Genomic DNA, 65,612 nt, shown 5'->3' with positions numbered 1-65,612 from the left:
TCAGACAGACATATACGCCAAATATAGTTGACCCATTGCGTATGGTAGTTGAAAACAGACAAAACACAAACTTGACTTTGACCAATGAAACATGAAATTAGACCAAGGCCAGATTAAAGCTAACAGACAGAAATATGCACATAAAATTTCATTCCATATATACCAAACACATTTGACCTATTGCATCAAGTACTTGAAAAACAGACCAAAACACAAAAACTTAACATTGACCATTGAACTATACAAATGAGGTCAAGGTAGGATGAAAGCTGACAGACAGACATGTACCAATAACATTCATCCCATTATCATACATCAAATATAGTTGTCCTACTGCGTATAGTATCTGAAAAACAGACCAACACACAAAAACTTAACATTGACCAGTGGACAATCTAATGAGGTCAAGGTAGGATGAAGACTGCCAGACAGCCATGTTCCTATAATTACATTCATTCCATACATCAAATGTAGTTCTGCTACTGCTGACAATATCTGAAAAACAAACCTAATCACGTAACCTAAATATCACTGATCGATTAAATGAGGTATCATTCCGATAGGCGGATAAACTCTTGTCAAAAATTACAGTGCGCGTCAAATTCGCTTTACTGTCCAAACGACGTTAGCTTTTTTAATTCGTAGTTAACAAAAACGTATTTCTAATGCGAATTGACTAATTCGTATGTTAATGCGAATCAATTCGAATTAAAAAAGAAGAGTGTGTGAACGCGATAAGCGAATTCGATTCGCATTCAATTCGAACTAAATGTCCGTGTGAACGAGGCATGCAATTCGAATCGATGCCGTTTGTGTAAAGAGAGTCTCATGCTATGTGCCCATTGTAACAACTCTTAGAGAGTACGTACGTGTCATGTTTTCCCTTACCAATGTATCCTCATTTCTAACAGTTCAAATTTCCAGCTTTTCATGATATCCTGGACAATTCTTTTATAGGACTTACCTTTTGTATGTATTGTAATGTTTTCGTCCTGAAAATACATGAAACATTTGCCACTGAATCATAAGCAACTATAGCAATCTAGCATTGTTGATAAAACAACAATCAAGATATTGCATCACGGACACTTGTTTCTATCAATGGAGGGTTACTACCCACACTCGTACGAACAGTGATTTATTTTTACGTGTATATAGTAACCCCCCCCCCTTTTCCTCTTGACAGAAACAGTTATACGTGTGTTTTATGTTTATGCTTTACCGATTAATCAGTTTTTATTCAATTAAGTTATAAAGGGGTTGGAGTGCAGGAAACATCGATGTGAATTAAGTTTTTTTCTCATACATTGAACTTTTGATGTCGTCACGAATGATGTGTTAAAATGCTGTCTTACCTTTCTATGTTGTCCATGGATATAACATCTCCTACCCGGTACACAACGGTTATTTTTTACGGAGTGAGTTTTTAATGTTCAATTTTACAAGATTATTCATTTTGACTTCATTTTCATTTTTTTTTAGGTTTGTTGTCCGTCTTTGTTTACCTAGTCCAGAAACAAGAGATGTTTTCCCCGGGAAAAGTTGACGTCACTATGTCTATTGACGCGTTTTCCGTCGAATGACCCCAGGTCAACTTCAGTAGTTTTTCATTCACAGACAAAATTGTACAACTCGTTTTTAGCGGTAGCAGTGTTTAACTTCATACATCTGTAAACAACTCGGGAATAAGTATCCACATCATTATGATTCTACATTCTAGGAAATGGGGTTGGAAAACATTAAAATTACAATTTTAGGAGATGATTTAGCGGCAACCGCATATATTATTACATTTAATCAGGCAGAATTGATTATGCAACACTAATTGGAATTAATATCTTCGTGGCAACATATTTCCTTCACAGTTCAATAGATTTAATTTATAATACAAATGAAAGTGAGTACCAAACATATCTTTTGTACAATGATGTCATTTATTTATGTCAAAAGTTGGGGACAGTTTATGTTCCTGCATTATAGTAACTAAATAGTTACTGCAAGATAAATTTACGGTGCCTGTAAATCTTCATTTCATTTCAATTCAATAAATACTGTATGAGGGTTCTTGGATGTACAGTACATCATATCACAGGCGCTTGGGTCTATGATACAGATTTTTTTTTTTTTTTTTTTTTTATTAAAACATAAATTTTCTATATTTATAAAACATTTCTATCACTTCTGTGCATGTCTAACCTAGTTTCGAGTGATTTAAACGACCCAGAGAAAATACCAAATTTTACTATCCATACTTTGTTTCTTAGTATGGATAGTTGGCTATTGAAAATATGTTGTGTTCATTATTTGAATTCTGATGGGTTTGTATTACTTCATTGGTATCTGCTTGTTGTTCTTTTATTAAAGTACTGAAGTTTAATAATAAAATCACACCAGATATTTCTTTATTGAGTATACATGTATAAGTTCTAAACTATTTGGTTTTGAAGTTCACTCTGCTACATGTAAGCGTTACACAACGTCACGAATATTTCGTAACGTTCAAACCAAAACTTCGACTGAAACATTGGTTTTAAGCATGTGCAACATTCTTGCAAGACTCCGCAAAATTGACAGTGCGTTTTAACTACTTATCAAAAATTGTTGTACTTTAGATTTTTAAAAAATTAAGAAAAATAACATTTTGAAAAATCATAAAATTCTACCATTTTAAGAGCTCTGATAAGCAAACAATTGACGTAAAGTTGAGTTCGTTTTTACGTCAAAAATGGCGGTGCGACAACCTTGTAAGCCTTTGAAAAATCGCTTATAAATTACCATATATAATCTTTCAGGATATTAGTCTTTAAATTCATAAAATTAAGCAAATTAACATTGATGTAGTAAAATACAAATACTAACCTTTTTCCATTTTAGATAAATGTTTTTGAATCTCAAATCTGGAATACCATTTTTTTTCCCGTGGGACATATTTGCCCTTGTAGTATGAAACACTTTTTTTTTCTATGACGTCATCATAACATCATAAAAAATGCATAAAAAACTGAAGGAACCTTTTTGTTAAATAATAGAAAAACGTTTTTTAAAATATTAAATAGTTTAGACGAAAATCACAGTTTAGTGGTTACAATAGATGAAATATGTTACGCTGGACAGCCTTTAAATAGCTGTTTTTAAAAACTAAAGCTTGTCACATGCAGCATAAAACATAGTTTCAACAATTATTTTTTTTATTTTTTTATTTAAAAAAAAACATTTTTTTTTAAAATGTGTACAATAGCAATGAATATGATATCACAAAATTAAATTTGGACTTGCATCTTGACACTACACCAATTTTCAAATGAGGTACGAACATCGCACGTTACGTCCTACTGATTTTGATAGATATATCATATAACAATATCAGTTCAATTTTATACTTTATCTTTCCACCTTTTTTTGACTAAGTTACTGCTTTTTTGCTGGTCCTGGAAAGTTCAAATTCAGTTATATGATCGATTGTTGTATGCTTAATGTGCAATGGCAAATATTACATGCATGTTGAACAAGACTCAGTTGCAAGAAATGTATGCTCGTCATAATCAGAGTTATATGTGTTATCCTATTTATGTATGTATCCATCATTCTGCTCAGCACTTTAGAAAATCCCATGCTTTGTGACACAGACAAATATTTACTCAACAGTATCAAGTTCTAGCAAGAGTTACCAAAGATAGCATACTTCTTACATTTTGGAAAACTGTTTTTTCTGAAGAAAAAATATCAAATGATGAAAGCAGATAAGAACTGGTGTCAATCTTAACTTACTTTTCAATCTTACTTAATGATACTTTTCCGATATAGGATCCTCATGGTTCCTCTTCACAGACATATATATTGTGTTATTAGGGCCCCGCCGACTAAGGCGGGTCGCCCTATAGTGATCAGTCTGTCCGTCCGTCCGTCCGTCCGTCTTTCCGTCCGTCCGTCTGTCCGTCCGTCCGTCCGTCCGTAACACTTTCGTGTCCGCTCCATATCTAGAGAACCATTATGATTTCATACTTAATACTTAACATGATTATCAACCAACACCAGAGGGTGTGTCATGTTGTATGTACAACTTTCTAGGTCAAAGGTCAAGGTCAAAAAATTTGGTTTTAGTTGACAACCCCCTGTCCTGTGGTGAAGATCGTGTCCGCTCCATATCTAGATAACCGTTATGATTTCAAAGTTTATACTTGACATCCATTTCAACAACCACCAGAGGGCGTGTCATGATGTATGTACAACTTCCTAGGTCAAAGGTCAAGGTCAAAAACTTTGGTTTAGAGTTGACAACCCCATGTCCTGTGGGATTGTGTCCGCTCCAAATCTAGATAACGGTTATGATTTCAAAGTTTATACTTGACATCCATTTTAACAACCACCAGAGGGCGTGTCATGATGTATGTTCAACTTCCTAGGTCAAAGGTCAAGGTCAAAAACTTTGGTTTAGAGTTGACAACCCCGTATCCTGTGGGATTGTGTCCGCTCCAAATCTAGATAACCGTTATGATTTCAAAGTTTATACTTGACATCCATTTTAACCACCACCAGAGGGCGTGTCATGATGTATGTACAACTTCCTAGGTCAAAGGTCAACGTCAAAAAAACTTTGGTTTCAGTTGACAATCCTGTGTCCTGTGGTGAAGATTGTGTCCGCTCTATATCTTGAGAACCATTATGATTTCAAATATTATACTTGACATCCATTTTAACCAACACCAGAGGGTGTGTCATGATGTATGTACCACTTCCTAGGTCAAAGGTCTGTCTGTCTGTCTGTTGATCTGTCCATCGCTAACAAATTTGATCCACACTATATTTTGAGAGGACAGCTGTTATTATTTCATACTTTATACCTGACAAACATTTTCAACTTAACATATATATAAAGCAACACCAGAGAATGTGTCATAATGTATGCATCCTAGGTCTAAGGTCAGTCTGTCAGTCTGTCCATCCGTTTGTTGTTCTTAACAAATTGTGTCCGCTCTACCTCTCGAGAACCGTTAATATTTCATACTTTATACTTGGTGGGTCATAATATATTGAAGTCATAATTCTAAAAATATGTGACAAATATCAATTGGGCAGCACCTTTAAACATATTGTTCAAACATCAATCCATACATCCAGAAGTCACCTTAGAGTAGTCAACAATTAGTTCACATCATGCAGTCATATCACTATTATACTATGAAAGTAAGATGAGAATATTTATCAGTTTTAACTTAAAATCTTAGATTGAAATCACACATGAGACTCCTTAGAGTAGTCAACAATTAGTTCACATCATGCAGTCATATCACTATTATACTATGAAATAGTACTATCACTATTACCCCACGTTATTGACAGCGGGGCCCACAGAGATGGCTTCCATCTCAATGATATCTAGTTATGTCTGTTGCTGCTTCTGGTTATTTCAGCTGGATAATCAGAATAATAGATTTCATTGTATTCCCAGTAATTATCTAATCTATTTTTAAACACATTGATAGATGGAGCTGTTTTTACTTTATCTGGTAACTTATTCCATAATTTGGAGTAAGAATATCCAAATTTAAAATTTGTGAGGATTTAGCTAAACAATCTTCTAATATAGGAAAATATAGGGAATTTTGGGTTGTTAATGTCCATCTCAAAATTCAAATAAATTCTGAATATACATGTACTAGTATCTCAAATTTTCTGTAATAGAAAAATATACTTATGTCTAATATCAACAAAATATTCCATTTGGAAAAAAAACATATTGTTACAGAAAAGTCAGATTTAGGGTGGTTGCACATGAGGCAGAACTACAAGGAAAAACTTTTCTTTGTCCTGAAAGTAAAATAAAAGACAACTCATATTTTTAATAGTTTTATTCTTTCCTTTCTCCAAGATAGCCACATAATTAAATGTGAGTGCATTCATTATTTGCAAATATTAATGAGGTAAATTGGAAGCATTTGAATAGTAATAATTAGTTGATTTTTTTAACATGAATTATACTATAAGATAAAGGGGAGCAGAGCAAAAGGTGCTTGCTTGTATAAAATTTCTATTCATTGTCAGTACGAAATTAGATTCTTTTTCAGCTTTAAATGGAAAAGCTTGCAAAAGCATGAAACATAATTTAGAAAATATCTGACACACATATAATCTTTTCTTCATTTTTATCATATTCATAAATACTTCAACAAACAAATAAAGCCTTCGTCAAATCACAAAATAAGACATAAATTAATAATAACTTTCAAAGTTATATCGCCAAGAGATGTAAAAATTGTTTTCTATATAATATTTAACATTAACATTTGTATGCACATCTAGCAAGTATTATAAAGTTAAGTTTGACTCAAAATACACATTTTTGCAAAAGGTCTTGGTCAGTGGTCTTGGTATACAAATTGTTATGCCAGCTGAATAGAAGTATTCTTATCCTTGCTGGACCATTTCTAAAAAGTGAACGCTTTTGATTTAAAAATTAATTGAGGTATGGTAACTCTAAAGTTAAATCTAACTAACTATAACCTGTGAAATTATAATTACAATTCCAATCAATCTTTTTGTAAGTAACCAATGCAACAATGATAACATACCAACTGAAAGAATTAAGGTATATGTTTACATTTGTAATTAATCTAAAGGAATGTACAATGCAACTGCACTCTTATTAAATAGATTTTTTTTTCTATCAGTATATTAATTACACCTCATTTAAGAATCCTGCATTTTGATTATTTGATAGCCAGTGTATTTTTCACAAATTTACTGTTGTTAAATAAATATCGTTCATTTTTTAACGCTGCCGGGGTATTTGCAAAAAGGATTTGAATTTTTTACCCACTTTGCCATGGTATTTGCCAAAAAATACTCTATCCAACTGGACGCTTGTAATGTCACAATCATCAATGCGATTTTGAACATTAACATTCGGTGTAATTAAAAAGATATAGCATGTTCTTGAGGGGTATTTGCCAAAAATACCAGTCTTGAGAATGAATTTCACTCGCCTTACAGCTCGCAAAATTTTACATTCTCTCGACTGGTATTTTTTGCAAATACCCCTCCTTAACATGATATATCTGTTTAAAATTACATAATAACTAAATGCAGATAATATGCATTTATTGTTAAACAATGGACAAAAAATTAGGGGGGAAATGCTGCATAAATATAACAACTCCTGCAACAACCATAATAATGCGTATATATTTAAAATGCAAGTTTTGATTTTTGCAAAACCTATCATGTTGCATTTTTTTGCAAACATAAAAAATTTGACATCACTTTACAGTAAGCGATGCAGATTCTTAATACAAAGAGAAGAATTGGTGAGTGTTTGGCTGAGATTCTTTCAGCAAATTTGACTAAAAAACTTGTTGATATAACTTTACAGAAAAAAAATCTGTATTTTTCAATTATTATTGAGATTCTTTATAGTTTGATTATTTAATTCCTTTCTAAATTTTATTTAAAACTGCACCCAGAATGTACAATTCACACTACACTTGGGGAGTAGTGGCACAGGTTTGAGGAAAAATTCATTTTGTAGTTGGGGAGGCAAAGTGATAACCAATACCTCACTTTACAGCGGAATATTCAAAATTTGACTCTTACATCAAAATCATCTCAGAATTATAATGGACGACCTAATATACAAAGAATAAAAGTATTTTGGTGTTGTTTTTTTTTAATAAATCTTCATTTTTGCATCATTTCTCTGTCAAATTCACTTTTAGACACCAGAACATTTGATTGAATGCTTTAACAGGGTCATATTGGAAGACGTTAATATGTATGTGCGTAGTTAGTAACTATATACAGTAATTTACTAGAAAGTTGTTGAAATATTATATCTACTGGTAAATCAAATCTTGACCAAAAATTGTAAACAGCTCTTTATTGGGTAAGTTTCTTATAGTGGGAAATACATATGATTGGGTATGTTTTATTTGACATCAAATTTTGGATATCTAAGTTATTAGATTGCATAAAAAAGGTCAATAGAAATGCAATGTATATGTAAAAGTAGCAAAAATTATACAATTCATAAAAAAATAGTACCAGGCACCATGTGTATACGAGAGGCAGTGGAATATAAAAGTGTCATGATATAAAAGCAACAATTGTACTTTACAAGTTTTGTATAATAGCAACAATTGTACTTTACAAGTTTAGTTTTTTTTTTAATATAATAGCAAAATTGCACTGTACAAATTTTTTATAGTTTTATAGAATAGCAAAAAATGTACTATGCAAGTTTTGTATAATAGCAACAATTGTACTGTACAAATTGAATATAATAGCAACAATTGTACTGTACAAGTTGAATTTAATAACAAATGTACTGTACAAGTTGAATATAATAGCAACATTTGTACTGTACAAGTTTGAATAAATGATGGAATGAAATCTGAATTTATGTGTACCTATGTGAAAACACAAAATGAGACTTTGAAATCCAAATGTTGGACAGTTAAAATGGAAAATGACAATGAGAATATTATCTTTTTTAACTTGATGTCTAATATTTTCAAATGAAATGAAGATGCTAGTAAGACAGTAAATGACAATTAAAACATTTGTCATTTTTGAATTCACATGATAATTTAGAGAAGCTTTTCATGCAAATGTTAAGGTGTAATTTAAGGTTTATTGGTCATTTCATACTTTTATTTCAAATACCAATGACAAGAACGATTTTCACACCAATAAATGTGTAACTAAAGTTTATGAGTTGAATGTTCATTTAAATGAAAAAAATGCGATGTAAATATTGATTCAATAGGCCTTATCGAGAAGAGAAAAACTAACTAACTTTGATTGTCAAAAACATAGCTGAGCTTCAAGTTTTGGTAAAATTTTTGACTAGTTCTTAAGGAACGAAACCTGAGATTTTCTAACTACAGCTAGATGGTAAAAATTCTAGTAAACACATCATCTATAGAAATATTTCTTCTACTTAAAAGTATTGGTATTTTATATGCAGGAAATATGAGAAATTTCTGATTAACTAATAAATTATATTACAGTTTATAGTAGGTCTCTAAAGAAATATTTACAAAACAATTCCGTGGTTACATTTTTATACCATGAACCATAGATATTCAATATTCAACAATCAAAAACATAAATCAGTAACAAAAAAAATATATTTAAAAATTGACAAAAACAATGAGACAGACTGTATGAAAAAGGCACATTTATATTTGTATGGCAACCGTAACCAAACAATATACATAATATTGACATCAATAAACTGTCTTGAGCAGTAGTTAAATGGTTTTGAAAATTTTATTCATATTTACATACTCCTTTTAACAGAAAATCTAGCAGTTGTTTAATCTGAATAGGGCTTAAAATCAAAATTGCAATACTATTGGCCATCACGTTTTAGCGTCTCCATTGCTCTTTCAAATCCATCATATATAACAGTATGCTTTCATTTTATCTCTTAAGTTATTAAAAAAAACAAAAAAAAGTGGAAAACTAACAAACATGACCCAACATCAGGAAACAAATATGATAACAACACGTCACAACACAATACAAAACAAATTTCATACAACGCTTGTTTTCTTAGAGCTCAATTATGCATTTTCAATGACATCAGATGACACCTTTTAACATTTAATTTTTATGAATGTTCTGCATTATTGTGCAGTCATGTATTCTAAAAGTATCGTAAAACAAAAACATGTTTAAATGATAAAAATGTGTCACCCTTCAAAACAAACAAAAATCATCACAAATAGAAATGTCCATAACCTTTTTACATAGTAATAAATACATTTAGGTAAGGAAAGAAAATACCATCACATAAAAAAATCTGAACTTCTGTACTTATACATCATTTTAAAAATATACATATATTTCAACTAATAAGGTGAAAATAATTTTGTTTTGAACACAATATCTAATTGACTAAGTTTAAAAAATAATCTGTGATATTTTGAATGAATAAAATAATGAGGAAAATAGCGAAATGTTCGTTCTTCATGGTCGAGAGAGATATGACATTCAATCTAAATGATATGATCTTGTTTCCCATTGGTGATTGCTGCAGAATTTTTGGTTATGTTAAAGTCATTCATACATCAGAAACATAAAATATTTATTAAATCAAAATTACCAAAATTTAAATTATAAGATTTTATCATCTTACATTGCAGTAGTCAAATGTTTGCGTAGTTAAGCAATCAGGAAAAAAAAATAATTTTGGGTGACAACTAAAATGATTTCAATGAGAGGTTTACTGACAATTTTTAAAAATCATAATATTAGTAATTTTATAAATGTTAACAAAATGTCTGATCTATAACAATCAAAGCTTAGTATAAAATGAACAATGTAAATATTCATAAATGCAAAAATAGTAATTCAAAGGTTTTTCTTTAATTTACTTCCCCACCTCTTATTTTTAAAAACAGTAAAAAAAAATCTTCTTGTTTTTATCCGACAAGTCTTGTTTTAACTTAAACTATAAAATGATCTTAAAATAATTTTCAGTATACAAATGTTTCTTTTATAAAGAATGTTATAAAATAAAATATCTTTTGAACTTTTTTGTTTGTTAAAGGTGTATAGAACCTTAGATTTACAAAAGTTTTTTTAACAAATAAAAATCTCATCTAAAATTGGATATTGTTGATATTGTTGCTCTATATCAGTCACATGAGGTATTATATATCTGTATTACTTCTTCCTTTAATCTTCTTTCAACTCTTCGCGAACACTCACAAATATCTTCTGTGTCATAACTGAAAATTTATCTGGAATAAAAAAAATAAAAGTTTGAGTATGTATTTCTTAAATATCAGTAGTTACCTCCCTTTTTATGATAATATTTGGCTATGCAATTTAGTTTATTTTTAAATTATAATATCACAACAGCATAGAGTTGTTCTATTCTATTTTTCTGACAATGTATGCAAAATAGAGATGGGAATAAGATGGTAATTCCATAGTTACCAAATCAGATTGAAAACTTTACATTCGAAATAGCCCTATCAGTATTCTTCACAACAGAACATAATAAATCTTAGCATACAAAGAATAAAGTTTTTGCAACATCTTTTGCTGCTGATTGGGCTCAGACTAAGTTTATTATCCTTCATTTACGAACAATTTTTCCTTGCTACTAATCTGACCAATGATCTTTTCCTTAACTGCTAAACATATACATGATAGAAATTAACATTGCATGGCATGGAATGTGATTGATTGATTTTTTTTGTTTTAATGTCCAGTGATTTCCTTAGAGGTATTAATGTAAATAATATTTCCCTAGGAAGCTTTCAATTTCTACAAAAAATAAATTTATTATTTGACAGATAATAATTTCCCCATATAAACAAATTTTGAACGATACACCTTTTGTAGTTAACCCTTGTCGTGCGGGGGCCGTAATATTACGGCCGTACCCAAAATACCGTTATTTTGGCATCAATGGCGCTCCATACATTTAGAGGTCATCGTAATACCATTTATTTCGTAGTGTATGCACGTTTCCTCAATCTGAAACTATTCATGTCATGTTTCTCACTTTAAATATTCATTTTGAGCTCAAATACGAACTTCAAAATTTGATATCGAACAAAATTGGGTTTTTTGGAGGGGTGGGCTTACCTTCAAGGTCTGAATCACGGAGTTCAGAGGACTGAAACCTTGACAAATACCGTTAACCTAAAGGCACATAACGACTGGTCGTGTCTATTATCAAAATACGCCGAGGAAACGACTACTTCCGGTTGCAAGTCCAGTTAAAGTTCAAAATTGGAAAAATTCCGAAATTTGGTGAATTTTGGTGCAAATGACCTTCTTTACACTGATGAACCCAGATCAGTTTCACTCCGACCTAACAACTGTTGTGATAAAAGTGTTCACTGGTGTCCACGCTATATGTAAACTACAGATGGATGCATCTATTAGCATCTCTCGGACTTACAGGTCGAGAAAAAGAACGAAAAAAGGTCAAAATTGACGCTTTTTGTACCTGAGGACCAACTTTGGGGCAAATTTCCGCCAAAAAAAATCCGCCTCCTCACCCTGACCACCCCACCCCGTGATCACCTATTTTAGATTTATTGTAATCAGTATGCATCAGCATCAGGGTACAGCTCATTTGCATATCATTTGCATATTTTTGCAAATCCTCGAAATTTAGACAATTTCTGAAAACAACTCAGCATGGTAAGGGTTAAGAAGGGATTAATATTGTGTCAAATTAATTTTAAAAGTATGTCTAAATAAATGACAACAAAGGTCGTTTTTTAACTTCCCATGAGGGTCTTGCATGGTTGATTCTAATTATACAGAGGAAGGTTGCATACAAATACTTTACTCACCACAAAGATATAAAAAATATTAAAAAAAAGTGTATCAATTAAAGTATAATTTTTTCTGTCGCTCAGTATATTTTACTCACCACAAATAGACAGGAAAGACTTTGGTTTCTTTTCCCAACATACTCCTAGAATGTAGACTGGTATTCCTGAGGCAACAACAATCATTCCCATAAAACATTCCTTAGGACTGTCCATCAAAGGAACAATTAACAGGAATGCACAGATTATCAAGAAAAATATCGGGAATACTAAATGCACCTGAAAGAAAAATACAGCCAATTAGAATACTAAACTACCAAAGCTATAAGAATACTATTGTGTGCATTTATAATGGAGTTTTTTGAAGAATGGACTAAAATGCGAGATAAATTATTGTGTTTTTGAGGATGGTTTGCATACAAATATAAGTATCACACATCAGAATACAAGTTCTTAATATTGCAATCTTTACATACTTGCATTATTAGCTTTAATGAAAACCTTGCAATAATTTCTGAATTTACAATATTTATATCTTATAATGTATATATCTCAAATGTAGATTTTATGCATCAGTCCTAATGCAGAAGCCTGTTGTTCAGTGCTTGTTGTTTGTTGGTGCTGTTCATAAGTGTTTTTTTGTTTCTCATGTTTTATATAGATTTTTCAATAGGCTAAATATAGTTGATGATATCAATTGAGAAATTGACCTTTGCATTTAACAATATGTGGATCATGGTAAAATAAAGGACAACAGTTACAAATGTCCAATGTAAGAAGATGACAGTTACACTTGTCCAATTTAAGATGACAACAATTAAACATGTCAAATTTGTATACTCATTTAACCATTACAATAATGTAATTTAAACTCTCACCTTAATTGGTCTGGGTGCATTAGGGTGTGTGTATCGCATATATAACAGGCCACAAATACTGATAGCAATAAATCCTGTCTCCACAAAACTGGCATAGTTAATTAATGCATAGATATCTGTTGATGTTAAATATACAAGAGACATGAGGCACTAAAAAAAATAACAAGAATATCATTAGCTTAAAACTATATCTGATACTGTAAATTCAAAAATTATTGGGATGTTTTTAATATTGTAAAATGGGAGAGAGAGTTATCATCGCAATAATTTAAACTCGCATTGTGAAATTTTTTAAATAAATCTAGCAGGAATTTCCTCAATGACAAAATGATAATAATAAATGCATGCAATTATTTCTGAATTAACAGAATATTATATATCAAGTCTGTGTGATGTGTATTGTTTTATTGCTAAGTTCTATTGAAAAGTAAATCAAAATTTTATTTACATGTAATATAATTAATTATTTTCAGAAAGAATTTATCGAAATGTTGTTTAAAATTGAGAATATAGTTTCACCTTATTATTTCTACCAGTAAAGACATGATCATTCTTTGTATAATTTTACCATCAGATTGAATTTACTAAATAATTAATTTTTAACTTTTGAAACTTTATTATTACATAAAACCAATCATAATAGCAAATTCTTCATTACCAAAATATGATATACTACACAGTTTTAAGAAATACAATAACAAAGCACTCTTCAGTGAAAGGTGAAAACATATCTTCATACTATTTTATCAACATAATTCAACTTTTCAGAATAATAAAAAAATTCCCATGATTATCTCCCTTAGACCATAAGGTTCAATGTAAAAAATGTCTAATCTTCATGAACTTTTTGTTCTATCTTTACAACAATCAATGGACAGTGTACAATAGTTCTAATTCTACTTACACCAAATGCTAAGGAAGGTGTGGGTGTAAAGTTGTTGATATTTATCGTAGCAAGAAATCCTGGCAAGTGACCTTCTCTGGCCCCAACAAAAAACAATCTGCAAAACAAAAAGAGAAAATTTTAATACATTTAATTCAATCTAGTTCTGTATAGTTATTATCGGTGTTGATTAGTTCTTTAAACATCTTTTTCAAATGTCTTTAAACATATATTCTAAAATAACGTAATCATGTTAATACACTATTCATCACCCCCACCCCACCCCACCCTCTTTTCACCTAAAATCCTACTAATAGAACACATTTCTAAAAAAAATTATGATTTAAAAATTGAAGAATTTAAATCAAATCAGCAGAATTTCAATGAAATATAGTATGCACATTTACATATTATGCACTATAGCTGTTCAAAATTTCAGTGGCCTCCTACCTAAATTTACAAAAGACATTTCTTGACAGACAAAAAATGGGCTATAAGAAATATAGTTGAACAGATGAATTCAGTGCTAAAATGGACTATACTGTCTGAACTAATAGGAATCCCAATTCATGAGTGCAAGGCCTAATAAAATCCTCACCGACTTCTATCCCATGTAAGCAATAAATGTGTGTAACTTAAATTTTTTTATCTGTAAATTCAAGTTAACCGCCTTAGTCCTTAATAAATTTAAAATGAAGACATAAGATTTATACCACTGCATTATCATGCATTTCGTAAGCAAATCAGAAATTTTCCTTTATTTAAATTATGTTAAATTATAGACAGTATATTATGCCAAAACCTGCTTTTGACCTTTTTTGAACTTATGTCTATGTTATCATTTTGTAAATTTCCTATTTGTTGAAAAACACATTTCATAAATCTATCTATAGATTTTGTTTTAAACTTGGGTCATTCCGATTGCAAATGAATAGTAAACAAACATGCAAAGTAATTCAACACCATTGTTTATCAAAACAAACTTTTCCAATCTTTTGAATCGATGTATGTTACTGATTTTAAAGGACTTTGTTTTGGTAAATACCATTCAAATTATTTAAATTGTCAGGGTCATGAACTTATTGAATTACATGTTGAATAAACAGTACTTTAATACCTAAGCCAAAATGACCATTCAAATAAATTTCAAGTTGTTATTAACAATTGTTTACATAGTTTACATAGTTAAATTTTATTATTTTCTATGAGTAAGAAGTATTTAGAATATATCTTTAAAGTAAAGCCTGTAAAGTTTGGAAAGATTTATTTGGAAGTGGAACAACAATAGAAGCAGTCTGATTTTTTTAAAGTTTACCTTGCTGATGTGAAGATAGCACCATTAAGGCCACCAAATGTTGAGCAGGCAACAAAAACAGGCATGATCCATGACATTACACCTAATGTTCTCTCTGCAAATGTCTGAAATTAAAATAAGTTGTAAAATGAATACCCGGTATATCAATCATAGCATATTGTTTGATTATGTGTACTCAAGATCTGGAATCAAAATGATGGATAAAGAAAGAACATTTGATGAAAAATTCCAGATATAAATTTTTCTTGCTCTGTTGAAAACCCATTGATGGCCATTGGTAATTTTTTTCTCTTTTGTCAGGTCTGTTGGTTCTTTGACACATTCCCTATTTCCATTATCAATTCTATTAAGATGGTGCATGAGCTGATTTTACCTTCCTGTCGTCCCTATAGTAAATTAGATTTAACAAGTGAAACTGCGAGCTACTGCTCACTGATGATACCCCCGCCGCAAGTGGATAATATTAATAGTGTAAAAATATGCAAGTGTTCTGTAAACAGAAAGTTGTCGAGTGATGAATCTGAAAACGCATCACACGGTATAGCTGACTTATATAATTCCTGAAACCAAATTTCAGAAATCCTTGTATTGTAGTTCCTGAGAAAAATGTGACGAAAATTTTCAACTTGGCTATCATGTGTAAAATCATACAAGTGTTCGGTAAACAGGAAGTTGTCGAGTGATGAATCTGAAAACGCATCACACGGTATAGCTGACTTATATAAATCCTGAAACCAAATTTCAGAAATCCTTGTATTGTAGTTCCTGAGAAAAATGTGACGAAAATTTTCAACTTGGCTATCATGTGTAAAATCATACAAGTGTTCGGTAAACAGGAAGTTGTCGAGTGATGAATCTGAAAACGCATCACACGGTATAGCTGACTTATATAAATCCTGAAACCAAATTTCAGAAATCCTTGTATTGTAGTTCCTGAGAAAAATGTGACGAAAGTTTCATGGGACGGACTGACTGACGGACAGACAGAGGTAAAACAGTATACCCCCCTGTTTTAAAGCGCACCTTTTTAAAGCGGGGGTATAATGATAAAAGATTAGAATAATCAGCGTGTTTTCATAAAGTTATGTAAGTTTTATTCTTCAAGGATAGAACTTTTCTAATTTATTAGCACATTGAGACAGAATTTCATTTTGGCTCTGTTTTTAATTACCTGAATTGCTAAATATGACCTTCACCTGTTGACCTTAACCAGGTTATCTGTTTCCTAACATGACATGTTTTGAGATTATAAACCAAAATATGAAACATGTTTGTTGTTTGTTCAACTAATCAAATCGTGTTTTGTAAAATTACTGGTAAAAGTTCATAGGCTTAGTTTTATCTTTGGTAGTAGTTCCTTATGACCGATTCCTAATAACAAGTGTAAAACAAAAGAATGATATTGTTATCATACATGTACTGCCTTTACTGTACAGAAACTATGAAAATTAATATATTAAGGAAAACTGCAGCCAAAATTATTCTTAAATATTATTTCCACAGGAATAAATATTACAGAATATGTTGCTAACGGAATAAATGGTATAGAATATTTGTTACAACAGAAATAGATATTATGACAATGTTTATAACAAAGTTTCAATTAACACTTCTGTTAGGCCGAACAATTATATGTTGACACAACAACCAAAATATGTTTGTGTAACACTTGTACTGAGATTATCTCCCTTAGACCAATACTAATACCTACCACTGCTGTAGCATTTGATGCTAACATGGCTGCTGGTGTCAGTACAGCAAAATAAGCAACATTTGCTAACAAATAAATAATCGTCACTAACGGAATTGAAATGCCTATTGCACGTGGTAAATTTCTGAAAAAGATAAAAATTATGTAAATGGCTTTTAATTCAGCTTTCCTGATTTCACACATTCATCAGAACTGAGTAAGCCCACAATGCTATAAAAAAATAATTTTGCAGTCAATCTTTTTAATAGACCTTATCTTTTTTGGGGAAATTGGGAGTTGGTGACTTGAGGTCATACAAGATTCAGTATTTCTTAGACATCAGACATTTATCTTGTACAGGAATAAGTGAGGTATCCTGCAATGGCAAAAATATAGAGATAAGGTGTATTCTGTAACAATCTGTTAATTCTCATGATGAATATTTGATTTTTTATCTGTCATAGGCATATTGTTAAAATCTGTCATAGGCATACTGGTCAACTATGTCATAGGCATATTGTTTAACTATGTCAAGTCCCCCCTCCCCATATACTTTATCAAAACAAAAGTACCAAACATAGGAATATTTCCTCGATTTGTTGTGGTGGAAGAATATGGTAATTTGCAAAAAAATAATGACTTTATTTGGTCACTACAATCATATACATGCATAGTGGCAAATCTTAAAAGTATATAATTTATGTCCCTAAAATTGATATCTGACAATTGACTCCAATTTTTTTACACAATAAGTGTTAGTGCATGGTCAACAGCAACAAATTAATGTTGCATAAAAATTTCTGAGATGAATGGAAATTTTTTCGGGATCTTGACTTGGACAGCTGGTAGGTACTTCATGTACTAACCCATTCACCTGGTGTAACCAAATATTCAATAATAAGGGAATTTAACACTTTTGATGCTGAATATATGCATTGTACTTTTTAAGGTGTTATAGACATGATAGATGTAGCCGATTGATCAACAATATTTCAAACAAAACACATTCCAATAATTTCATTATCTTGTTTTGTAAAGTATTCAAATCAACACTACAGGAAATACAGGCTTATCCTTCTTTTAAATACTTGTCCTTTTACACACATTAAATAAACAAAGACATTTTATACAAAGCTATGTTGATACAGATTAGAAAATATTGATTTATGGGATAAAGTCATGCTTTTCTAAAGTTGTACATACCCACCGAAACAAAAGTTGTTATTGACCTAATGCTTTTGTATCTACTTTTGTTTCACCTTCAACAATGTTCATATGAGTTTTTTAATAGGATAAGAAACTTAAAAACGAACTAGCTTAAGATCTGTGAATACCAGACCAAAACAAAACAAAATATTGTCCTATAAGGAGTTCATCTGACGTTCAAATAGAACATTGAATTGTAACTAACAAGGAATTATTTTGAATCTGGAATGATTTAGAATTCTGGAAAATTCATAAGAAAATTTATAACGAAAACTAATCCAATTATGGAGGGTTAGCCATGTGTGGAGGGTCAGTTGGTTCCTTGTGAAAATAATCTGTACCGCATGGCTAACCCTCAATGATTGGATTAATTTTCTTCGATATTTCTTATAAATTTTCCGGAATGCTAATTTATTCCAGATTCAACAAAATTTCTTAAAAATGATAATTTGCATGTTGGCTTGAAAAAAATCTATTTCTTCGTTTTTTTTATGCTTTTCAAACTTCAAAATTTACTCATTGTAATTTCTGACCTTCTAGCATTTTTTCTAAATTTTGTAATTTAAGCTTTCTCCCTTAAAAATATAATGAAAAAAAGTCTTTATAAACATATTTGGTTTTTAGGTTAAGAAAGTGTAAGGAGTATTATTATACTACAAACTTTTCCAATAACCTTTGCTGATATTAAAACTGCATTTCAATAAACCTCCAAGTGGACAGGGCTCCCAAAATGCAACATTTCCTGTCATGAATTATAAGGACTTAGGTCATGTGACATGTTTGAGAAAGAGGCTGCATAAGTAAGATACAATGTAGTGTATCTGAAACTCAGTCTGACTGACACACAGAAATATCTAGATGTTTTAGTTAAAAATAAATAAAAGAAAATGTCACATTTATTTTTCGGTCACACAAACCTAAAACAGTTTGATACAGACTGTATGTAATTTGTACAAGCATGGAAGTAATATTGAAAGGAATAACATCGTTGTCACTTCAAAGGTTTCATCTGCGTTACCGCCCATCTTTCAATAACTCGTTAATTGGTTCAATATCTAGCATGGAAGTTTATTCTCCACATGTGATCGATCAAATCACTGACACTTATCGGTCATTTTCGTGTTCACGGAGAAGTACGAACAGACAATTTGTTGAATAAACGTGCGAAGTAACCCGAATAGTCCATTCGTTACATTCCGTTGATGTACGCTGCCGAAAAGAGTCATTCGTTCAATTTTTATTTTAGTCCAACTTTTCCCTTTTTTTAGCTAGTTTGATCTTAATAGTTAAAACCGACAGCTATCACATACGAAATTGGAGAGCAAAGTTGTGTCATTTCAATTTTAATATTTACAGACAATTAAAAAACCATTTCCGTATAAAGTTAAGAAGATGATTGTACAAAAAATACGTTTGGACCCCCTTTATTAAATACGGAAAAATCTAAATCTTTCGTGTATTTATAGTCAATTAAAATATTCTCATTTCTCAACGGTTCTATCCTTCAATTTAAGTTCTTGATACATAAACTAATTTGTGTAAAAACGAATTTACCGTAAGACAGATAGATTCAAGCCCATTTCGTCGGTTTGTTATATTTTTTGCTGTATAGCTTATTATATTCATTCCACAATAAACACTTTTTAAATATATATTTACGAAAATATTATCCCCGTTTTAGTTGTCCAGTTTCAATAATGCAATCAATGACATTTATGACATATACATAAATTTAGAATACTTGAAAGTAAATATTATTTTATTCAATCTCGATAAACTTTGCACATTTCAACAGTAAAAAAATCTATGCCTACATTTGCCTACATTATTTTGTTAAACATCATGTGAAACCTGATCGATTCATCGGTATTTAACTGTTTAACTCGGCATCCGCTTTTAACCGGAAAATACTTTTAGAACAGTTTAAAACAAAAGGTAAAAAGCAAAAATATGCTAAATTAAATACAATTTTCCATGTAAAACTGCTGTAGTTTGAACAATTCTCGTCCGTTTTTCAAGATTTTTACATCATACGACTTCATCTGAAGGCAGAGGTTTATATGATACAGCGCCACCTTCTTATTAATCAACCTCGGATTTCACACAGGTACTTTAAAATTACCGGACTCGATAAAATCATGTGACTGATAAGAAATTCCAGATGCCATTTTACAACCGCGGTAACACAGATAGTAACCAAAGGGGTCTTACCGCTGAGACTATAATTGGATAAAATCGTATGACTTTAGTACAGGGCTCTGCGGGCCGTTAATACATGCTTATTAGTCGATGTTATTCCTTTTAAATATTACTTCCATGGTACAAGTGTACTTTAAATTTCAGGAAAAGAGATATGCTATCAAATACTTGTACTTGGTGATAATTCAGCATGGTGCATCTTACCTTTCAGTCAATCTAAATAAAACTGTCTGAAAGTAGATCAAGGCTGTCCATTTATGATAAAATTTCCACTTTGATTATTTAAACTGGTTAAGCAAATTGTAAAACTATGTTTTTGGTTTTCTGTTTGTGTTGTCAAAAACCCTTTTACAAACTATTCTGAAAACTCTTTGTTTTATGTGTGACCATTTTTTAAAGCATCACTTAGTAGCCTACATTTTTGCTAGTTTTTTTGCACAGGTTCACTTCCATAAATATACTTACTTATATGGGTCTTTTAATTCTTCTGTTACAAAATTCAAATAATTCCTGAAATTTAAATAAAATTATAATTTTAAATCTGCATACAACAGTTAAGACTAGCACTAAACACCTGAAGAGCCATGGCAAAGATAAAAACCATTTTAGGTAACAGTTAACTATATTTTACATTTTTTTTTAACAAGGTTTCTATTCTTAAACTTTAGTAACAAGAATTAGTTCACAGTACACAGTTGCCCCACTCACACTATCAATTTCTATGTTCAGTGGACCGTGAAGTTGGAATAAAAACACTTATTTAGCATAAACATTAGAAAGATCATATCATAGGGAACATGTGTACTAAGTTTCAAGTTGTTCAGACTTCAACTTTATCAATAACAACCTTGACCAAAAATTTTAACATGTAAGCGGGACAGACAGACAGACAACACAGAGGGACAAATGACCAAACAGACCAGAAAATATAATGGCCCTCTTCTATTGTACATGTAGGTGGCATAAAAATTGATTTGCATGAATTGGCAGCCTTTTTTGGGAATTGTCAAAATTTTCTACATCCATTTTTATTAAAAAGTTCTGTTTTTCTTTACTACCAACTGTAAGTTTGCGATGCTTCTGGTGTTTTAGCCAATCTGGCGTTATAATTATATGTCTTTCCTAGTGTACACTTACACACTGTATGTAAATTAAAGGTTAAGCCTAGTTAAAGTTACAGTATTTTTGGTCAGCACTGGTTAAGTCCAGAATATTTCGGTAACAAATATCTATACTTTTTTGGCCTAAATCAAGTCATTCATTTACAGCTTAGTTTTGCACCATTAAACTACGGTACTATTTATAAGCCAAAAGGATGTTCACTCTTTTGTTACGTTGACGATAATTTTCAAAAAGTGTTGCCTCATTGACTACCCTAATTAAATACTAGTACACAAAGTTGTCCTCATTATCATGATAATGAATAATAATTCATGCACAGTACCGGTGTGTTGTTAAGAATTTATATAAACATGATAAATAAATCAAATGCTTTCCTAAACCAGCAAGGAAACTGTTTACTATATATGTTATTACCCTATAATTTAATTTTCGATGTAACACATCTTCTAATTGGCTGACGCTATTTTCTTGTCAGCCCATAGACATAATTTAGTCATGTGACTGTGACGTCATCAACATTTTTTTCACGGATTTCTACGGTTTAGTGGAATTTAGAATTAAATTATAAGAAATGACTGTAATATTTTTTCTGTTTATTCGAAATAACACTGTTAAATAACCCGCTATGCACATTATTCAGTGTGCACCAAATTCTTTATGTTATTGCTTCATAGACAGGAAAAATATTACAGTAATTCCTTAAATAATCCGCTACTAGCATGGCAGAAAATTGAACACAGACACAGGGATTTTATTATTCAAGTAACTTCATGCATCACTATTTTTCAGTGAGAGTTAAAAATACCTATTTTTCTGTAAAATTATTCACAAGCGCTTTTTCAAAGTTTCATGGAAAAGTGGAAAATGTCTCACTGAGAGTGAGAAGTGAAATTCTTATAAGTCTGTTCCAAAATCAATTCATGGAGGGGATTGGAGGCACCCAAATTAGTTAAATAGGGGTAGTTACATTTTCCTTAGAATTTTGTAAGGAATATAAGCAAAATGGTTTTTTTTTGGCTTGGTCCTAAAATGGTGAATATTTCTATGTGTTTCTTGAAGAAAATCTTTAAAACTGTACATTTTTTAGTATTTTTAAGATCTAAATTTGTAGATAATTTGTATATTTAATTTAATATGATGTTTTAAATTTGGAATCTTACCATCCAGCATAAGAATACAATCCTGAGTAAAAAGCTAATGCAAATTTGCCTGGTGATGTTGTGGAATTTTCAAATGGTTCTTGGAAACTTTCTCTATCACCTGCAAGAATACAAATTATAAATTGAAAATATGTCAATATAAATAAATTTGGTGTATTTACTGTCTTCTGATTGGATAAAATAATTAGTTTTATTTTCAATGTTGTCAATTTTTACGGCGACACGCCCACTCTGACGTTGTATATTCATACGCCAACTTGTGTGTACTTGTTGTTATTGTTAATATAAATAATATAAAAAGTTATTTGAGCCTTATTATTGATAAAAATTTATTTATAATGAATGGCAATAATTTATTTTGATTTTATTGAACCATAAAACTAATGTTTGACTCTTCACATTTTACATAATCCGCTTCGCGGATTATTCAATGTGAAGAGTCAAAAATTAGTTTTATGGTTCAATAAATTCAAAATAAATAATAGCCATTCATTAAGTGGAGAGATGACTTTCTGGGTAGATTTAAGATTTTACACATTTATTCTGTGTTCCCCTACTTTCTAAATTAACTCAAATGGTTAAGCTCCGTCACTTGTTTATCATAGAAAAGTGTCAAATATCACTACACAGAGAATTTTGGTTTACACATGACTTTTGAGTTCCTCATTTCAAGGCACATTGTTCCTCATTTCAAGGCACATTAGGGATGTCTTCACTTAATTTGGGAAAAATTGATTGACCAATAAGGATACAATGTATATATATAAAATCGATGTCAATTAAACAAAACTTGCAGAAATTTTGACCCACAACCTCAAACTATTTGAAATAAGTTTTTTTCATCCTTCATTGATTATTTGATGTCCTCCCTAACAGAATATCTTTCAAAAATGAGTGAATTGTTTAATACAATTTTAACCTCACCAATTTTTTTTAAGTAGGACATAGATCATCAGTCATATTTTGAGTACATTAGGTACAGGAATAACTTTGACCTTGTGTGTAGTTTTAGATACGTAAATGCACCAAAAGATGTGCACCAAAAATCTGACAAAAAATATTTGTGGCAAAAGTCAAACTGTATTATGTAATATTACTGTAGTAACATAAACATAACATAAAATAGGAAAGGAATCTGTTGGCTTTCAGATACATGTAGACACAATCATACACTATGGAGAAGCTTGTTAAAGAAGGATCTTCTTTTCCATAAATACCAATTTAATCAATGAAAACTAGTTACAACTGGTAAAAACATTGCCAGTTTGCTAGCTGAATCATACTAGTTACTCTTGTTGTTGCTGGTCACTTTTGCAATTTAAATTATTAACAAAACTGAAAGAAAAAATCAACATTAAAAGGGGCAATAACTCAAAATCAGGTTCACTAATTTTCCTCCAGTATACATACATTGTGTCATGCTGGTCCGTTTCCAAATACACTTTTAAACCTATCTCCTACAATCTACAATTCTTATGCGATCGACCAACATTTGTTAAAAATTGGAAAAAATCTAAATCAGGGGCAATAATTCAAAGACAGGAGCACAAACTGATGTAAAATTTTTGAGTAGTCAAAATGCTTGTGGCCAATAATGGTTATAAAAGTTAGCAGACTACAAAGACAGTCATCAGAAAAGAAATAAACAAGACCCAACATAGAGTCTCCTTTTAGAAAGTGCTGTAATTAAAGTTTTGCGGCCTTCGGATCAGTGGAATTTTTGTAAGAATTATAATATATACTGGGTACTGTAAATTCAGAAATTATTGCGTGCACTTATTATTGCGATTTTGTCATTTTAGACTTGAATGCGATTCTAATTTTTACGATTTTGAGAAAAGTCATGCTTAATTCAGTTAAAATATTACAAAATGCGAGTTTTAATTATTGCGTTTACAACTCAGTCGCATTATTCGCAATAATAAAAACCTCGCAATAATTTCTGAATTTACAGTATTCGACCTTGATTGGCGGATGTTTATTTTATCAATCTATGTCTTAACAAAAACCTTTTCGGTTATGAAGAAGGTTTGTCTTTACATAAAGTTGGAAATTGCAGGAAGGAAAAACATGTTCTTCCCACTGAACAAGGCTAAAAATAGATACTGCGTAGAAATTAATTAGATGTCAGCCAATTGATAAGTACAAATGTAAACAAACAAAAAGATACAAAAAACATATTTGTAGGTCAGTCACAATCCAATAACTGTCATATTTCTGACAGGGCCTCAGTAGCAGTGGTTTAAGTAGTTACTACTGTAATCACTAGCCAGTCAACACTGAGGTTATGAGTTTCTAACCCTGCTTGAGCAGGTGCACTCGACTCTAATCTTAATTGACTAGGAATGTCAGTTTTTCTATCGAAAGTCATGGTTTTCTCCATGCATTCTAGCATCCTCCACCAATAAAAACTGGCCACTACTAAATATGGGTAGCCTAAATGCCGTAGCGTTAAAATATCAAAAATTAAATGATATTCTTGACTAGGTACATACTTTTCCTTAAGTAGAATGGGGGATAAAAATGAATCTGCGGCCCTACAATTTACAGAAAATAACTAAAGTTAGTTTATTTTCTTGGATACTTATCTCGTGTTTACCCATTTCTCTGCCATTAAATTTCTTGATTTTCAAATTTACTTGAGTAGTTACATTACAAGTCCATTGATTTATATTTATGATATTTTTCCAATTGCTAAAGTCTTGAAAATAAATCACATTTTTGTTTAGGGGTCAGCTAAAGCCTGACTCCTGGTGTGGAATTTTCTCCCTGTGTTAAAGACCCATTGGCGACCTTGGGCAGTTTTTAGCTCTTAGGTTAGGTCTTTGCCTCTTTGACACATTCTTCATTTCCATTCTCAATTTTACATGTGAATATGAATGTATCAAAATATTAATATCAGAAATTCATGTTCATGAATTTCAAAATTTTCATTTTGCTTCTAAAATCATCTTTAACCATATCATGCAACTATATCTAAGGAAAATGCAGAACGATAATATTTTTGAAAGAATATTTTTTTCCGTTAAAAAAATCCTTTGTATTCATTTTTGTTTGTTTGTACATAGCATTAAATCATTGAAAACGGCAGTTTTGAGTCATCTTAAACAAAAAATAAAAATACAATGTATGACTAAAACTTTATAATGTGGTTGTTAACTTTAAGCCAACATACAAAGCAGTAAAATTAAGTATACAATGTAGATATTGAATATTAAAGAGTAAACATAATATGCCTCAAGAAAATTTAAATGACTTATTTGCACCCTAAATCTAAATATTATTCAGTCCTGTGCATTGCTGCATATGACATGTAATTTTTTGGTATAAAGCTGTAAATTAAGTATACATGTAGATTGAAGGACTATTCTAATATACTGTAAATTCAGAAATTATTGCGTGCATTTATTATTGCGATTTTGTCATTTTACACTTGAATGCGATTTTAATTTTTACGATTTTGAGAAAAGTCATGCTTAAGTCAGTTCAAATATTACAAAATGCGAGTTTTAATTATTGCGTTTACAACTCAGTCGCATTATTCGCAATAATAAAAACCTCGCAATAATTTCTGAATTTACAGTAGTTATAAATTTAAATGATGGAAAACTGGTAAAAAAATTGTTTCAAAGATACATTTGGTAAATGAGTCTTAACAAGGTCAAAAAAATATTATGTTTCCTGTTACATTTGTGAAAAAAATAGGGTTGGTACATGTAGGTAGGGATTTTTTTTATTTTACCATATTTTTTTTACATTGCATTGTGTCAATGGAGGGACATTCTGACTTTACAGTGTTTATTGAAAAATGACAAAAAAAGACTAAGTAGGTTATTATTTAGCTTAAAAAATAGGGAAGACTTCAAGTTAGTATTGTAATAGGAAACACTCATCTTTTTTTTCCGCCCAATAGACAAACAGCAATCAAAACATTACACATCATGTCTGAAGTTTAGTTTTTAAGATCAGAATTAAATGCTTAATAACTGCAATTTTAAAAATCTGTAAGAAATACAATGTTCATATGTATGTAGGGTACAAAACGTAGGACATTTTACATTATTTTTTCAAAGGACATTTTTTTTTCTGGAATTGGAACTGAAACTCAATGGTATTACATATATTAACTCAATGATAAACTCAATGATGTTAACTCAATGATATTTGATGTACATGTACTACTACTTACTTTTGAACATAAAAACGAATCCGATGATGATGATCATGACAAGGGCAATGATTTTTGTTGCAGTGAAGATATCCTGAATTAAGGCTGCTGATTTCACATTTTTACAGTTGACATAGGTGAGAATTGCTGAAGAAGAAAAGAGATAATTAAAGAAACTACAATATTTACATCACATGTTTTACCTTTTTATAGTGTTTGCCATAGATTAATTGTTAGAGAGATGGTGGTTTATAAAAAAAATAAAAGATTGATTGATTGTTGGTTGCTTAAAGTCCAGTGGCAATTATTCATGCATATTCAGGACGAGAACAAGTTCACTTATATATTAAGCTCCACCCTTGTAAAATTTTCTGTACTGTTCCTGTTACAAAAAGCTAATATTTTGACTTCATCGGCCCCTCCCCTTTATTATCAAAAATCCAAGATTTTTCAAGATGTATCACTTTAAATAAGTACATGTACATGTACCATATATATAGCAATATGCCATATTTTGATCCTCAATATGCATGTTTACTAACAATGTGAAACTTGATTATAGGGGAGGGACTATGGGGGGTTCATAACAGGATCCTGTCCTCAAGCACCTACAATGTATGATACATTTGTACACTTACATGTCACAAAATGTTTAACAGTAACTATTTGTTTCCTTATTTAGAAAATACAGTGAACCTTCGAAATAAACAAATAAACATAGTTGGTTACAAAAGAATTGGGCTAAAAAGTTGAGGGATCAAGAGGCTTCACTCCTTAAAATAATGTAGCCTAGTACAGTGAATCCTAAAACTTTTTGTATAAAAACTTCATACAATGTACATTCTGCTGAAGTTAATTATATAATGACAGTTCAAAAATTCTTAAACTTAACATATATAAAAAAAAATGTAGGGGTAAAAAACTCATTAACCATGTTACCAGCCATAAAAGAAGTTTATTCTTTTTAAAAACATTAAATCTAAAATTAATCATCTAATTGAAATGTATTTTTACTAAAAAATGATTGAAGTATATTACGAGTAGACATTTAATATAATAATTGGAGCAACAAACTTTATATACATTGTACAAATGTACATGTACAAGTTCAGTTAAGGATTATTCCTGTCTATAGCTATATATTATATCTTTTTAGCAGAATTGTCTGGTTTTGGATTTAGATCCGCAAATACATGTACATGTACATAAATTTATGTGTTTATTCTAATGATACAAGATCATAAAAGTACAACTGTAGATAATTGTAGGTGACCTCTGAGACAGGTGACCTATACACTAGATGTTAATTAATCATATGTAATTACTGTGTCATTTGGTCTCTTGTAGAGAGTTGTCCCATTGGCAATCATACCACATCTTCTTATATTAATTTTAGAATTAAGCTTCTAATATTAAATATTTAGATTATATTCAATGGCTGAAATTCTATCATTCTCATGAGGATTTTTTTTATAAATTTTCCCAAAATAAATCAGTCCTCATCTGCAACATTTTTTTTAATTGAAATACCTTTACAAATGAAATAAAAGAATAAATTTATATTATTCAATAAAAATAGCATTGAAAGTTCTGGTTACACACAATCTTACTTTAATTGTAATTAAAATATCATGACAAATTAATGCACAGTGAGATAATAAGTGAACCCCATGAGACAGGAAGACACCCCATCCCTTTAATATATGCATGTTATCTTTTGATGCTTTGATGAATTACAACTGCCAATAGGGAGTCCAAGTGATCATGATGGACATCAAGCTGAGGTGGTAACCATATTCATACACTTACTAATGCAAAGAGCTGCTAATAATCTCATCGCTGTCTCTGGGGGTCCACCATCACATGGGAACACTGGTTCTAAAACATATGCTGCAAATGTCAAGGCCCCTATGGCATTACCGCAGGGGATAATTACCACAAGAGCCACCCACAAATACAGAAATGCAGGCAGATGTCCAAATGCTTCACCAATGTAGGCATAGTCTGAGCCTGACTTGACAATCATTGTACCAAGTTCTGCATAACATATTGCCCCTACTAACGAAATAAGTCCACAAATGAGCCACACTATGAGTGACAGTCCAACTGAACCAGATTCAAGTAAAACTCCTTTGGGTGATATAAAAATTCCACTGCCTATAATTACACCAACAATGATAGCCACTCCATTGTGTAGTCCAAGTTCTTTTTTCAATTTAATAGCACTGCCTGAATCACTCGACGAGTCTGAATTATCAGACGATCGAGTTCCATTCATGAGATTATTGGTTTTTGTCATGTTGGTTTTGTAAACACGTGTACGATATAGTAATTTATAATACGATAACAAAAGTCACTTGCTTACTCTTGATGAGCAAACACTAACAGACAAAAGTACACAAATAAAGTTCTTTAAAATATTTGTTATGCTGTGTTACTATCCAATATTATCATCCACATGAAGTATTTAGTTGTCGATCTACACATAACGCGGGACGATGATGAAACTATCGAGAAAACATGCTTCCTGTGTATGTTTGTTGACGTCACGTGATCTGTCCTACTATTATCCAATCAGAGAAAGTAGGTTAGTTTTACTACCATTTACGCACAAAGACTTTTTAAAATATTCATTCATGAATATATTGCATCATCAAGAAACGATAAACAAGCTTGTAACACACACAACACTAGGGGGAAAAACAAACTGAATAAAAAATGTTATTATTCAAGATGATGGAGAAAATTTGTTTAATTAATACTATTTTCAAGAATTTCTTGTATATTTTCTGACCGTTGTCTTTTCTTTGTCATAGCAATGGTCAAAGCCAGTCAGAAACGATTTGTTCAGCCAAACGGTGTGTATCTAGAGAACAAAGATCATGTAAACTTTGTAATAAACTTTATAATGAATACCTTTTTTAATATTGCAAACTCAGTGAACTCATCTTTAAGAGATTGCTTACTTTTAAAGGTTAATAACACAGGCACTTGTCTAAAAAAAAAATCCCATATACCTTAAATTAACTTTTTTTGAGACCAGTGCCTGTGGTTAATAATATTAACCCTGATTTTACAAATTATCAACCACTTTTAAAGCTAACACTACTTTTAAATCCTGAATCTGTCAGTGTGCTTTTGACAGAAGTTGGTGAATTCATCAAGCAATCTTAATAATTGCAAAAATGAGGTCCATATATATGTCGATCAAAGGTTACATAACAATTTATAACTATGTTGTTTTTATGATTATATTTGCAGATCTTAACTTTCTGTACTATATATGTTTGTATTTGTGTTTGCTGGACCCAAATGCAAATAAATCATTATATAACAAAAATCTTGCCGGCCACAGGAAAAGGTATTTAACTACGATTAAGACAACAAAAGAAAAATAGTATTCCCTATTAAGCATCCGATCAGTTCAGATCCATTTAGTCAACATAAACTGAATAAAAAAAACACTGCTGCACCTCATTTGAACGGCGTATTTATCAGGGGCAGATCCAGCCATTTTAAAAGATAGTTCCCAACCCAGGACAAAAGGGGGTTCCAACTATAGTGTCCCCGTTTAAATGCATTAATAGGTTAAAAAAAAAAGAGGGGGTTCCGGACCCCCCACCCCTGGATCCGCCAATGCTATTGCAGCAAATTTTACTGATATGTTTAATTTTACCATTAGTGTGGTAATGTGCATGTGCTAATCCGTAAACCATGTTTATCCATTGAAAAAAAAAACAAGTTCAACTATGAAAAATGACACAAAGTATTATTGGATAGAAAAATTTCGAGGGTTTATTCAATGCAACCCCTCCCCACTTAAAAAATAAATTAAATACAAGTAAAACTATACAATTTTATATATTTTCTAATCTAAAATTTGAAATCAAACAGACCTAGAAATTTCATCATTGTGAAATTGGTCGTGTATGTCTGTCTTTTATATTTATGTTTACATCGGCGTTAATGGTTGAAGTGTCGATGGTTGGTCGATCAATTCAATCCGGAACATATATATTAACAGATATACTATTCCCAGATTCAACAGCTATTTTCCTGGCCGGATAATTGGATAACGAACAGTCTATAAACATCTTGAATTTTGAAATTTACATGTCTAACAAGGGTCAGGTTAATATAATTAAGTTGAAAAGTTGTCAAAATGGGCGTTAAAACCCTTTTAATTGCAAATGTACAAGTCATTAAACAAGTTCTATAGATATACGACAACTTTGAACATTTACATTCTAAGATCTGTTAGAATTCTTAGAGTTGTTCCCCTTACACCTGTATGATCGCAATAATGACTGCATTGGACACCACTATTGGGTAACGATTTTAATTTTTAAGTTAGAGTCATCCTTTAAAACATTTCATTACGTGAAATATCTGTGTCACAGCTGACCAGGGATATGTTATAATTGTAACCGTGACGTAGTCGCAGTCTTTCATCTGTCCTTAATTATGTTAAAAGGCCCAGTTGTGAATTCTCGACAAATACTAATTCAGTGTAATGAGCGACACGACGGGTGCGGTCTGTAGTGTAGAAGGATCTGTTTACATTATTCAGGGCTTTCTGAAGCTCCAGATATCGCCCTAAATTTTGGGTGGGGTTTCGTGTGCTCAATCCAGTTTTTTCTGTTAAGTGTTTCTTTTCATTTAACTTATTTTCTGTTAAGTGTTTCTTTTCATTTAACTTATTTTACATTTGCCTTATTTGCAAACATGACGCCGCTTTTCTCATTCATGTAAGACATATCGACAAAACATTCATCAGTGATGTGCTCTTTTATTATATGCAGGGATATTAAAAGAACTGCAATTTGTCAATCAATCACCGTTTAAAGTTTCAAACTACAGGATACATGATTGTATCATTTATAGCCCAAGTGTAAAATTGAGAATGGAAATTGGGAATGTGTCACAGAGACAACAACCCGACCATGCATGGAACAAACAACAACAGAAGATCACCAACAGGTCTTCAATGCATTTTTGTTTGTGAATTTATTATATTAGAGAGAAGCAAAGACTGGCGTCCATTTCCCCCAATAATTATTACCGACCTTCACTGAGTCTGTTGGGTTTATCTTTTATTTTCATTTCCAATTGACCTTCACGATTGTTAGAATGTGGGTCTATCAGATACTATGCATACCTTGGTCCAATTTTGCAAATAACACCCTCAAATATAAAATACAATTACTCACGGGAGATTTCAAGTCCGAAATTGTCCGAAAAATGCTTTATAGTGTCCATGGCATGCACAGTGGTTAGGGGTTAAAAATTATTTTAATTTGAACTTGATTCAATTTTAGTCCGTTTGTATAAAATTATCAAGATTGGCACAATGACTTTTATGTCAGTTTACTAATATAATCACACTACTCACACGTGCACAAGTCCACGTTATTAGATTCAAGTACAAGTCAGTTAATGTAACCACACTACTAACAATGCACCCAAGTCCTGTTTAAGAGATACAAGTATGGATGACGAGTGATGGAGTTGAAGTTGAAGAAATATATAATCACCTGATATATCTTATCAACGTACTATGGTGTAGGAGTAACACGACGGGTGTCACATGTTGAGCAGGACCTGTTCATTCTTCCCGATTACCACATAATATCTGCCCCGGTTTTGGACGTGTTCGCCGTGTTACTTACTCTTAAGTTTTCTATGTTGTGTTTTATAAGCCGCTGTTTGTCTTTTTCATTTTTTGTCATGGCCAGAGACGGATTTAGGGTTCGGGTCTCCAACCCCACCTCTTTTGAGGAAAATTTGGCTGCTTATAGAGGAAATCACTGAAGCATGACCGGAACGGGTCACCTCTTAGGCATTCAATGGGCCCCCACTTATGAAAATTTCTGGATCCGCTACTGATAGCGTACGATCGTCAGTTTACCGATTTTCGACTTGAAACATTGAGTTTGAATGTCTCGTCACGTTTCGTATCATATATAGTCTTTCGCCTTCCTTTTTCTCTAAATGATGAAAAAACTACCATGTCATTTGGTAATGAAATAAATAACTATGCCAAAACAAAATATATTCACTAACTGAGTCCATTTGATAGTGAAAACAAATAATATTTGATTTTTCTTTGATTTTTATTTTATTGTCATTTATGACCATTCAGAATGAGGGTCGTAATCATGATGAACAACCACGGGGGGGGGGTAACTTCCTTTTATTGGGTATGCGGGGATACGGGGATGTGCCAAAAATATGGGTCATAATTTTGCGAGATTTTATATAAGAATGACCCTCCTTTTTAATGACATATCCTATATTAAAATGCACGTTTGATAACTGTATATTGATTTGGGGTATGATCTACATATCACATATATATATAAATATGCTATTGAGAATCTTACATTATTAATGGTCAATTATTATATTTAAAAATTAAATCGAAAGTTCAAAATGAACCCCGGAAATTTGTCTCCTGATTTGATCTTCAATAACGTTTTGACGTCATATTTTAAATATTGTATATAAGTATAGGTCAATCTTTCTTAAATATTTATATAACTATAGGTACTGAATTTCAGTGACTGTTATATTAAAATGGGTACGTTTTTTTAGGCAAAAATGGCACACCCCTACCCAAAAAATATCGAAGTTACCCCCCGTGTGAATAACGGTAAAAAAAATCTTGCCAAATGACGTTAACGGTAATGTTTTACGTATGGCGATAAAATGTACACTTTCTTTTAGATGTCGGATACAAACATCGACTGATTTTGACGAATCACGTTATTTTTTCCCCAAATATAATATTTGAGACGGAGACAAAAACAAACACAACATATCGTAAATGTGTTATTTTTGGGGGGTTATACAATTTCAATCTAAACTGCTAAAGAAATAAGTCTAGATATTTTGAATACCATAAAAGAAAAGATCAAAAATAACATTCGACAAGTTTATACGTCGAAACAGGATGCGCAGGATGTGCTTGATTTACAAACTACTGAAAAAGCTCTAAGGTCTTTTGTCTGAAAACAAGACACGAAAAAATGAATGAAACTTGAATGATGCAATATTATTTTGATTTTTTACTCCAATTAGGGTTGTCAGGATAGAATTGTCGGTAACAAATCGAAAGGGACTTCATAATATTTGATCAATTAGTCGTTATATGATAATTTTTTATCTTCTTTTTTCTTTCTAATTAATTCCAAAATCAATACATATTTTGAAAATAATGTATATTCAAACCATAGAAAAAAAGTATACCCTTTCAGGATGAACTCGACCACAAAATAAAGGGGAAGCAACTCCATGTTTACAGTCTCTCAGTTTTCAAAACACGAGCACGGAAGGTGTGTTGACAAACAGACATGACGGTGGACAATATGAAAAAGAAAGCGCTGGACACAAGTTCAGAAGGATCAGACAATGGAAAAGTTGAACTAAAACGAACAATTACATTATTCAATGGAGTCGCTATTATTGTCGGATCAATTGTAGGCTCTGGGATCTTTGTTTCCCCAAAAGGTGTACTTGCTGAAGCAGGGTCGGTAAGTAAACACAAATTCCACGTGGTTTTTATATACACAGAAAATTAAATAAACAAACTACTGAAAAAGCTCTAAGGTCTTTTGTTATTGTCATAAACGCGAAAAGATTTTTGAAAAATATGTTTGACCAATGTTGAAAGGAATATTAAAATATGTTTCATGCTAATTAAATTCAGTTTTAATTAATTTTTATTTAATGTGTATTTTTTAAAGATGAATACAGACCCTTACTATTTTAATTTTTCTGTGCTGTAAAATTATTTATTTATTCGATTATAAACAAAATATAATTTCTTTTCTTTTTCATCATGTTTCATTGTTTGTTCCCTGTCTGTTTGACATTTCTCTGCATCTTGCACAAAATCACCACAAAAACATTTATTGCAACAGCACGAAACTTAGTGTTAATTTGTTAATTGTATTTCCACCACAAAATATTGCGAAGAATTAATTACATGTATATACATATGTAGCAAAGGGATCTGTCCAACCAAACTCCATACATCCATAGCATATGTCATTCAGGTGCTTTTTGTTTATGTATTGTTTTTTGTTTATGTATACATGTAATTGTTTTATACAGGACAAAACCAGGATATATCACATATTGATTAACTACTGTGGTGCCAGGTGTAAAAATTACATGTTGTTTTATATAATGGTCATATATGTTATAGTGCTTCAACCTTAATCCTTAATACCTATTTAATAATTATTATATAATACCAAATTCAGCAGGAAATAGCCTTAATCCATTTGAATCACCTTTCACTACCTAAAAGACAAAAGCTTATTTGAAAGGGATATCCCCATTTTATCTTTGAAAATATTGATATTATTAATATCAAATTCAGCAGTAAATAGCATTAGTCCATTTCAATAACTTTTCACTAGCTAAAACAACTGCTTATTTATAGAAGATAACCCCATTTTACCTTTAAAAATATTAATCTTGTTAAGGGTCTGACAATAATTAGTGTTGACAGTCACATGGATATATATTTCTTATAAATGTCCACTTTTACACTTAATGTCACAATAAATAAATTAATATATATATACAGATATATCTTTTCTAATTTCATGGACAAAAATGAATAGCATATAATAAAAATGTACAAACTTACAAATGATTAGAAAAAAAAAGGATTCATGTGGCCTACAACAAAAAAACATTAGTATTCAAATATTATGCTCTTTGAAATGAAGAAGGTTTTAAGCTTAACATTACTAATGTAAATCTTACTACTTCTAACTTGTTAAACATCATAGTTTGTGAAATTGTTGGTTCCCTGTGGCGTAAAGGATAACATTCACAAATGGCTATTAACATTGAACAAGTTTGTGTAAAACAGTAAATCTTCCATGGTTTTAAGTCCTTATCCATAGAAAACAAGACTACTTAAATATAGCAGAAATATAATCATTATGCTTTGAAGGGGTTCATATCACAACTGAAGCTAGCTTGAAGTATAACTAAACAAAAAGTTAATTATAAGGTGTCTCAACATTACACTTGACTCTGGAAAACAAATTATAAGGTTAAAATGGAGCACACTAAAGAAATGACATTGGGATAATTTTTGAAAGTATCAATTTCTACTTTTTTACGAGATTTAGTAAAAAAAAAAGAAATATTATTAATAAGCCATTGAATTGACCGAAGGTGTTTATTATCTGAGCTATGAAAACTATTGTGTCCTTGAAAGAGAAAATAAAGTAAAAACTAAAATTAGTTAAGTATTTTGATCGCAGCTGTATAATATGGGAAGCCTTTGATGATAATGGCTATCTTAACCTTTATAATAGTGTTAGGTGGTATTAATGAACCTCATGTTAAATTTGGGACATACATTTGTACATACTTGGCTTTTTGAAGAAAGAATACAGGTACTTTTCAACTATTTGATTTTGATAAATTAAAGTTTCTTTAAGCGCAAGAGGGAGGCCAAACTAAATTTAGACCCTGATTGCTCTTCATGTACCTTTTGATCACAGCCTAAGTACCGACTTGCTTAGTTTTTATTATTGAACCTAACCTTGACCTTTATAATAGTGGCAGTATGAAAGTATGAATGAACCTGATTGAACTTCACACCTACAGACTTGGCTTTTTGAAGAAAAGAATACAACTTTTAACCATGATTTCCCCCTACTATAAAGTTTCTCATGTTTCTGTAAGTACTGGAGGGAAGCTGAACTAAATTTAGACCCTAATTGCTCTTTATTTTCATATGCCTCAGTTTTGATCTTCGCCTCAGTACAGTCATTGGAAGTCTTTGATGTTAATGGTTATTATTTAACCTAACCTTGACCTTTACAGTTGATTTTTTTCTTTCTAAAATAATAGTTGGTTCTCTTAGATTTATTCTTTAGTGTGTGGTTTATTAGCTATATATAGTGTAACTGTTATTTGGTGTTATAGAAAAGATAATGTTATATGTCGTGGTGCACTTTTAGAATTAGCATCAACCCTGTCTGCAATTGTCACGGATTGAGACATCTTGAAGCATCAGTTACATAATCTTTTATGATTATGTGCATTTTTGTACCTGAGCATCAAAGGTGTTATGCTTTATGATGTATGTTATGGTTTCTATATGCAAAATTCCTGCATATTAAATTAACCACTGCTAGTATAATCAAAGTATAAAACAAATAGTGACATCTTTATGTTGTTATTGTGCTGTTTCACAACTGTCTCATGTAAAGGCCAGGGTTTAGTGCTTTCTCTATGCCAGACGTTTTTGATGTGTCTGTCCCAAATCAGGAATCAAATTGCAATGTTTGTGGTTGTTACTGTATGCCTTAGGCTACACTTAAAATAATTTTGGTTTGCCCAACCCCTACCCAAAGGTTGAGACAGTGGGTAGGTAGGTAGGCATTTTCTTCTTGTTTTTTTAAAAAGAAATTGAAGTATCAGATATTTATTAGCCTTCATGCCTATTTGATTAAAAAAAACCTTCTTCAAATCAGGTCAATAAAAGAATTTGAGTAGGCAGCTTTTTTCTGGGTAGGTAGCGTTTGGGCAAACAAACCTATTATTTATTTTGGCCTTATTTGTTTATCTGTAAGTTTAACTCATAAATGATGGGCCTTTTATAAGTGACTATACATTTTTGGGGTTTTCTCATGGTTGAAGGCCTTACTGTGTCCTATATAGTTGTTTACCACCTTGTCCGTTTGGTTTCTGTTTGATAATTATCTCATTAGCAATCCTAACATTGCTTCTTATTTTTTTTATTTGAATAGTTTGAACAGATCCAGAGGCAATAAAAAACAATGCGCAAAAGTAAAGATTCCATTTTCGTTCTGCAGAGTAGTTTGTATTATCAAAAATCATATATATAAAGGCTAACTGATGTTGGGGGAACATCTGTGACACTGCACAACAATGAAAAAAATAGAATTTATATCATTTTTATAGCAATAATTCTTGTATTAAACATAGAGCCAAATAAAAAAGTATGTGAGTTTACTGTACCCCTACCTTCTCTAACTTTTATCCCCTACCCTAAAGTTTTTTTTTACCATTTTTCAATTTAGCACTGTTAAAGTTACAATGTAAAAAAATCCCTAACCTAATTATTTTTAGCATGCGACAGTAATTACTTAACACATACTATTTTGGGGGCACTATAGGAAATTAAGACAACCCCTTAAATATCTATAGAACTTTATATTTTTGGCATAATCTGATCAACACGGTCATAATACATGTATGTGTATATTTGTACTGTGGAGGGATTAATGTTGACCCTTTTAACTTTTTATCCTCAGCTTAAAAGCAATGTTTAGAGTCACCTAAATAACCATTTATCGTAACACCTTTCGGCTATTATTAAAAATATCAATTCAAGTGTGAAAATCTGTACTAAATCAATATTACTCATTCTACTGTTACTAAGTACTATTCTAAACAAAAAGTACTTGAATAAAGAGTTCAAGGAATAATTGAGTCGTGGGCAGGAAATTATAATGCTGATGCAATCATGCCTTGGTTAATAGGGAACTCTGGAATTTAGGAAATCCCCTTTTATGATTTGATGATGCAACAGCAAACATGTGCATGGAATTAATGTCTACATGTTGATGGGTATTATGTTCATGATGCAATAAGAAGCTTAGAATTAATTCGCATTTTTAACATGGTGATGCAATATCTGATAAAAGATTTATTGATCTTTTATCTACAAAGTGAAATACCACAAAGTGTTAAAGGAAACTTTTTATATGGCAAGGAAAACAATGTAAACCACAAATTGTGTAGTTGAATTAAAAAATTATTTGTTGTTTTTTGAAGTAATTTTTCACTCATATTGATGTTATCAATTCAAGTCTTTTAATTAGTTGATTTCATTCTTTTTGTCAAGTATACTTTTTGCATCACAGAACCAGATGTCTTGGATAAGGTTATGCAAATATTGTGACAGAAAATTTATTGTTTAAAATGTATATATGCTCTTTATTCATTGTTATTCATTGATGAAAATGAGAAAAAAAATCACATGTATAGGAATTTTATATATTTGTTTCTCAATTGAAAAATTCACTCTAATTTCACTAGATATATTGGGCATTTTAAAACGATTATTTAAAACGATTAATTTTCTTCGTTTGAAGTCAGATTCTTTACTTTCATTAATGTTGTAAGGCCATTTATCGTTTTTTTGCTCCTACGCCAAATCAACAAATCATTTGGATTGAATTAAAAGATAATAAATGTTTACATAAATGAAATGTCATCTACATATATAGAGCATTTCATAATCCAAAATCAATGTAGGATCATGGTGATTGTCATCTAAAAACATCAACCGAGGAGGGTCATAATGGTAGTCATAATTATCAGATCGGTGGGGAACTCATTAAGCTGTGAAATATAAGAAAAATTAGTAATAAACTCTGTATGGTACAAATGTATTACACACTTTACTAAAAAATAATTTAAGAAATATCTTTTTATCAAAATTAGTCATAGTAAAAGGATTTTCAAAATAAAAGATTTACACGTATTACCTCAGTAAGATCCTCTCGGCTCATAAACTGTATTGGTTTTCCATATGCATTATTTGAATGCTGGATAAAGGAAATGGGTTTCAGCAATTAGTTTTAAAGGACATATTCTGTGAGGTATGGGAAGCAGACAGATCAATTTCCTATTTTAGACGCAAATTTGGACATCAAATATTTTGTTTAGAAATTTCCACTTATTGGTATCTGCGTTTGACTGTTTGAAGATTGTTTTTAAGGGAAGGGACTAAATTTGTTCAGAACAGATATTTGTACAGACCTGCATTGCATTATAGTTTTAACAGTCAAAGCTAAGACTGGCAGTCATTTTATTTCTTGAGGGCTAATTTTTTTGGAAATTATCTTGATGATCTGGAAAAATACTATGATTTACTTTTTGTTTCATGAAATTTGAGAATTCAAATTTTTACCATTAAATGGTAGTAAATAGCAAAAGAAGAAATAAGTCCTCCGAAAGAGACAGTTTTATTATTTGTTCATCAAAACCACACATCTGTCATAATTAATTAGTTTGTCTGATGACAAAATGACTGCACGAACATGTGTCTGCATGTGATTAGCGGAACTATCTCTTGCAATTGAGCAATTGAAATGTTTCAAAACTGAAGTGAAACAGTAAAAACTATAATATACACCAAACATCAAAGAAAGCAAATAAAAAACGAACCACCAAACTACATGTTTCAGGACAATCTGACATGATACAACATTTATAGATGTCTAGACCAAAAGTACAAATTTTACTATTTTTTCTTACAATATCCTACATTTTGAAGTATATTTCTGTTTCGAAGAAAAGTATATTAAGTGATTTTTCTGTGTAATAAATATGTAATAAATACATGATATATGTGTTAATGGGAAACTCATGATTGCTGAACAATTAAACAATGATGCAATGTTTCAATAGAGTCGGCAGGTGTTCGGTCAATGTGATAATCTGTATATTGTTATGAATATATATATCCAGATATATGTATTCAATTTGGTTACTTTTATTTTGAGAACAGAACTAATAAAAATGGCCTTCACTAAGCTTTGAATAATCTAGTTGTATCATGTGTTACTCTGATGCATTATAATGATTTAAAAATTAAATAATATTGTACGGGCTATCTTCCATAAATCATTTTCATGCCACCTTAAAAATTTGGAACGCACACAACTTTAATTTTTAGAAAATTATATATGGTATGTTAAGTCCAATAAGATATAAAAATTAAAAGTTTGATCTTTTAACTTTAAATCAAATAAATCATTTTGCATGCCAAAAAAAGTAAGTAAAAGAAGAAAAAATGTCAGCAGCAGTGCTATTTTAATACTGATTGCAGAACACAACAAATACAAATATTTCCAGTAATAGTCTTTAAAAAGGATGTCACCATCTTTAAAATAGAAAAAAACATACAATTTATATATAAAATATCAGATACATTGTATAATGAAAAAAGAATTACTGGTATAAAGAACAGCCAAGACAGCAATTTGTACAATATTTTTTTGCAGAAAACGGGTTAACTCATGTTTTTTACATTTTAGTTTGGTGCAGCTTTAGTAATATGGATTATGTGTGGATTTTTGTCGTTAATTGGTGCCCTGTGTTATGCCGAGTTAGGAACAACTATCACCAGATCAGGGGGAGACTATGCTTATATCCTTGATGCCTTTGGTCCATGTCTTGCTTTCTTGCAGCTATGGGTAGGTATAATAAATATTTAAAAAACAGTTTTATTACACATCAATCTTTATTAAAATCCAGATCCTGTGTCCAAGCTCTCTGCCTTCAAGGAGATGAAATCTCTCTTTCATTTCATTTTCTGGTTATATTTTTTTAGCCAATGAAATTTCAGGCTTCAAATTGTTGAAGCTGTGTATTAATTGGAGAAAAACCAAAGGAACCTTTAAAGAAGGTAAAACAGGGCTTTTTCAGATTCTTTTAATGAAAGCTTTGCCAGAGCATCTGATTTTTAATCAGATAGGCTACGGTAGATATATATCTTAATTTACTATTATATCAAAAAGAGAAAAATATTAAACCGAATCACATTGTTTCAAAAGAGATAATTCATAATTTAAATGTTTCAGAATTTTAAGATATAGTTCAAATGTAAAATTCTAATTTCCTACAGTATTCACATGTCTGTTCTCTTAGTAAAAAAAAAGGTTAGATTTAGTTGTCAGAAGAGATGCATCATGTAAAAAACTGTTTTAGATCATAATTTATAAAACAAATTACCAGGTACATGTATACTCAGATATGTAGGAGCAACGCATTATTAAAAAATGAAAATAAAAATAAAAACCTAGGTTTAGGAATCCAGACTATAATGACGTCTGCTGAAGGTAACTTTTTTATATATAGATCCTTCATTTAAATGCCAGAAAGGGGCCAAAGCAATAATAAAAAAAAGCTTTTATAATATAATTATTTGAACTATATTTGAAGGTGCTTTACCATATCTTTGATCTGTATTTTTCAGGTTAACCTTATAATCATCAGGCCTACCGCCCAAGCAGTGGTGTCCTTGACATTTGCTTACTACGTATTACAACCAGGATTTGAGACATGTGATCCACCAAAGATTGCTGTCAGATTTTTAGCTGCTATTTGCATTAGTAAGTATTATTTGGTTGGAAGGAGAGTTGAAAGAGTCAAAAGCTAGTTAAGCTTGGTGCATCAAATCAGCACATTTCTCCTACAGTAATCACCAATATATATGTACTTTCAGACCTTCTGAATTCCCATACACATTTGCCGGGGAAAAGTTCAAGTCCCTTTGTCAATCAAAATGTCATACATCAGAGTTATAAATTTTGCTTTGGAGGTTAGTTTTTGTATATCAGTCGGATTTTAAATGAAACGTAAAACTCTGATGTGCCATGATGATCTTGACAATTTTGTATTGGCTAGGCTTGATGGTTTGAATATGAAATTTGGTCACTAAATGCTTTTCTGCATTGCTTTTTCATTTTGAAGGCACTCTACCTCTTGGAACATTTGTTTTGTAAAATAAAAAGATGTGGTTGACCACTAATAAAATCATTTTTCAACAGAGACTATATGACAAAGTAGTAAGCATTAGCAATGATAGGTCTTACAGCCTTCAATGTTACAGAGCATTGATTAATATATTGTGTAATCACTATTTTTTTCAAAGGAACATATAATTGTGGTTGTAAAGTCTTTTTTTAGGTTTTCACAAATTAAACTTTGAAGCTTCAGAGAATAAAATAATCTCAATTTTAATCAAATAACACATTTAAAATAAATTGAAATATATGAATAAGAAAAACACATTTTTATCAAATAGCACTTTTAAATCAAATTAAATTAACTCATAAGTTTACATAAAACAAGTGATTAAAAAACATTTGAAATAAGGTATAAATTTTTATCAGGTCATCTTAAAAGTCTATCATGGGTAGGGAAGTGTTAAATAGGGTACTGATCTTTTTAACCCCATTACAAAGAGAGATGAATGTCTTTTATAGAGTCTTGACATGACATTTTCTTTCTTATCTGTGATTTATGAAGCTGAACAAAAAAACTTGACCAAAAACTGTGAAATTTGAACCAGTGTCCTTATTTGACAGTTTTGGATAGTTCATCAGGCCATTACTAATCATTTTCAAGTTCTTAAAGAGATTTTTAGTTATCTTTAGTTTTAATTGCTTTCTAAAAAGTTTGCAAGATTCAAGAGTGGTTGTGAAAATCTAGTATAATGTGTGATATGAAATGATTTGTAGAAGAAATCCTTTCATTTTGATTGGTCAGAGATTTGCATGCTAATCTAAACCAAGGATTTTACAAATCCTTGTCTAAACCTTAATGAAATGTCATATTATTTTCACTGACTGAGTTATATAAATGGAACTAGTTTTTCACTCATTTGTCATTGATTTTTTCATCAACCTTTAAAATTTATATACTGGAATTAATTCTTACACAATAATTTATAAGGAACAAACAACAAGTATGTTATTAAAAACTTGGTAGTAAATGAACAAGATGTCATTGAAAAAAGTTGGTTAGTCTATGATTATGTTGTGCACAATACACGATACTTGTAACCACCAAACACTGATCAAGTTCAAATTTGTGTAGCATTTATATCTACATTCTAGAGTTATGTCCCTTTATAGATGAAAAATATGCTGAATTTGGCATATATTTACAAGAGGGGGTGAATATGTCCCATGGATAAAAATTGACACAAATCTCCATGTATTTGTTTTTCAATTTTAAACCTGTCAACAATTGATGTGGGAAAATTCATGAATGAATTGTTGTGGCCTCAATAAGAGAGCTACGGGGATTCCCAAGGTATGGATTTCATTTGTCAGAAGATGACAGATTGACCATGGAAAATTGCTCGTTGTGGTGGAAGTTTGAATGAGATAATTACTGACAAAAAATTAACCTTGATCATGCTAATGGTGTAAAATGTAGTGATTTAAGAAATGAAGACAGATAGATATGTACTGAATTACTACTGATCATGTAGGTTGGTTTGGAACAAATGGATGTTTTTGCCTTGACTTGTGTGGTTAGATTTCGAACTATATTTAGGAACAGAAGGATGACTAGGGATTAAAAAAATATATTTCATGCCTTTATCGTGAAAATTGGCAGATTTAAAAATTATCCACTGAAATAAGTTATGAATTTATCCTGTGATATTAAAGATGAGATGACAATGGTCCAAGTTAACATGTCTTCCAATTAAAGAGTTCTTATGATGTAACAGTTCTTCCAATCAAAGAGTTCTTATGATGAAACTGTTCTTCCACTTAAAGAGTTCTTATGATGAAACAGTTCCTCCATTTAAAGAGTTCTTATGATGAAACAGTTCTTCCATTTAAAGAGTTCTTATGATGAAACAGTTCTTCCAATTAAAGAGTTTATATGATGTGATTGTGTTTTTATCCGGTTTTGGTCCTCAAGATTTGCTTCAAAGGGCATATATTGGGTATACATTAACTGTAACTTATTGCGACAGGTTATTGTTTTTTTCTGTTTAAATGAAGATTTATAAATAAGATGGTTTCATAAGAATTGTTATAAAATCAAAACCTTCTAAGCTATGCTTTATAGTTAGTGTAAGTTTTATAATGATGATTAAACAGGGAACAATACATTGATATAAACCACAAAATAAATTGCATGACATCTGTTGCTGTTCTTGGTCTACATTGTATTTTGATTAAAAATTTCTCTCTCTGATGAAAATGAAAAGTATATATAACTCCTCCTATTTATTATTTTATCCTAAAATAAAAACAGGTATTCTTCAAAGTATGGCACTTGCCCAAAAAAAGGTATACATATTGTGGTCAGTTTTAAATCTTTTTGTTGTCAACAAAAGTATAATTTAATTTCAAAATTAACTAAATTTCAGGTTATTTCAGGTGACTTAATAATGCACATAAATGTGCACACATACATGTAGTTTTTTTGTAACCAATTAGACTTTACTTGCTTAAAAGTTGTGTGAGTTTAGAGCCATTTGTGTAATTTGTACAATGTATGTTGTGAGATGTAAAAAAAGAAGTCATGAACTAAAAAAATATATTTGCATACAATCAGGTGACATCTGTTTGTTTTATTTTATATTTGCATATTTATAAATAGGTATGTAAATGTGGAGAAAAAAGTGAAGAAATGAATTCCTATTGATTGACATTATGGTAAAACAAACATAGCCTTGCTACAAGTCCCTTCTATCTTTATTTTTTTTCAATTTTGCCTCTATTACAATTTTATTGCTATAATAAGAAATTACCATTATTCTGACACTTGCAGAGGTCCAAGGACAATCAGTATTCTGGTAGTTTTCAGTAAACACATAAATAAGTATGAAAGAAATAAAAGAAAGGGAATTGTAGCAAGTCTAGTGAAATCCCTGTCAAAAATAAACCAGAGACGGATTTAGAGGGTTTTTCAGGGGGTCTAGCCCCCCTCCCCCATTTGTGAAAAAATTGTGAAATTATATAGGGAATTACTGAAGCATGACTGGAGCTCTTAGGCAGTCAGTGGACCCCCTTATAAAAATTTCTGGATCCGCCACTGTAAACTGATTTAGAAATGAAGTACACTTTATATTATTATAAGAATTATAAGATTACTTGTAAATTGATACATGTATTTTATTTGGATAACATTATATACAAAATCTTGTTATCTGCAACTATCAGTGCCCCTGAAGGTCAGTGTCCTTCATATCCAGCAGAATATGACTGGATTATTAGAAGATGATATATCCTTGTCTTGCATCACTTAATTTTATCTAAGATATTTAATCTCTTAAACCATGACATGTTAACATGTGCTGTGGTCATCTGTTTTTTATTTAAGACACCCTAGGATGGACTGTTTTGTATTTGATTTGAACCATCTTGTTATATGGTTTGATTCAACTTAATCTATCAATATGAAAATTTAGATCAATGATCAATAAATGTATGAGTGTAAAATCTAAACAATAGGATTGATACTAAATAAGAAAAAACAAAAACAAAAAAACATGTTACATTAACAAATAATTTCTCTTCTTATATCGATTTCTAGATTTTATTTTAGATAGAAACCCTACTACAGTACAAAAAAGCAGCTATAGACATCTTTGTTATGTCTTTTATTTTTTCTTTATTTTGTCACATCCTTATATGACTCTTGAGTGCCTTTTCATTTATAATATTATGCTTATATCATAATTATATTTATCATATCATAACATTGATAATTTCAGTACCCAGTTTACAAATGTTATTTGTATGAAACATTCACTTATTTGGGGATAAAATCAGGAAAACAGGCTATTTTTACTTTGAAATGAAAATAAATTTGTTCAGAGAAAGTAGAATGTGACATTGGGTAAAATCTAGACTATATTTTGAGACGCAAAATGACAAATGTGAAAATAAAACCATTATACATGCTATGTATATACTAAATTAAAATATGACATAGTTAACTATACTATCACTTAATTACAAATTCCTGCACCGTGCATTTTTTTAGTAAACATTTTTTGGACATCATAATTTAAAAACAGGAATTTTATATTTTAAATTTATTTTTTTGTAATGTCATTCCAAAGCGCTGACATTTTTTGCACTTTTCTTTATGGCAAATCTGTTAAATTGAAAAAAAAGTCACTTGACAGGTCTTGTGAACATTTTAAAGCGTGCATTATAGGTTTTGCTCATGGCTGAAGGCCATACGATGACCTATATGTTATTTGGTCTCGGGTGGAAAGTATTTCTCATTGGCAATCATACCCCATCTTATTTTTTTTATTATTCAAGTATTTACCTGTGCATATCAAAGATGGGAACTTTTTATAGTTTATAAACTTCAAGTCTGCAAAGGAAGAATTAGAAACAAAATGTGTTAGGCATCACAGAAAGGACCCTGTGATTGTCTTCTTAATGTATAGGTTATTGAGAAATATCTTCAATGTAAAAAAATATTTTGTTAAGGTTGCTACACTTGTCTTCTAATAAGATGCAAAGACGGACATAACATATCTGGTTCTTTACTGCAATTATATTAAATGGCCCATTTTTGTCTGCCTCAGAAACTTTATTGGCCACATGTAGGACTCTGGCAATAAATAACACCAGGCATTGACCTTATCTTGATAGTTGGTATGCAAGGTTATTTTTTTTATTAAATTAAATTTATTAAGAATTAATTCTAAAAATATAAGTTATGACCATGACCACGGCTGGTAAATCATCCTGTGTCAAGTCATGTATCAAACTCGGGCAACAAAAACATTTATCATCTAAAAAAAAAAAAAAACCCAAAAAGATGTCAAGGTCACACTATGTATACAGTATGTGTGACTATCATAAAAAAAAATGACGACTTTTGGTACAGCAGTTGGATGAGATGTTGGGTTATAGATAAAAGAGACTGCTTAATCAATAAAAATTTATTTGAAAAATAAAATGCACCAAGGTCTGCTGACTATTGTATGTCAGTAAATATTTATTCTTAAAAATTGCTAGACAAATTCTTTCATCAGAAGTGCATAAATTTACTATGCATTAAAATAGTGAATTAACAAGTGTAGTTGTTCTGAATCATAACAAATTGAAAAAATACATTCAGAAAACAAGAAGATTAAATACCATTATATTTAATTTTAAATTGCTTTGCCGATTGACAATCATATAATTATGTGTTACCTATTAATTAAAAAGCTGTCCTTAAACAATAAAATATATACTGGAGAGTTTTGTAAATTTGATTTATTTTGTATATTTCAGGTATCCTAACCTTCATTAATGTGTACAGTGTTAGAGCAGCCACAAGGATTCAAGATGTGTTCACGGTTGCTAAGATACTTGCTCTAATAATCATCACCTTAACTGGTCTTGTTATGATAGGTCAAGGTGAGTCAAAGGTCAAATAAGATTCTGAAAACTTCAGTGACTGCAAAGGGGTATTTAGGGGCAGACACAATTATTAACCTGATAAGTTGTGTTGTCCTTCAATATGAACTTTGTGTATGAATAACAATATAAAATCATCAGGGGCTGATCAAGCCATGTTTAAAAGAGGGGGTTCAAAACCAGGATAACCAGAGGGTTCCAACCATGTGTGCCCATTCAAAAGCATTAATGATCAACAAAAAAAAGGGTTCCGACCTCTGGATTGTTAGGAACCATTTGTGTGGGGTGGATTTCATGGAAACAAGTGGAGCAGGAATTTAAAAAATTATCGAATTGGCAATTAAACATTTGCAAAACTACGAAATCAACTACATGTATCCACAAAAAAAGATTTTTTCCCTGAATTCTCAAAAATTCGAATACACGAAAATTACTGAATCAGTAGTAGAATATTTTACTTTCACTTCAATATACACAATGTATTGTTATTCTCTTCCTCTTTTTGTGTGTACAGTAGAGATTAGGATTGAAAAATATAATCATAACACACCATTACATAGATCATTAACTAGATGCACTTTATAAAAATATTTTGAGATCATAATGTTGTTTTATTGTACCTGTGGCATTTGTGGTTTTAAAACTATAGTGTAGTTATTTGTGTTCTTTTTAAAAAAAATATGCCAAAGGTCTTAAGGTCTGAAGGTCTGCAATTGTACGTCAGTACATGTTTATTGTTATTAAAGTTGTTAGGTAAATTCTTACGTCATAAGTGCATAAATTTACAATGCTTCAGTGAATTAACAAGTGTAGTTGTTCTGAACATGTTTTTTAAACTTTGGTATTTAAAAAAAAGAGAAGGAAATGGCCATTATTTATAAAGAAATTAATTTCAGGCAGAGTGAATTAATCTCATTTGTTTTCCTTGTACTTACATTGTATATAAAAATAAGGAGATGTGGTTTGATTTCTAATGAAATAACAATCAACCAAAGTTCAAATGAGGTGGATGATATCTAAATTTAGATTATAAGATATAGAAAATATGTAATTAAAAAATATATTAGACAGTTTTTCAAAAAAAAAATTAAATGAATGTCTGTAATCCCAATTTCTACACAGACAACTAGTTATACTATTTCATGGTTTCCTTCAGTCCAGTTGGAATTCTCAGGGGAAATCAAATTCCTAGGGGAACAACATACATATTCTATCATAAACTTTTAGATCAGGTATTCAAATATATCACTTTATTTTGCAGCATACTATAACTTTTTCATGCAAAGGTCTGAAAGTCAATGTATTAGGGGTTGGGTAAATCACTTACTTTTCTACAGGACTTGCTTGTCCAAGAATTCTTAGCCTTTGTGTTTTTCTCAGTTTCCTGAAAATAGAAAGTATATTGTGTTACTTATTACAAAACACCAATCCATTAAAATCAGTGTCCTAGGAGTTCAAATTTTGTTTCCTGTATACCTTGCAGTTTCGAGGGTGGAATGGTATTGGGGTTTCACCCCCTTTTTCAAACGATCAAAGCATTTGAATGGGTACACATGGTTGGAACCCCCTCTTTATCCTGGGTTGGGAACCTCTCCTTTTAAAAATGACTGGATCCGTCTTTGTATGTAGTCATATTTGAAAAAGAATTTAATACCAAGATTTCTTCATCATATTGAAAATAAAGGCAGAATATTTTCTTCATTTTACTCTGAGTTACAAATGATTTTTTGAATGATTTAAATATTGATTATATTATGTTTGTAGTCACAACATATGTTCTAAATGGTATTCAAAATCTGTGTAAGAAATATAAATAAAACAAAAGTAGACAACATAAGAAAATATTCCTTTTCCATTCTTTGTCACATGTGTTACAATAAATGGACAAATTATGAATGAAGTATGATAAATTTATCAAATACCTTTACTCTTGAATGTTTTGGGAGAAAATGAGGAAACAGGTTCAATCTTAATTATTGAACAGCATCCCATTGGTCTAGGCTAGTGAAAATGTTGTAGTACCATCAACACTTATATTAAAATAAGAGTTAGTCCCAGTTACAAGCACAAGCTTATAAAAATATAGAATTTCACGAGAAACTGATTGTTAGGCCCATTAGCCAAACAATTCATGAATTGCACATGTTTCTTTAAGCTGTGACTTTGCATTACACAAACAAAAGAGAAAAGGGTACATGTAATAAATTTCGAAAAAGTAAAATAATAAAAATATATAGAAAAATCTTGCTGAAATATTTTATTTTAATATTTTATATTACAGGTGAAACAGAATATTTTACATTTGAGAACACGAATCCAGATGTTGGTAAAATGTCCCTGGCTTTGTACTCTGGACTATTTGCTTATGCTGGATGGTTAGTACTTGGCTAAATAAAAATAGACTGGCTAGCAGGTCCTTTTTCTAAGAATAGTTTATAGTGAGGTCCAAAAAGACATCAACCAATTTCTCAGCAAAAAATACAGTAGCCTTTCAGGATATCAGGATTATTTGGACTACTAAGCACTAACTTTAAAAGGCCATGTGTTTAAAAAAGAAGTGCATAAATATTATGTACCAATATGGTTCAGCAGTCAACATATTTGATACTCTTTCCACACTGACCAATATTTAACATACATGTATGATCACCATAATAATGGTCACAATTCCTTTACTGCACATTATCTATGAAAGGGCCATTGTCAGCGGTGGATTCCGGACAGTATATAGGGAATCACTGACGTGTGACTGACTGGAGTGGACCCCTTTTAGGCAGTTATAGGGCCCCTACTTATAAAAATTTCTGGATCCGCCACTGATTGGTACCAATGGATTTAGTCAATTCATCACTTAAATTTCATTACATCTTCAAATTTCTTGTAAGAGGTAGGTTTGTTGAAGCATACTCATAACCAAGTCTTAAAAATCTAACATTGATGAAAAATAAAATAATGTATTTGAAAAAAAAACTTTTATTATTTATTTCAGGAACTTTTTGAATTTTGTAACAGAAGAAATGATCGATCCTTACAAGTAAGTTGCACACTTCTTCTTTGTTCAAAAGATCAAAGTGTTTCATTTCATATGATTACAACAAGGGGTTAATCAACATCCACAAGTTGAAGAAAAACGAACAACACATTAGCCAAGAGAGAAAAAATATACAAAGAAAAATTCAAATTGAGCAAATGTTGACAACCATATGAAATCTGCAATTGTTCAGTAAAAGAATATTATAAAATTTTACTGTATACAATAGATGAAGCATGCTGTTTATGACATAAAATACTATTCTCATATAGTTTTACAGAATTTTAAGTTTTTTATAAATTTCATTCCAATTCCTTACTTATGGAATTGGTTTGCAATGAAGTAGGTTGCTTATATATATATGCAAAGAAACAGATGGCCACTTTGCTTGAATTATAAATTTATGTATTATATCAACCAATTTGTGCTTTCAGAAATTTACCACGTGCTATCTATATCTCAATTCCAATTGTCAGTTTTGTCTATGTTTTTGCTAATGTGGCATACATGACAATTATATCTCCACGAGAAATGCTTGATTCCAATGCAGTAGCTGTTGTAAGTTTTCCATCACTTTTTATTTCAAACATTTATACACATGTACATTTATAACTTTTTATCCTTTTTTGCAAGAATTTGCCAAGAGCAATTTATATATATATCAATCCCCATTGTTAGTTTTGTGTACGTTGCCTACATGACAATTATTTCACCTTAATTTAAATGTTAGTAAGTAAAGAACCGAAAAATCATTATTTCATGGCAACTGAATTTTTGCATTGCAATCTAAACTTAACTGAATCCTATGTCCTTCTATATCAAAAAATGTCTGCTACACTTTGAAGTGGGGTTCCGTTTTAGCAATAATTGATTATTATTACTTGTTATATTATGTTATTACAGGCCTTTTAATCAAAACTATTGAATTTCTTGCAAAAATATTTGATATCAAAACATAAGTCTCACTTTAAGATATTCCATGAACTATAATGAATTCACAGTAGATACTAAATTGAATATGGAAATGGGGAATGTGTCAAAGAGTCAACAACCTGACCATAGAGCAGACAACAGCAGAAGGTCAACAATTCTTTATGAAGTGGTACACTAATTTAAATGATAACTGATACTTTAGAATAGCTGCTAGAGAAAATTTAGCTGAACTTGAAAATCAGGACAAACACAGACTACTCTTTAGAAAATAAAACTGTATAATCCAAACACTACTGTGATCTGGATGAAATCTAAAGTAAAGGTGGCATTTGGTGTTGACAAATTTCAATGTACAAAATGTTCTAAAAATTGGCCAATTTCGATGAACCAAAAATGTTACATTTAAATAAAGAAGTTTTTATGCCTAGAATTTTTTGGAATGAAAAATAAAGTATTCTAAACAATTTTAAACAGGGAATTTATAACATTTTGAACGTTTTGAAAAATTGAAATAACCCTTAACAGATTTTATTCAGCCTTATACCTTTTTGAAACCATTGAACACAACCAATGAAATTATTTGAATTGTTTTTTATGTTGTTTACTTTCAGACTTTTGGAGATAAAGTATTTGGTGTGATGGCCTGGATAGTACCTGTGTTTGTATCACTCTCTACATTTGGAGGTGTAAATGGTCTACTTTTCACATCAGGAAGGTAAATATTTGTGTTTTTACAGTACACATGCTTCTGAAGGTTTAGTTTTACTTCCTGTATATGTGTTATAGTTGAACTCTAGTGATACATGTTATATGTTATTTACCTCTTAATTGAATAAAAATCATGATTTATCCAAAAAATCAATTCAATTCAATAGTTGCATCTAGCTTGCTTATAAAGATAAATGATATGCAATACCTTGCTTTTAAAAAAAAACTATAAAAATGTGTTAAGTTAATGATTAAGCAACCCTATCAACTTAAAAAAAAACTCATTCAATATTTTCATACTATAAATGAATTTAATTTCTTTTACAAAGAGATGACTAAATAAGAAAAGTAAAATCATAGAGTATACAAACTGTAAAGAAGACATTGTTAAGGCTACATATGATTATTTTTGTTTCTTCTTGATGAAACCACTTTTTAATGGAATTTTTATGTATTTGCAGATTATTCTTTGTTGGAGCTAGAGAAGGACATCTTCCTGATTTCTTGTCTATGATACAGGTTAACAGAAGGACACCTATGCCCGCCATGTTGTTCACGGTATGATTTTAAAATCATATACTACATGTCTCAAACTAAAATTGAAATTAAATCCCCCCTTTTCTATGGAAATTCTACCAACACAGACTGGTTTCTTCTCACAAGTACCGAGTTATTTTGCAATTGACATGTCCAAATCAAATTCCACCTAGATACTATTTTGATCCTATTGAACTTATTTATAATAAAGAAGATGTGGAATGATTGCCAATGAGACAACTTTCCACAAGAGACCAAAATGATGGAGAAATTACCAACTATAGGTTACTGTACAGCCTAGCTTATTGTATGTACATAAACTTGAGATTGTTGGATATTGCTAACCTACATGTATCTAAAAAAAAATCAAAAAAATCATTACAATGTTTATTTTTCCGTTTTATTTTCATGCTCTTATGTCATTTTCTTGTCTAAAACATGGGTAGTGCGTAGTACAACTAAAAGCAAAGATGTATAAATGTAAAGATTTTTGTCTTATTATTTAATTTCCCATGTGTACATTGTAGGGAGGACTTTCTATACTGATGTTGATAACCGATGATGTTTTCTTCCTTATTAATTACATGAGTTTTGTACAATGGCTGTCTGTTGGCATGTCTATAGCAGCATTAATATACCTACGTTATGCCAGACCGGAAATGTATCGTCCTATCAAGGTAATGTAGCTTATGAAACATTTAAATATTTTGACTTGTAATTATAGAATAACTTCATTTTCCTACTTTTAAAGAATTTTTATGCCCCACTTACGATAGTAGAGGGGCACAATGTTTTCTGGTCTGTGGGTCTGTTTGTTCAGCCATTCGATGTCCATCCAACTGTTCGTTCAGCTTCAGGTTAAAGTTTTTGGTCATGGTAGTTTTTGTTGAAGCTGAAGTCCAATCAACTTAAAACTTAGTACACTTGTTGCTTATGATATGATCTTTCTAATTGTAATGCCAAATTAAGAGTTTTTAACACAATTTCTCGGTCCACAGAATATAGAAAAATGATAGTGTGAATGGGCCATCTGTGTACTTGGGACACATTCTTGTTGTATATGGAACAGGAAAGTATAAATTTTCTGATGAAAGCAGTTGTGATTGGAAATTTATACTTCATTGAACTTTTGAAACTTGAGTAAATCTATATCCAATGAATAAAAAATAAATCAACTACACAGGTTATAAGATATAGGCAAAATTGATTGTTCAAATCATGGAATTGCCAAAGCAATGATCATCAGATAAATGATGCCATCAGTGGCGGATCCAGAAATTTTCATGAGTGGGGGCCCACTGACTGACCTAAGAGGGGGCCCGCTCCGGTCACGCTTCAGCGATTCCCTATATAAACAACCAAATGTTTTCCCAAAAAGAGGGCCCCCCCCCCTAAATCTGACTCTGGCCATTAGGGACTGAGTATAAAAGTTTTTACTTGTAATATAACATGTATAAAATGATATTGACTTCTTTGTCAAAATACTCAATAAGGTATTTAAAATAAATTTGATTCTGCTGTTAAAATTAAGGTTGTCAAATGTTACTAAAGATAAAACTCTTATTTCAAAAACTCAGATTATAGATTAAATGAATCAAGTGTAACAGGCTACTCTCAGTTTATTGACGCTTCTGTTAGTAATTATAATATTTGTTTATATTTCAGTTCAACTTGGTTATTCCAATAACCTTCCTGCTGTGTGTTATATTTTTACTGGTGGTACCTTTATATGCCGCCACTGAACAGACTGGTATGGCTCTACTTATGGTTCTTTCTGGGTTACCAGTCTATGTACTTGGTGTTAAGTGGAAGAGTAAGCCCAAGTCTGTCAGACAATTCATTGGTAAGTATACAAAAAAAAATAATGTAAAGTATTTTATATCTATTATTAATACTATTTAACCCCAAGTCTATCAGTCTTCATTAGTAAGTATACAAAAAGAATTACACAAAGTATTTTATACCTATTAATACTCTTTAACCTATAATGGTTAACTCCCAATCAATTACATGTATCAGCTTCCGATCAATTATATATATGGCAATTCACAGTCAATAATATGTGAGAATTCACAAGCAATAAACCACTTTCGAGTTCATCCGTCACTGGAAAAAAATTGTCAATTATAAGCGCCTTTATGACATCATTTACCAGATAGAGGGGGTCGCCTGTATCCCTGCACTATTAACCTTCATCAAGCATCTTAGTGATCATCATTGTGCAGGATAAACTAGAAATAATTGTTGTTCTGTAGGTACTTAATGACAATTCCTTCATGACAGCAATGCTGATTGTCAATTTTGAGGATTCAATTTGCCGAATAAACACACAAATGACGTTCACTAAAACTAGACGGAAATGCATCGAACTTAAAAGTTGTCTATTACATGGGTAACTTGCAATCATTTACATGTTGCAAATCTCAATCAATTAAATGTTGCAATAAGTCCATAATGGTTAAAGTTTTTAATATTCTTTTTAATAAACTTTCAAAAAACCATCAGCGCATTATAGTTTATCAAACAAATAACAAATAATACTAATAATATTTGTACTTTCTCTATTTTCAGCAAGTTGTACTATACTAGGACAGAAGTGTTGTAATGTAGTCGCTCAAGAAACAGAGGTCAAGGACAGTTAAAGCCTACAGAAAATCTAGAGATCAAAATAATTGCCATTTCTTTTTTGTTAATTGTCTATTGTTGAAATATTTATTTTGCAGAAGCAATCTTTTTAAGAACAATTATGTACTGCCATTTTTCAAATCTCTATTGTTTTGTTTTTTTCGTCAAAAGCAGCTTATACTATTATTTTTTTCATGTTTTATTTACTATAATGCATTTTTAATAAATATTAACTGCTTAGACTGAGCTGTTGAAGAAATCATTGATAAAAAGTGTGTTGTTATCAAATGGTCCATTTCAAGGACTGCTAACTAACATATAAAATAACTTTTGGACAAAAGTTGTTATTTTTTCAATTCTTATATATCTATATATACAATACTTAAATCATACATTTGGAGAAATATTTTTAAGTTTTATTTATTTATTATTTACATTTAATTTCAAATTTTTTAAACTTTGAAAATGTCATTAAACCTAGCCAATAAAATTGGAATGCAATGCAATAGGACATATTGTACATTATTTTTTCATTAATATTTGTATATCATTAACAAAGAATTTGTATTAGCCTTTTATTAAACACACGGTGCTCATTTCTTACATAATTTGTACAAGTAGAAAAACCTGTTTCTTGAATGTTTGGAATGAATGAAAGAAAGAATTAAGTATAAAAAATTTTAAATGCACGATAAAAAAAAAACAACCTCTGTTGACATTAACGTCATTTCAATTATTTGTATTTCAAAGTTAAAATTCTGTTACAAGTTAATCGTGAGATCTCAAAATTCCTGTCATCTAAAATTTTCTTTAGCAGTTTGGCCACTCAAGGAAAAGTGCATGAAAAGTGATGTTAAAGAAAACAAGTATCACTTTAAAAGTACAATTGAAATTCTATTATTTGGTAAAAATCTATCGAGTTCCATTTGCTACATGTTATTACATTAGATTAAGAGTAACTGTGATAGAAAAAAAATAAGAAACTTTTGATAAAAATTCAATGGTATTTTTAGATTTTGTGTAAAAGTTGATGAATGATTGCAATTTAGGCAAATACTCCTTTGTTCTTCCATGACAAACTTTAGAAATTTGCTCATTAAAGTATGAGTTATTGCATTGTTAAACTGTATACAAAGAAAGGTACAATACAAATTTATGTCTGTTTTCAGGCATTAAAAGTTCTTGATTGTAAAATGTTGACCATTTAGATGTTATTTGGATAAAAAAAAATTGTTTCATGAAAAATCTGTTGCTACTCTACATTGGCATTGCTCAGCTAAAATTTTACATACATTAAAAAATATTATTGAAGCTCAGTTGAATTGTTTCATCTATAAAAAAATTCATTGACGCTCAGTTGAAATGTAAATTTTTTGTTATATTTAAAAAAAATCATTGCATTGTATTTTTTGCACAGGGTATGTTTTGCTAAGCTTTATCGTTGTTATATATTTATTATAGTTGTCTGCTATCCTAATAACTACAGGATTTTTAATCATATCATGAAATAATAAAATCATTCATTTAGCTCTTTTATGCATCTTTTAAATGCAATATATTTATAATAAAGCAATTTTTGAGATTATTAGAATTTTAGTATTTTTAGAACAATTGTTATTAATTGAATCTCTGTTGTTTTTGCTATAGTTTTCATTTTGCCTGTAGTTAAATTTATTAGGAATCTTTTAGATGTTCATCATTTACTTATTATTGTAATTGTCAAATTCTGAATTTGATTCTTATTATTATAAATGAATTGCATAAATAGCAAAAAAAGTTTTCTTGAGTGACATTTTGCATTTACTGAAAATTATTCCAAGTAAGATATGCAATCAACAAGATGTTAAAATGTAGATTTCGTATTGTAAGTAATCTGTGTTAGATCTGACATTTTTAGTTTTTTCAATGAGTTGAATTTTGACATCTTCTCTTCTTTTATGAGCAGCTTGATTTTGCTATAATGTTATAATTCTAATGACTATTACAACTATTTTATCAATACTGTTAGAAGTTGTTAATGAAAGACTTCAAGTGTTATATTATACAAGATACATGATGTTGGAGACTTGTTATTTTGTGTCAGACATATTATTTGGAGTACTGTAAACTGAAAAAAATGTGTGGAAAATATATCTAGTAGAGATTTACATACATTTAAACATGCTTACTTTTTTTTTTTTTTTTTATCAAACTTGGTTCTTATAATTTTCATCTTTCATATCACATTATTATTTTATATTTTCATTCCCCTGAAATATTTCAATGTATTAAAAATCCAAAGAACAGAAATATTCAATGCAGAGCATATAAGGGGGTATCTGCACGGAAGAATGCGAAATAAAATTGCCATTTCATAATGAATGAACAATTCAAAATTTCTTGCATGTTGATCTTTTTACTGATTTCACGAAACATGGTGAATAATGAACCGTTTTCACCGCTGCATGTGAAAAAAAAATGGCAAAACATGTTGCAAGAAATAACCCTTTACTAGAGGGAATGTCATATTTTGTCAAAACTTAACTTTATGGGACTTGGTATAAAAAATATCATTTTCATACTGTATCAAGGACAGTTCCATTAAAACATGCAAGACACAAAATGAAGACTGCTTTGGTATAAAGCTATATACACTTTATCAATAATCAATTATTTGGTTGTTACCTAAATGTGTAAAAGTGTCTTCCCTTGATACAACATATGAGATTACACAATGTCTTTAGTTTACAGTATTGTATATAATTTTTGTTAACTGTTTGTGTTTTGTTATTATTTATTTAATAGAGTCTGAGTATACCTACCTCTGATGCAGATATAAATAACTTAACTGCCTTATTTGTCAGGAATAAAATTTAAAAAAATTAGACATGTTCGTACAATTGACGTTTGTGCTGAGTTTGAAACTTTGCTGTGAATTAATATGTAAAAACTTGTGGATAACTGCCATATTAAAAAGCGTATGAATAAATAAAAAAAATTAAATTTTACACAAAATATTGCTCAGTTTATTTGGGCATTAATAATAGGTATCAAATTCTAGTCTTTCATCCCAAAACCATTTCTCACCATGTTTGTGCATTAGCATGTTAAAAAACATTTGGCTTGGTAACAGTTGTGTATTTATGCAGTATACTGTAAATTCAGAAATTTTTGCGTGCATTTATTATTGCAATTTTGACATTTTAGTGTAAAAATGCGATTTTAATTTTTGAGGAAAATCGTGTTTTATTGATGTATCAAATTTCAAAATGTGAGTTTAAATTATTGCGATAATAACCCTGTCACATTTTTCTCAATTAAATAAATATCGCCAATATTTCTGAATTTACAGAATTACATCAGGTGTTCATGTTTATATTAAATGAATTGTAAATATTTGAATGAATTTTCATCATTTTTTCACTAAGGTCATAATAAAGTTATTCTTTGAATGTCATCTCCACATGTATCAATTTATTTATTACATATTTTTGCCTTTTGGAAGAAAACATTCATTTATAACTAGGAAATTTTCATTATTATACAAGAAACAAGTAAAAAATAAAATGAAAATTTGCCTGTGTACATATTGATGGATATTTGAGGATTATTTTATATTCGTCGTAATTGATCAATATATGGTTCGTCTTTATGTATCAAAAATGAGGTTGTATCTCATTTCCATCTCAATATCTAAGATAGCAGTACTACTTCACTTTTTCAAACACTTGTATCAGATAGATAAGTTCAAATATTGATTAATAGGATATGAAGATATTTAGATATGTGTTTGAAATATTTATTTGCTGAAAACTATGGATTTATTTAGTTTCACAGATACCAATTTTTGTATATCGAAGAAAAATTGTAATTTTCATGAATATTTGATATTTGAAGTCTGCATTCAAACTATATAATAAATTTGCACTTTTTTGAACATTTAATTTCTTTGTTCACCTTTGCCCCCAAAATCAAAGAAAATTGGTATCCCTCAAATTAAGAAGAATCCACAGTAGTTTAAATCTGTTGATCTTATTTTCAAGATCATGTGTATCTTTGATATGAAGTATATTTAGATGCTGATTTAGATTGTGCCTTAAGAAAAACCCACAAGATTTATAATTGAGTAGCAAAATAAGATCTTGCAACAGTGTTATCATGTTGATGAATTTTGTAAGTGTGAATAATTAAAGGAAATTTTGTATACAGAAATTGCACAATGTTTAAATGTGTAGCAAAAGTGAAAGTGTGTGTTTGTGTAACATTAGGTTTCTGACTTCTTTACAACCAAAAATTTAAATGTTTTAACTAATTTTCTTACATATGTAAATTTTATGAAGAAATGTTTGCAACCAAAATGTTAATTTAATCACCATCAGCTAACTGTTTCAGCTTTTGCCAAATTGATATCTGATAATATTTGATATACATACACATGTTTAAATAGCTGTATGTCAAATTAAATTTGAACTGCAAGAAAATTAGTTAACAGTTGTATGAGTGTTGGTGTAAATTGTTGAGCGCATAGGGTAACATAATTTTTTTGGTGTTTTACATACTTGCAGCTAATCGTGTACCTAAGAATCTCAATAAGATTGTAGTTCAATGCATTCACAACTGTATTTTATGTATTTAAGGTCACACCAAACTGATTTTTTTTTAGATTTTACAACTTCAGTTCTGTACAGATAAAACATTAACTTATGCCTTTGAATTTTATGTGAATAATGTTGCATATACTATACATCATCTTCATCTCCTATAGTTATCAAAATTGTAATTGTAACCTTATTCAATCTATAAAAAATCTAAATAACGTAAAACTCTTTTGGTGTGGCCTGATTGTGTTTTTGAGTGCTAGGGTTGCTGTATTATTAAATACAGCTTGCTGAATCATGCATCATCAATTGTGTGTCATTTTGAATAAAAAAAAATCATGAATATTATAAATAAAAATACATACATGAGTTTTTATTGCTTTTTATTTCAATGGTATTCATTATCTGGTTGAATCAGCAAAAATGAAGGTAAATAAACCCTGTTGTCTATTGAAGGAGACATTATGGTTTACAGTAGAGTGCTTATTGTAGGATTGCTGTCTTACCAGTATTAACCCACCATTTTCATTGGCTAACAGATATAAGAAGATGTGGTCTGATTGCCAATGAGACAACTTTCCATCCAAGTCACTATCATTATAGATAAAAAAAAAAAGTACAGTCTTCAATACGGAGCCTGGGCTCACAATGAACAAGCTATAAAGGGCCCCAAATTGACTAGTGTTAAACCATTCAAATAGGAAAAACAGTTGTCTAATCTATATACAAATCAAGAAAGGAAAACATTTATGAACTACATTAACAAACAACAACCACTGAACATCAGGTTCCTGATTTAGGATAGGTGCTAACAAATGCAGGGAGTTTAAACATTTTAATAAGTGCCAACCTTCACCCAAACTGAAACAATAATGTAACAACACAACAAAGAAAGACATGATATAAAATATAAATTGATATGGTTTTATAACTAGCTATACCCAGGATATAAAAAAACATTGTACCAGATAAATAATGAACCCACATTATCATTGGACTGCTGTCATTTATATTGACCTTAAATTATGTATCTACTTTAGCTTTAACCATTAATCTAATTAACAAGTAAATTCTGAACTTCATCTTTACAAAAATCAGTACTTGGAACCTACTTTGTCTAATCAACTTTCAACCCAGATTTTTCAAACTTCAGTCTGTGCCAAACTGTTTTAGGGTTTGTCCCACCAAAAAGATATTTGAACTTCTCTGCTATATATTCAACCAAAAGATCTTAAAAGTTTTGTTTGTCCGAATGATTTTTTGCCTGACATTATGTTGGTTATATTGAAACTTAAGGAGGCTCGCGGGTATAAAATTTTCAGAAAAAAATCAAACGTTTATTTTTCAATACAAACTTTATCAATTACCTTAAGAAGTTGTTACTTTATCATATGGTACAAAAATTATTCCAAAAAATCAATACGATTTGGCCACAGGTGACTTTTAAAATGTAGATATCATTGAAAAAGCTCCAAATTATCTCCCTTTGGTGCAAAAATGCAATTTTTTGACATTAAAATTTAAATATCTTTTTTAACCCATCGGTGACCTATATTTTTTATTGTTATTTTCGAAAAGCTGAACATAAACTAAATAATTGTAAAATTTTAGCCATTTCTGTAATTTAGTTCTTTTTTAATTTCTATATTACCGCTTTTTTCCCTATTAATTCAACAGAAAACCAGATGCTTCGCAGGGCGTAGCTTTATACGACCGCAGAGGTTGAACCCTGAAAGGTTGGGGCAAGTATGGACACAACATTCAAGCTGGATTCAGCTCTAAATTTGGATTGTGATTAAATAGTTGACACAGCATAGGTTTCTGACACAGAATGAATGTGTTCTAATGAACTTAAAATTTTTGTTTTCTCTTAGAGCAATTCACTATGCTGTTCAATATTAATCCTCTCAAAAAAATGTTTGAAGAATTTTTTTTTTTATTTATGAAATTTCAAATGAGAAAAATTGAACCCAATTTTTTAATCACATTCCCCTTTCCCTTATTCCAAAACTAATCTCAATTAAAATATTCTAATGGAGTTTGCAACAATAACTACTCATTCAAATACATCATAAAATATTAAGATGTAAAAAACTGCTTGTTATCACTTAATGGTAAAGATTATTTAAATTTATCAGTTGGTAGTAAAAAGTGAATATACATTGTATATTGTATCATAACAAAGATTTAAGTTGATTCTGGACAAAGAAAGATAACTCCAATTAAAAAAAAATCTTGCAATTAGATATTTCTTGCTTACTATTCTGGACAAAGAAAGATAACTCTAATTAAAAAAAAAATTGCTATTTCTCAATATTGTGAAATTATATATTTCTTGCCATTGTGCAATACTGTGCAATTGAAAAGACTTGCTATTGCACAATACTTAATATAATAATTTTAGATTCTGATTTGGACCAACTTGAAAACTGGGCCCATAATCAAAAATCTAAGTACATGTTTGGATTCAGCATATCAAAAAACCCCAAGATTTCAATTTTTTTTTAAAATCAAACTAAGTTTAATTTTGGACCCTTTGGACCTTAATGTAGACCAATTTGAAAACAAGACCAAAAATGAAGAATCTACATACACAGTTAGATTTGGCATATCAAAGAACCCCATTTATTCAATTTTTGATGAAATCAAACAAAGTTTAATTTTGGACCCCGATTTGGACCAACTTGAAAACTGGGCCAAAAGTCAAGAATCTAAGTACATTTTTAGATTCAGCATATCAAAGAAACCAACCGATTCATTTTTTGTCAAAATCAAACTAAGTTTAATTTTGGACCCTTTGGACCATAATGTAGACCAATTTGAAAACGGGACCAAAAGTTAAGAATCTACATACACAGTTAGAATCGGCATATCAAAGAACCCCAATTATTCAATTTTGATGAAAAGTGTAATTTTGGACCCTTTGGGCCCCTTATTCCTAAACTGTTGGGACCAAAACTCATAAAATCAATACCAACCTTCCTTTTATGGTCATAAACCTTGTGTTTATATTTCATAGATTTCTATTTACTTATACTAACGTTATGGTGCCAAAACCAAGAAAAATGCTTATTTGGGTCCCTTTTTGGCCCCTAATTCCTAAACTATTGGGACCTTAACTTCCAAAATCAATACCAACCTTCCTTTTGTGGTCATAAACATTGAGTTTAAATTTCATTGATTTCTATTTACTTAAACTAAAGTTATTGTGCAAAAACCAAGAATAATGCTTATTTGGGCCCTTTTTTGGCCCCTTATTCCTAAACTTTTGATTTGAAAAATGAGATTTTAACACAAGGTTTATGACCGTAAAAGGAAGGTTGGTATTGATTATGGGAGTTTTGGTCCCAACATTTTAGGAAGTAGGGGCCAAAAAGGGCCCAAATAAGCATTTTCTTGGTTTTCGCACTATAACTTTAGTTTAAGTTAATAGAAATCTATGAAATTTTGACACAAGGTTGATGACCACAAAAGAAAGGTTGGGATTGATTTTGGGAGTTTTGGTTTCAACAGTTTAGGAATTAGGGGCCAAAAAAGGGCCCAAATAAGCATTATTCTGGGTTTTCGCACAATAACTTTAGTTTAAGTAAATAGAAATCAATGAAATTTAAACATAATGTTTATGACCACAAAAGGAAGATTGGTATTGATTTTGGGAGTTTAGGTCCCAACAGTTTAGGAATTAGGGGCCAAAAAGGGACCCAAATTAGCATTTTTCTTGGTTTTCGCACCATAACGTTAGTATAAGTAAATAGAAATCTATGAAATTTAAACACAAGGTTAATGACCATAAAAGGAAAGGTGGTATTGATTTTGGGAGTTTTGGTTCAACAGTTTAGGAAAAAGGGGCCCAAAGGGTCCAAAATTAAACTTTGTTTGATTTCATCAAAATTGAATAAATAGGGTTCTTTGATATGCCGAATCTAACTGTGTATGTAGATTCTTAACTTTTGGTTCGGTTTTCAAATTGGTCTACATTAAGGTCCAAAGGGTCCAAAATTAAACTTAGTTTGATTTTAACAAAATTGAATCCTTGGGGTTCTTTGATATGCTGAATCTAAAAATTAACTTAGATTTTTTATTATTGGCCCAGTTTTCAAGTTGGCCCAAATCGGGGTCCAAAATTGAAGGCACGACGCCAGGTGCCGGTAAAGGCCTGACACCCGCTCTGGGAGAGGCCCCGATCAGGAGGACCTAGGCACCCGGACATCGCGCCAATAGACGTCCCAATATTTTATGATGTATTTAAATGAGTACTTATTGTTGCAAACTCCATTAGGAATTTTAATTGAGATTAGTTTTGGAATAAAGGAAAGGGGGATGTGATTTTAAATTTCATAAATAAAAAGAAAAACATTTTTTTGAGAGGATTAATATTCAACAGCATAGTGAATTGCTCTAAGAGAAAACAAAATTTTTAAGTTCATTAGAACACATTCATTCTGTGTCAGAAACCTATGCTGTGTCAACTATTTAATCACAATCCAAATTAAGAGCTGAATCCAGCTTGAATGTTGTGTCCATACTTGCCCCAACCGTTCAGGGTTCAACCTCTGCGGTCGTATAAAGCTACGCCCTGCGGAGCATCTGGTTCTATTAGGTATAAGATAAAGTTAATTTATAGAAAAATATAGCGAAATCTTATTTTAAATAAAAAAATTGATTTAGACCCGCGAGCCCCATTAACATAGATTGAACACATATTGAAGATGTGCACCTGCTATTAAAAAAAATCTGAAACTTATTTTCAGTAAAATTTGCAAAAGACAGTACCGATTTCGAGTAATTGACACTTCTTACTTACCAACCTTCCTTTTATGGTCATAAACCTTGTGTTTATATTTCATAGATTTCTATTTACTTATACTAACGTTTTGGTGCCAAAACCAAGAAAAATGCTTATTTGGGTCCCTTTTTGGCCCCTAATTCCTAAACTGTTGAAACCAAAACTCCCAAAATCAATCCCAACCTTTCTTTTGTGGTCATCAACCTTGTGTCAAAATTTCATAGATTTCTATTAACTTAAACTAAAGTTATAGTGCGAAAACCAAGAAAATGCTTATTTGGGCCCTTTTTGGCCCCTTATTCCTAAACTGTTGAAACCAAAACTCCCAAAATCAATCCCAACCTTTCTTTTGTGGTCATCAACCTTGTGTCAAAATTTCATAGATTTCTATTAACTTAAACTAAAGTTATAGTGCGAAAACCAAGAAAATGCTTATTTGGGCCCTTTTTGGCCCCTACTTCCTAAAATGTTGGGACCAAAACTCCCATAATCAATACCAACCTTCCTTTTATGGTCATAAACCTTG

General features: G+C 30.6%; 2 protein-coding genes across 2 annotated transcripts; one reads left to right on the top strand and one right to left on the bottom strand.

The window, feature by feature from the left end:
* Window positions 1–8,385: 8,385 nt before the first annotated feature.
* LOC134721208 (large neutral amino acids transporter small subunit 2-like) lies at window positions 8,386–29,462 on the bottom strand. The gene is made up of 10 exons (XM_063584013.1): window positions 28,730–29,462; window positions 26,942–27,067; window positions 22,753–22,852; window positions 20,936–20,980; window positions 17,087–17,210; window positions 15,376–15,479; window positions 14,082–14,178; window positions 13,178–13,327; window positions 12,401–12,578; window positions 8,386–10,745 (listed from the first exon to the last, which is right to left on the bottom strand). Exons 1-10 carry the CDS (start codon window positions 29,217–29,219, stop codon window positions 10,681–10,683), a joined length of 1,479 nt encoding a protein of 492 aa, XP_063440083.1. The 5' UTR covers window positions 29,220–29,462; the 3' UTR covers window positions 8,386–10,680.
* A 4,740-nt stretch (window positions 29,463–34,202) lies between these two features.
* Window positions 34,203–60,669, top strand: LOC134721207 (large neutral amino acids transporter small subunit 2-like). Its single transcript, XM_063584012.1, has 12 exons — window positions 34,203–34,452; window positions 41,026–41,184; window positions 41,967–42,102; window positions 47,764–47,889; window positions 50,171–50,264; window positions 50,879–50,923; window positions 51,355–51,478; window positions 52,465–52,568; window positions 53,023–53,119; window positions 53,626–53,775; window positions 54,764–54,941; window positions 55,670–60,669. Exons 1-12 carry the CDS (start codon window positions 34,273–34,275, stop codon window positions 55,738–55,740), a joined length of 1,464 nt encoding a protein of 487 aa, XP_063440082.1. The 5' UTR covers window positions 34,203–34,272; the 3' UTR covers window positions 55,741–60,669.
* Window positions 60,670–65,612: the final 4,943 nt, after the last annotated feature.

Source organism: Mytilus trossulus, chromosome 6 (assembly GCF_036588685.1).
Source record: "Mytilus trossulus isolate FHL-02 chromosome 6, PNRI_Mtr1.1.1.hap1, whole genome shotgun sequence".
Taxonomy (NCBI): Eukaryota; Metazoa; Mollusca; class Bivalvia; order Mytilida; family Mytilidae; genus Mytilus; species Mytilus trossulus.
Note: the sequence above shows the minus strand (reverse complement) of the source record. Positions and strands in the feature narration are given on the sequence as shown.

What these genes read in the sequence shown, in the direction of transcription:
- LOC134721208 (XM_063584013.1), bottom strand. Translation starts at nt 29,219, where the DNA reads ATGACAAAAACCAATAATCTCATGAATGGAACTCGATCGTCTGATAAT. An exon ending in ATTCGTTTTTATGTTCAAAA is followed by an intron (nt 22,853 to 26,941) that starts GTAAGTAGTAGT and finishes GTATTCTTGCAG; the next exon opens with GTGATAGAGAAAGTTTCCAA. An exon ending in TTGTATTCTTATGCTGGATG is followed by an intron (nt 20,981 to 22,752) that starts GTAAGATTCCAA and finishes TTTAAATTTCAG; the next exon opens with GAATTATTTGAATTTTGTAA.
- LOC134721207 (XM_063584012.1), top strand. Translation starts at nt 34,273, where the DNA reads ATGACGGTGGACAATATGAAAAAGAAAGCGCTGGACACAAGTTCAGAA. An exon ending in CTATTTGCTTATGCTGGATG is followed by an intron (nt 50,265 to 50,878) that starts GTTAGTACTTGG and finishes TATTTATTTCAG; the next exon opens with GAACTTTTTGAATTTTGTAA. An exon ending in ATTCCAATGCAGTAGCTGTT is followed by an intron (nt 51,479 to 52,464) that starts GTAAGTTTTCCA and finishes GTTTACTTTCAG; the next exon opens with ACTTTTGGAGATAAAGTATT.